Source organism: Pan troglodytes, chromosome 3 (genome assembly GCF_028858775.2).
Source record: "Pan troglodytes isolate AG18354 chromosome 3, NHGRI_mPanTro3-v2.0_pri, whole genome shotgun sequence".
Lineage (NCBI taxonomy): Eukaryota > Metazoa > Chordata > Mammalia > Primates > Hominidae > Pan > Pan troglodytes.
Window position 1 is genome coordinate 102222038 of NC_072401.2, and position 72089 is coordinate 102294126.

Genomic DNA, 72089 nt, shown 5'->3' on the forward strand with positions numbered 1-72089 from the left:
CTTCCTGCTTTCAAAATACCTCGGCTTGACATTCGGACAGATCTCGTCATTGCTTAAACTGAGCTAAAAAACACACAAAATCATGTAAGAGATAACAAAGGAGAGGGAGGAATCTCATGTGAATTTCCAAGTTTCAGTTCATTTTCAGTGTAGGATTTTCATTTAAGTGAAAGTCGCAGCAGAAGAGGAAACTTTTTGGAGTTTATGAGAATGCCAAACCATATTTTTATCACTCTTCTTTGAAAATCAATGCCTTTGAATAGAAAATCAAATTCAGGGACCACAAATAATTTTCAGTGGGAACATCTAGTTTGAGATTGTTTTAACTTTATTGTGTTGTTTTAGATTTTTTAAGTATATTTAGTGTTTGTTTGGTCTTTTTTTTTTCTCTTTAAACTTTTAATTTGGTCTGAGAAAAGCTGAATGTTTGGGTGTGATGTTTGACTGAGATGGTTTGGGGCTGCCTGTGGACATTATTAAACAGGTGGTAGGCTTCAACAATATCCAGTTTCAATCAGTTGCATTTGGTACAGAATTTTGAGTAACAGTGAAAATTGTTGTCTTTGGAAAGTACAAGAGAAACCTGGAAAGGCCGTTTGGCTCAGGTAGCTACACATACACATAATGGATAATTTTCACTTCAGAGCTGTCTGGAAGGAAATGCAGTCAGCCCCAACTATTACTGTTTACATACCCAGATAACCAAGAGGCAGATATCCTTTCATGGCCTTGCTTTAGTCAGAGGCCTTTTCTCTGTTCTAAACCCCCAGGTATGGGTGACATTGGAAATTACTAATCTATTGGCAATCAGTTCCTACATAGTAAAGTTTGCTTTCATAACTGCAGCTAAAGATGTCATTTCATTAGGTCACTGCTGCCATGTGTGTACTGTATTATTTTCAGAAAAAAAATGATAGACTGAGTCTAAGTTATCTTGATTTAAAATTGATAAAGGAAAGAAATTGTTAAATATGTTATATAACAACTAACAGCATTGCACTTTCTATATATAAAAAATCAATATTTAAATAACTTATTTTTCTCCAATGCTGTTCTTAAAAAACATTGTAAGTAGCTGTAATGTACCAATACGTTCTTGCACAACAATATGTTCAGCCAAAGAAAGCTGTGTATTGTTTTAAAAATTGTAAAAATTATTGTGATGATTTATTGAGCATAAAGAGAGGTGGACAGAAGAGTTTTCCTGTGTATTGAAACTTGTCTATAATTATGTTATGTACGCACCTAGAAAAAAAAAGTAAATTTCTTCAGCTGAAAAAAAAAGTCTTGATAAATTTCAGAAAATCAAAATTGTATCAAGTATCCTCTCAGACCACAGTGGAATATTACTGAGAATTATCTCTAAAAAGAATTGTCAAAACTATCCAAATACATGGGATTTAAATATTCTGCTTTTAATTGATCTTTGGGTCAAAAATAAATCAAGATGGAAATTAAAAAATTCTTTGAACTGAATGATATTAGTGACACAATTTATCAAAACCTCTGAGATATAGCAAAAGTGGTGCTAAGAGGAAAGTTCATAGCATTAAGCCTACATCAAAAAGTTTGAAAGAGAACAAATATACAAGCTAACATCACATCTCAAGGAACTAGAGAAACAAGAACAAACCAAACCCAACCCCTGCAGAATAAAATAAATAAATAAGATCAGAGCAGAACTAAATGAAATTGAAATAAAAAAAGACCCCACAAAAGAGAAATAAAACAAAAACTGGTTCTTTGAAAATATAAACAAAATTGAGATTAGTCAGGAAAAGAAGGGAGAGGATCCAAATAAGCTGCATTAGAAATAAAATGAGAGATATTACAACCAATACCACAGAAATACAAAGACCATTTAAGACTACTATGAACACCTTTATGCACTTAAACCAGAAAATCTAGAGGAGATGGATAAATTCCTGGAAATATACAACCACCGTAGATTAAACCATGAAAAAATGGAAACTCTGAACAGACCAATAACAAGTAGTGAGATTGAAACAGTAACTTAAAAATTGCTAACAAAAAAAAAATCTAGGACCAGATGGATTCATAGCTGAATTCTATCATATATTCAAATAATTGGTACAAATCTTACTGAAGCTATTTCAAAAGATAAAGAGGGAACCTTCCATAAATCATTATATGAAGCTATTATTACCCTAATACCAAAGCCAGGAAAGGATATAACAAAAAAAGGAAAACTACAGACCAATATCCCTGATGAACATAGATGCAAAAATCTTCAACAAAATACTAGCTGAGTCCAACAGCATATCAAAAAGATAATACACAATGATATAGTGGGTTTCATACTAGGGATGCAGGGATGGTTTAACATATGCAAGTAATAAATGTGTTATATCATGTAAAAAGAATTAGAAACAAAAATCACATGATTATCTCCATAGACACAGAAAAGGTATTTGACAAAATCCAGCATCTCTTTATGATTATAGCCCTCAGCAAAATTGGCATAGAAAGGACATACCTCAAGGTAATAAAAGCCATCTATGACAAACCCATAGCCAACATTATACTGAATGGGGAAAAGTTGAAAGCATTTCACCTGAGAACTGGAACAAGACAAGAATGCCCACTTTCATCACTTCTATTAACCATAGTACTGGAAGTCCTAGCCAGAGCAATCAGACAAGAGAAATAAATAAAACACATCCAAATCAGTAAAGATGAAGTCAAACTGTCGCTTTTTGCCAATGATATAATTGTATACCTAGAAAACCCTTAAGACTCATCCAAAAAGCTCCTAGATCTGATAAATAAATTCAGTAACATTTCAGGATACAAAATAAATGTACACAAAGTCAATAGCACTGCTATACACCAGCAATGACCAAGCTAAGAATCAAATCAAGAACTCAGTCCCTCTTGCATCAGCTGCAAAAGAAAATAAATAAATAAAATACTTAGGAATATACTTAACCAAGGAGTTGAAAGATATCTACAAGGAAAGCTACAAAACACTCCTGAAAGAAGCCATCCCACAGAAACAAATGGAAACACATCCCATGCTCATGAATGGGTAGAATCAATATTGTGAAAATGACTATACTGCCAAAAGCAATCTACAGATTCAATGCAATTCCCAACAAAATACCATCATCATTCTTCACAGAAGTAGAGAAAACAATCCTAAAATTCATATGCAACAGAAAAGAGCCCACATAGCCAAAGGAAGACTAAGCAAAAAGAACAAATATGGAGGAATCACATTACCCGATTTCAAACTATACTACAAGGCCATAGTGACCAAAACAACATGGTACTGGTATAAACACAGGCATGTAGACAAATGGAACACAACAGAGAACTCTGAAATAAAGCCAGATACTTATAGCCAACTGATCTTTGAGAAAGCAAACAAAAACAAAGTGGGGAAAAGACACCCTATTCAACAAATGGTGGTGGGATAATTGACAAGCCACATGTAGAAGAATGAAACTGGATCCTCATCTCTCACCTTACACAAAAATGAACTCGAGATGAATCAAAGACTTAAATCTAAGACCTGAAGCCATAAAAATTATAGAAAATAACACTGGAAAAACTCTTCTTGACATTGGCTTAGGCAAGGAGTTCATGACCAGGAACCCAAAAGCAAATGCAACAAAGACAAAGATAAATAGATGGAACTTAATTAAATTAAAAAGCTTCTGCATAGCAGAAGAGATAATCAGCATAGTAAACAGACAACCCACAGAGTGGGAGAAAATCTTCACAAACTCTGCATGTGACAAAGGACTAATATCCAGAATCTACAAAAAACTCAAACAAATCTGCAAGAAAAAACAACTCTATCAAAAAGTGGGCTAAGGACATGAATAGGCAATTCCCAAAAAAAGATATACAAATGGCCAACATACATATGAAAAAATGCTGAACATTATTAATTATCAGGGAAATGCAAATTAAAACCACAATGAGATACCATCTTACTCCTGCAAGAATGGCCATAAATAAAAAATAAAAATAAAATAGATGTTGGCATGGATGTGGTGAAAAGAGTACACTTTTACACTGCTAGCAGGAACGTAAACTAGTACAACCACTATGGAAAACAGTGTGGAGATTCCTTAAAGAACTAAAAGTAGAACTACCATTTGATCCAGCAATCCCATTACTGGGTATCTAACCAGAGGAAAAGAAGTTATTATATGAAAAAGACACTTGCACATGCATGTCGATAGCAGCACAATTGACAATTGCAAAAATATGAAACCAGCCTAAATGCCTACCAACCAACAAGTGGATAAAGAAAATGTGGTACCATTTCATGATACATATATATATATATATATACACATATACACACCATGAAATACTACTCAGCTATAAAAAAAGAACAAAATAATGACATTCACAACAACCTGGATGGAGTTAGAGACCATTATTCTAAATGAAGTCACTCAGGAATGGACAGCCAAATATCATATCTTTTCATTTATAAGTGGGAGCTAAGCTATGAGGACACAAACGTGTGAGAATGATATAATGGACTTTGGGGACTCAAGGAGAAGGATGGGATGAGGGTGAAGTGTGGAAGACTACACATTGGGTGCAGTATACATTGCTCGTACAACGGGTGCACAAAAATCTCAGAAATCACCACTAAGGAACTTACCCATGTACCAAAAACCACCTGTTCCCCAAGCTATGGTACTATAATATATGGATAATATGCATTATGATACTCTAATAGCAAATACATGTCATTATACATTTGTCCAAGCCTATGACACATTTTTCCAAACCCATAGAATGTACAATACCATGAGTGAACACTAATATAAACTGTGGACTTGTATTTATTTTATTTGGGTGATAATGATGTGTCAACATAGGTTTGTGAATTGTAACAAATGTACCACTCTGGTGAAGGATGTCGACAGTGGGGAAGGTTATGCATGTGTAGGGACAGAGGACATATGAGAACGCTGTACTTTCCCCTCAATTTTGGTATGAACCTAAAACTTCTCTAAAAAATAAATTCTATTTAAAATAAAGAACACAAAAATTTTAAAAATTAAGACTCTACATAGCAATAGCAAGATAAGAGATATATATACTCGTAGTCATTATCTGGTAATTTCTTTATATGATTTGGAAACAAGATAGAAATACTAAATAACTATTTCATTGAAAAATGCATATATATTCACTCACTCAACTTATCAACAAAATTAGTATCTAAAATTTTATTTATAAGAGGCAACCAAGGCCATCTAATTTTACAGACAATTTTCACCAAACTTATACATAACCCTATCTTTTATAGCTCTTTTGGAGTCTTTAAGAACAGAGAAATCAGTAAAGCTTTATTTTATGAGGCTAGAAAAATTTTGATGTGAGGCCATACAAATAGAACAAAATATTATAAATAAATCTTACATATAAACAAAGATGCAAAATCTTAAAATATTACTATAAAAATTCAAAAATATATAAGAAAATGAATATACCATTATAAATTATTAACTATTTCAAGAATGCATAGATCATTCAATAACTTTTCATAGCTCTTGCAGAGTTTTTAAGAACAGAGAAATCCATAAAGCTTTGATTTATTTTACAAGGCTAGAATAATTCTGATGTGAGGTCATACAAATAGAACAAAATAATATAAATAAATCTTAAATATAAACATAGATGCAAAAATCTTAAAATATTACTATAAAAATTCAGAAATATATAAGAAAATGAATATACCATTATCAATTATTAACTACTTCAAGAATGCATAGATCATTCAATATCAGAATATTCATTCACACATTAAACCAGACCAACAAATTAAAAGAGATAAACTGTACAAAAATATCAAATATTTTGGAAAAGCTTTCTGCAAAAGTCATTTATAATAAAAAGAAAAATAATGCTTATGAAACAGATAAGAAAAGAACATTTCATAACTTGTGAAACAAGATTTGTCAGAAATCTATTGCAAACATATTTAGTGATGAAATTTTAGAAACATTCTAAATAAAGTCAAGAGAAAGATAAGGATAGCTTCACTGATTGTATTCCACATATTTAGGAGATACAGGAGGTGTTTTGGTGGTTCAGTGGTAGAATTCTCGCCTCCCACATATTTAGGAGATCCTAGTCAATGTAACAAGAAAAGAAATAAAGACTTAAAAATTGAAAATAAAGAAATTAAACTTATTTTGAATGCAGAATATTTTACTGTCAATGAAGAAATTACAAGTAAATCCAGAAAAATAATGTTAGAACCAAGAAGAGAATCTATAGTTTGCCAGGAAAATAAATAACACACAAGAACCAACAGTGTTGATATATGCAATTAAAAACATTTTGGAAAATGTAATAGAATAAAATAAAAGATCTAATTCACAATGGGAATATATCTATCTATCTAATATGTAAATGTATGGTATACATATATAGATATACATTTGTGTGTATGTCACATCTTCATGGTACTCAATCACAAACTCACTATCCGTTTATCTTATGTTATAAATAACTGAAGACTCACTAGACATGATATATTCTCACCAGAAATGACTACAGCACACAGCCAAACAGCAGTTGCAGTTTTATTATACTTTCTTCATACAGTATTGTTTTTACCCTTTTATAAGGTAAAACCCTTAAATAAGATAAAACCCTTATAAAAGGGTAAAAACAATACTGCACGGAGAAAGTATAATAAAACTGTTTTATTATACAGTACCCTTTTAGAAATTTAACTTTACATCTAATTGTTCTATATAATTTGTGCCTTTTTATAAATTTGATTTTATATCTAATTGTTTAAAGTAAAACTTATTTCCTCTTCAGGCCAATCAGTTTTCAAAGGAATTTTATCATTCAATTTTTTAAATATTCCTTTATTCTCGATGACAGTGTTATTCCTCTCTATTTCCAACTAACCAACCAACCTCCAACAAATCCTCTACTACTCCAAATAGCTGTAGATGTAATATTTGATATTAATGTGTTAACATTAAGTATCTATTAATAACACATTATTGTTTTTCCATCAATCTCAGAAGAGAAGGTGTCCCTTTCCCACATATTGTATATAACTTTAGGGAATAACTTTCTTGACCTGAATTAGTCCACATCCACCTCAAACATACCTCTTGACAACTGAGGACTTTCTTTGTAGTAAAAGTCTGCAAACTGCATTTAAGAAGTTGCAACTGTTTTTTCCTTTTTTAATTAAGGTATAATTAACAAATAGAAATCATAAGCATTTATAGCATACAACATGATGTTTTGATGTATATATTGTGAAATGATTAAATCAAGCTAACTAAAATACCCAGCACCTCACTTATCTTAGCTTTTGTGTGTTTGTATATGTGGTAAGAACATTTGAGACCTACTCTCTTAGAAATTTTCAAATATACACTACATTATTAACTATAGTCACCATACTGTACAATAAAATTTCAGAACTTATTCATTCTGTGTATAACTGAAACTTCCTGCCTTTTGACTAACATCTCATCCTTTCCCCAACTTCCCTGGCAGCCAGCATTCTACTCTCTGCTTCTATGAGTTCAATATTTTTTAGATTCCACATGTAAGTCAGATAATGTAGTATTCATCTTTCTGCGTCTGACTTACTTCACCTAAAATAATGTTCTCCAGGTTTATCCATGTTGTTGCAAATGGAAGGATTTTCACCTTCTTCGTGGCTGACTAGTATTTCATTGCATATTTATACCACATTTTCTTTATCCATTCATACACTGATGGACACTTAGGTTGATTCCATGTCTTGGTTATAGTGACTAATGCTGCAATAAGCATGGGAGTGCAGATATATCTTTGAGATAGGGATTTCAATTCCTTTGGGAATGTGCCCAGTGGTAAAATTGGCCATATGGTAGTCCTATTTTTAATTTTTTGAAGAACATTCATACTGTTGTCTATATGATGATACTAATTTACATTCTCACAAAAAGTGTACAAGGGTTCCCTTTTCTCCACATTCTTACCAACATTCTTTTGTCTTTTTTAAATAGCCATTCTAGCAGATGCGAGGTGGTATCTCACGATAATTTTAATTTACATTTGAGTTTCTTATATATTTTGGATATTAACCTCTTAAATGAATGGTTTGTAACTATTGTCTCCTATTCCAGAGGTGGCCTTTTCCTTTTGCTGATTTCTTCCATTTGTGTGTGAAGCTTTTTAGTTTGATGCAATCTCATTTGTCTGTTTTTGCATATAATCATCTCCATTGATAGAGGAAAAAAAATTGACAAAATTTGCCACCCTTTTATGATAAAAAAAAAACTTCACAACAAATTGGGTATAGAAGGAATGCACATCAACATAACAAAGGTTATATATGATAAGCCTACCACTATCATCATACTCAATGGTGAATAGCTGAAAGCTTTTTCTCTAAGGTAAAGAATAAGATAAGGATGGCTAGTCTCACCATTTATTTAAACATAGCAATGAAAATTTTAGCCAGAGCAATTAAGCAGAGGAGAGAGCGAGAGAGAAAGGAAGAAAGGAAGGAAGGAGAGAAGGAAGGAAAGAAGGGAGAAAGGAAGGGAGGGAAGGTGGGAGGGAGGAAGGAAGGAAGAAAGGGAGGGAGGGAGGAGAGGGGAGGAGAGGGGAGGGAGGGAGGAAAGGAAGGAAAGAAGGAAGGAAGGAATGGGAAGGAGGGAGGAAGAAAAAAGTAAGGAAAGTACTGAAAAGTAAGGAAAGTACTGAAAGTAAGGAAAGGAAGGAAGGAAGGGAAGGAAGGAAAGGAAGGGAAGGAAGGAAAGGAAGGAAAGAAGGAAGGAAGGAATAAAAGGCATCCACATCCAAAAGGAGGGAGTAAAATTGTCTCTTTGGAGATGACATATTACATATAGAAAACCCTAAAGACTCCACAAAAAAAACTGCTGTAGCTAATAAACCAATCCAGTAAAGCTGCAGGATGCAAAATCAATATACAAAAATCAGTAGCACTTCCATATACTATACTAACAATGAATTATCTAAAAAATAAGTTTTTAAAAATTACATTTACAGTAGTGTCAAAACACACTTAGAAATAAATTTAACCAAGATGAAAGATCTGTATGCTGAAAACTATAAAACACTGATGAAAGAAATTAAAAGACACAAATAAGTGGAAAAATATAACATATGAATAGATTGGAAGAAATAATATTTTTTAAATGTCTATATTATATAAAGTGATTTATAGATTCAGTGTAATCCCTATCAAAATTCCAATGGCAGTTGTAAAATTAATATAGAACCACAAAAACCTTGAATAGTCAAAGCAATCTTGAGCAAAAAGAACAAAACTTGAAGCATCACACTACCTGTAGTATATTTCAAAATATACTACAAAGCTATAGTAATCCAAATACCATGGTGCCGGCATGAAAACAGACATATGGACCAACAGAACAGCAGAGAACCCAGAAGTAAATCTACATATTGCAGTTAATTGACTCTTGACAAAGGTGCCAAGAACACACAATGAGGAAAGGATAGACTATTTAATAAATAGTGTTGGAAAAACTGTATATCCACAGGCAAAAGAATGAAATTGGTTATTTGCTTTACACCATTTACAACAATCAGCCCAGGTGTGGTGGCTGATGCTTGTAATTCAAGCACTTTGGGAGGCTAAGGCAGGGGGATCTCTTGAGAATGGGAGGTCAAGACCAGACTGGGCGACACAGCAACACCTTGTCTCTAAAAATAAAATTTTTAAAAATCAGCTGGGTGTGGTGGAACAAGCATGTAGTCCCCGCTACTCAGGAGGCTGAGGTAGGAGGATCACTTGAGCCCAGAAATTCAAGGCTACCGTGAGCTGTGACCATACTGCTGAACTCCAGCTTGGGCAATAGAGCAGGATCCTGTCTCAAAAAAAAAAAAAAAAAAAATCAACTCAAAATGGATTAAATGCTTAAGCATCAGACCTGTAACTAAAAATCATAGAAAAACATATAGGAGAAAAGATTTCTGAAATTGTCCTGGAAATAATTTTTTCATGTAACAAAACACAGGCAATAAATTTTGTTTTGTTCTTTTAGGTTAGGATTGCTTTTGCTATTCAGGCTGATGTTTGGTTCTATATACATTTTAGAGTAGTTTTTTTCTAATTCTGTGAAAAAAGACATTGGTAGTTTGATAGGAATAACATTGAATCTGTAGATTGTTTTGAGCAGTATGACATTATAATGATACTGATTCTTCCAATCCCTGAGCCGGAAATGTTTTTCCATTTATTTGTTTCATCTATGACTTCATTCAGCAGTGTTTTATTGTTCTCCTTGTAGTGATCTTTTACCTGTTTGGTTAGATGGATACCTAGATATTTTGTTTTGCTGTGTGGCTATTGTAAATGAGATTGCATTATTGATTTGACTCTCAGCTTGAATGATATTGATGTATAGAAATGCTACTAATTTTTATATAATGATTTTGTATCCTGACACCTTATTGAAATTCTCAATTATAGAAGTTTTTTGGCAGAATCTTTAGGGTTCTAGATATAGAATTACAGTGTCACTGATGAGACATAATTTGACTTCTCTTCCTCCTTGGATGCCTTTTATTCCTTTCCCTTGTCTAATTGCTCTGACCAGCACTTCAAACACTATATTGAATATGAGTGGTGGATGAGAATGTCGTCTTGTTTCAGTTCCCAAGGGGAATGCTTCCAGCTTTTACCCATTCAATATTATGTAGGTTATGGGTTTTTCATAGATGGCTCTTATTGTGAGGTACGTTCCTTCAATGCTTAGTTTCTTGATGGTTTTTAGCAAGAAGGTATGTTGGATTTTACTGGAATCTTTTTATGGGTCAATTGAGATGTTCATATAGTTTTTGTTTGTGTAGTGAATCACATTTATTGATTTGCATATGTAGAAACAACCTTGCATCCCAGGAATAAAGCCTACTTGATCATGTGCTGCTGGATTTGATTTGCCAGTGATTTGTTGAGGATTTTTGCACCTATGTTCATCAGAGGTATGGCCTGTAGGTTTCTTTTTTTGTTGTGTCTCTGCCAGATTTTTGTTTGTTTTGATGCTGGCTTCATAGAGTAGATTAGGGAGGAGTCCCTCCTTTTTGATTTTTTGGAATAGTGAGAGTAGACTTGGTACCAGCTCCTCTTTGTACATCTGATAGAGTTCGACTGTGAATCCATCTGGTCCAAGACCCTTTTTGTTTGGTAGTTTATTATTGATTGAATTTTAAAACTCTATATTGGTCAGTTCAGGGTTTTAATTTCTTCCTGATTCAATCTTGGGAGGTTGTGTGCTTCCAAGAATTTATCCATTTCCTTTAGATTTTCTAGTTTGTGTGCATAGAGGTGTTCACAGTAGTCTTTGAGGATCTTTTGTGTTTCTGTAAGATTGGTTGTAATGTCACCTTTGTCATTTCAAGTTGTACTTATTTGGATCTTCTCTTTTTTTCTTTGTTAATCCAGGTAGCAGTCTATCAATCTTCTTTGTCCTTTTAAACAAACAACTTTGGGGTTTGTTGATTCTTTGTATAGATTTTAGGGACTAATTTCTTTCAGTTCTGCCCTGATTTTAGTTCTTTCTTTTCTTCTTGTTTTGGGATATGCTTTTCTTTCTTTCTTTCTTTTTTTCTAGTTCCTCTAGGTGTGATGTTAGATTGTTAATTTGCAGTTTTTCTAACTTTGTGAGGTAGGCATTTAGCACTATAAGCTTTCCTCTTAACACCACTTTTGTTACATTCCATAGATTTTGCCATGTTTTTGTCTCTATTTTTATTTATTTTAAAGAATATTTTGATTTTTGCCTTGATTTTTTTGGTTAACCAAAAGTAATTCAGTAGCAAGTTGTTTAATTTCCATGCAATTGTGTAGTTTAGAGAGAGGTTTTTGGTAGTGATTTCCTTTTTTATTTCACTGTGGTCCAAGAGTATGATTGGTATACTTTTGATTTTTATAAATTTAATTTATTGATACTTCCTTTATGGTTGAGCATGTAGTCAATCTTGTAGTATAATTCATGTGCAGGTGTAAATAATGTGTATCTGTGGTTGATGGGGTGAGTACGCTATAAATGGCTATTAGGTCCAATTGGTCAGGTTTTAAATTTAAGTCTAGAATTTCTTTGTTTTCTGCTTCATTGACCTTTGTACCACTGTCATTAGGGTATTCAAATCCCCCATATTATTGTGTGGCTGGCTAAGTCTTTTTGGAGATGTAGAAGTTCTTATTTTGTGAATCTGGGTGCACTAGTGTTGGGTGTATATATATTTAGAATAGTAAAGTCTTCTGGTTGAATTGAACTCTTTATCATTATGTAATGCCCTTCTTTGTACTTTTTTTCCGTTGTTGGTTTAAAGTCTGCTTTATTTTATATAAGAATCACCAGTCTTGCTTTTTTTGTTCTCCATTTCTGTGATAGATGTTTCTCCAGCCCTTACTTTGAGCCTGTGGGTATTGTTAAGTGTGAAATTGGTCTTTTGAAGACAGCAGACAGATGAGTCTTGTTCTTTATCCAACTTGCCACTCTGGGCCTTCTATGTGGAGGTATTTAGACCATTTATGTTCATGATTAATATTGATATGTGAGGTTTTGATTCTATCATGAGGTTTTTAGCTTGTTGCTTTGTAGTTTCTATTGCGTGGTTGCTTTATAGTGTCTGTGGGATATGTATTTATCTGTGTTTTCATGGTAGCATTTATTGGTTTTTTGATTCCATTTTTAAAACTCCTTTAAAGATTTTTTATAAGGCTGGTCTAGTGGTAACTAATTCCCTTAGTGCTTGCTTACCTGGAAAATATTTATTTCTCCTTCACTTACGAAGCTGTTCGGTGGAATATGAAATGTTTGGTTATAATTTCTTTTTTTTTTTTTTAACATTGCTGAAAATTGGCACCTAATCTCTTCTGGCCTGTGAGAAGAAGTCATCTTTTGCCTAATAGGGTTCCCTGCATACCTTGTGTGACCTTTTTCTCTAGCTGGCTTACAAAATTTTTTCTTTAGCTTTGACCTTGGATGATCTGTTGACTACATGACTTGGTGATATTCATTTTGTATAGTATCTCACAAATGTTCTCTAGATTTCTTGTATCTGAATATCTACCTCTCTAGCAAGATTGGAAAATTTTGTCTTGAATTATTTCCTCAAGTTTGCTTTCCAGGTTGTTTACTTTTTCTTCTTTTCTCTCAGGAATGCCAATAATTCATAGATTTGGTCACTTTATATAATCCATATTTCTCAAAATTTTGTTTATTCTTAAAAATTATTTTTTATCTATTTTTGTTGGACTGAGTTACTTCAAAAGTCAGGATTTCAAGGTCTGAAATTCTTTCTTCTGCTTGGTCCAGTCTATTGATATTGCTTTCAATTGTATTTTGAAATTCCTCAAGTCTTACTATTCCAGAAGCACTGATTGATTTATTAAAGTGTATATCTCTTCCTTCATTTCCTGGATTGCTTTAGAAGTTTCTTTGTGTTGATTTTACACTGTGTCGTGGATCTCATTGAGCCTCTTTACAATCTGTGCTTTTAATTGGTTATTTGTCATTTGTGAGTCTTCATTTTGGTAGGGACCGTTGCTGGAGAGCTAGTGTGATATTTTGATGGTACCACAACTTTCAGATTTTTCATGGTGGCAGAATTCTTGCATTAATTCCTTCTCATCTGGGGTTATTTGCACTACTAATTTTTTTTGTTTGTTTTGGAAATTGATTCTCACTCTGTTGCCCAGGCTAGAGTGCAGTTGCATGATCCCAGCTCACTGCAACCTCCACCTTCAGGATTCAAGTGATTCTCCTGCCTCAGCCTCCTGAGTAACTGGGATTACAGGTGCCTGCCACCATGCCCAGCTAATTTTGTATTTTTAGTATAGACAGGGTTTCACCATGTTAGCCAGGCTGATCTCAAACTCCCAAACTCAGGTGATCCACCCACTCGGCCTCCCAAAATGCTGGGATTACAGGTGTGAGCCACCGCACCCGGCCGCACTACTAATTTTTATAACTATTTTTATGTGGTTAGGATTTTTTATTTTTCTTTCTTTCCCTATATTTTTATTATTTTAAATTTCCCTTTCACCTCATCCCTCGGGGTGTAACTATAGAGAATGTTGGGTAGGGTCTTTGGAATTTGCTTCCCTAAGCACTTCTGCCAGCAGGTTTTACAATGGGCTGTGTGGTTCAGCCTGCAGGCCAATAGAAGGTGCTTAAAGGTAAGAGCCTACTGTGGGCAATGTGGCTGGGTATATACTTGGTCCTTGTTTACTGGGAGAAGCTCTCTATTTCCTCAGGCAATGGGCTGATCCATGGAGTGACAGTGATCTGAGCTCCCTGCTCAGCCCTGGGGTGGTAGGGGGCAAGATGGGTAAGGCAAGATTGGGCAGAGCCACCTATAGGTCTCCTGGTGTCAGACACAAACACTAGCACAGAAGGAGAATCCAGTGGGTGGTCACCAAGTGCCCAGAGGAGCACCTAGGCATGAACCTGAAAAACTTCCTCAGCCCCAAGTTCTCTGCATGGTGGGGATGTGGGGGTGACCTACTGAAACTCCTAATTCAGGAGAGTAGGTGCTCCAAATACCTGGATATCTGCCTAGGCATGGAATGTAGATGGCCCCACTGCACTCCTATCTCTACAGAGGGAGGGTGGAGTAGCTCAGGCTGTTAATTTAGGAAAATGGGTGTATTAGTCCATTCTCACACTGCTTTAAAGTACTGCCCAATCCTGAGTAGTTTATAAAGGAAAGATGTTTAATTGACTCACAGTTCTGCATGGCTGGGAAGGCCTCAGGAAACTTACAATCATGGTGGTATGAGAGCTGAGCAAAGGGGGAAGCCCTTTAGAAAAATCCATCAGATCTCATAAGAATTCACTTACTATCAAGAGAACAGTATAGGGGAAAATGCCCCCATGATTCAATTATCTCCCCCTGGTCTCACCCTTGACACTTGAGGATTATTACAATTTAAGGTGAGATTTGGGTGGGAGCACAGAGCCCAACCATATCAATGGGTCTTCTGACTGCCGGTGATCTGCCTGGGCATGTAGCAGAGAGAACCCCTATGTACCAGGATCCCTGCAAAGGAAGGGTGCAGCAGGTCCAGCAGCTGATTCAGGCAAGCAGGTGCTCCAAATACCTGGAGATCTGCCTGGGCATGGAGAAGAGAGGGCCCTACTGCATCATGATCCATGCACAGGAAAAATGGGCCAGCTGAGGCTGTTCCAGGTGAGTGGTGCTCGAAATACCTAGAGATCCACCTGGTCATGGAGTGGAAAAAGCCCTGGTGCTTGAAATACCTAGACATCCACGTGGTCATGGAGTGGAGAAGGCCCTGATGCACCACAATCTCTGTATTGGAAGGGAGGGATAGCTCAGGCTGTGAATCTGGCTAAGCGGGTGTCCCAAATGTCTGACAATCTGCCTGGCCATGAACCAAAAAGGACCTCTCTTGCACCAGGATCTTTGTACAGGAGGGATGGAGTGACAGGCTTCTGAGTCAGGCAAGTGGGTGCTCCAAGTGCCTGGATATCTGCTTGGACATGGAGTGGAGAGGGCTCCCTTGCACCTGGATCTTTGAAAAGTGATGGTGGAGTGGCTTAAGCTGCCAGTCTGGGCAAGCAGGTGCTTTGAATGCCTGGAGACCTGCCTAGGCATGGAGCACAGAAGGCCTCACTGCATCACAATCTATGCACAAAAAGGGTGATGCAGCTCAGAATGGTGATCTAGGTGAGTGGGTATCTCAAATGCCTGGAGACCTGCCTGGATGTGGAGCAGAGAGGGCTCTGAGCACCACAATCTCTGCACAGAAGGGTGGGGCAGTTCAAGCTGCTGTTTCAACCAAGCTGCTCCAAATGCCTGCACTTCTACCTGTGAGTAGAGCAGAGAGGTCCCTGCTGCATCACAATCTCAGAGAGCAGGCTGAAGCACCCAGCAACACATTTAGACCAGTTCCGGGTTGAAAAGCTGGCCGTGGGTACAAGTCTTATTGTCCAGGAGAAACTGAAACAGGGAAGAGCACAATTGCAGCACACACTGCTGAGGCACTTTCCATAAATGTGGCTGTCAAGGCCTCTACTCCACTCCAGAGCGAACAACTCCAATCTCTGACTCAAGATTAAACTGCCTGCATGGCATGCTGCCAGGTCGCCAAGAAATGACTGACTTTCTATGCAGTTAGATTAAAAATGTCATCCTGCTCTTGGTCCAGGGTCTAGAAAAGTGCCTGCAGCTTTTCCTGGTGTTTTCCCTCTGAGCATTTCCAAGCATCTTCCCAATTTAGCTCTAGGTCTTGAGAGAAACAAAGTATTCCCCCTTGGCCTAGGTTGCTCAGATCCCCAGTGGAAAAGTGAATCACACAGGGAGGCTCTCTGCCTATTGTATAAAGGACTTCGCTCAGTTTTATCAGCTGGACACCATCACTGGTGCTTTTCTCCCATGTTCTCCTCCCTGGGATTTGGGACATCCTTCATGATTCTGGTGGATTCCTGTTTTTCTTCTTGAATTAAAGCTCATGGAGTTCATTTTTATGCTATTTCCGAGTGGCTGAGGTATGCTAAAAGCCTCTAATCCACCACCCTGGAGAAAACAAAAAAAGAAAGAGCTAATTAAGACACAAAAGTGCAAATTCCAGAATTAAAGATTAAGAACATTAACCATGTCAAAATGATAAACACCTATAGAGCAGATGCTTTCATAAACAAGGTAAAATCCACAGAGTGGGAGAAGATACATGCAATCCATGTAATGAGTATGAAACTTGTAAGAAACAAAACAGAATCATTTGTGTCAAGCTGACAAATGGAGCTGGAGAAGTCCATGAAGAAGGGTGCTCACTCATGTTGCCTGATAACAAGAAGTATTAGAAAAGACTGCAAAAACCACAATTTTGCACAAAAACCAGTGCAACCTTACACAGCAAAATACTCTGTGATGACATCTGCCCGGCAACTTCCTGTCCAACCTTGGACTGACAACATCCTTGTTATTGATCCTTGTAGCCAGAAATAACTATCTCAAAACAACCTATGTACTCTTCCTCATTTTTCCTTTAAAAACCCTTTACCTCTCTGAATATGTCCATTGAATTCCCATTGCAGTGCTCAATCACAAATCAATACCATTTTCTTTTAGGGGACATCTCTGTCTGTTATTTAGGTTGACACTAGGAAAAGATTAGAATTCCTCCAAATCTTTAAAGAATTCCTACAAATTCCTACAAAGAAAATAGTTTCTATGAACTGATAATCTGACAGAAAAAAAATGACAGAAGAGATAAATAGTTTCTTCAAGATAAAATCCAAATGTCCAATAAATATATGTAATGACCCTCAATTTAACCTCAACAGTAATCAAAGCAGTGAAAATATGATACTATTGGCAAACATTATAAAGTTAGACTATGCTGAGATGTTTATCTGAATAAACAAATTGGTACAACCATATTGAAAAACAAATTTTAATTAAATTTGTTGCAAATGTCCATACCTACAGCCCATCAATAACACTTCTAAATATATATTTTTAAGAAACTCTTGCTCATGTGCACAGGGAAATACACACAGTGCCCATTATAAGATTATCTATAATAGTGAGTGTCTTAAAACAATTTAAATGCCCATCATCGGTATGATGGATCAATATATTGCAGTATATTCATAGAATGGTTTAGAAGAAAATTCTGTATGCCCAATGTATGGAGCTAATGTTGAGTCATAAAGCATAAGTAAATCTGCCTCTTGGCAGCTAAAACTGAGATAGCAAATAAGATGCCAATAGTAAGTCAATAAAACCTCAAACTTGCTGATCACATCGGTGCTTGTGATATTTGAAATGTGCTCTTTCAAGGGCATCTGTCAACATGTCGCAAAGAATAAAGCAAATGTCAGGTCAGCACTTCTGGATCTCTGATATAAATATTCCAACTTAAGGTATGATTGCTAGTTAAAGAGTTTAATTTTTGCACTGCTTCTTTGAACCTCAACTTCATTGCTTTTTAACCATCCAATTCATTATATCCCTTCTGCCTTCAAATGTTCTCTTTCTTAATACAATTTAGAATAGACAATATATCTTCTGATCATTGAAGTATTTCCCCGTAAAACTTGTTGACCCTGTTGTTGATTCTAATATTGGAATAAGAAAATGCACTCATCAAGGAATATAAAAGATGTTATTCCACTTATAGCCATTTCTTGACCTGGGAAAGAACTTACATCACACAACTTACTTGCATTCATTCCTAAATTTAGACATAGATAGTCTTTTGTCATCTATGACTAAAAAACATAGAGAAAATAGTTTTTTTTCATTGTTATTAAATTATGATAAAAATATATCAAAGAACAATAACAGGAAATATTTTCCAGGGCACTTCATAAGTCTCTCTCTCCTCCTCCTCCTGTATCCCTCATTAATACTCTTTACCTTCGGAGGTAAGTAAAATCCTAGTGTGACAGTTGTAATACTCTAAGGACCTCAGGGTAGATTTGCTCCATCAGGCTGGGTAGGTGTTTTTTCTCTTTATTCCTGAACAGTTCTATGTTCATCCCATATAATTTCTGAATTTCTAGAAGCATATTATTTGCAAAGGTAATTCCATGCAAACAAGATAAGAAGTGTCCTTGGCCCCTGGTCCTAGACCCATAGTTTGTCTCTATTCATATGGCATTCTGGCCTAGCCACTTGTCCTTGAAAGTTTTATTGTTAACACATATAATACAATGAGGTATGAAGTTCTTGTCCACCAGTGTCCTTACTCAACTCTTCTGTATCAAATATACTAGACTGATTGTGTATGCAAGCCTGATTATAAAGCAATGATCCACAGAACTAAAATATAGAAAGGAATGGGAGTTGTGATCCAAGATCAAATTATGACATAGCTTTGCATGCACTGAGAGATGTTGGATCATATAATATTCAGAATTTGGTTCTGAATTCTATTCAGAAATAAGGCAGTGAAGAGTAGGAATAGGGTCCAGCTCCTGGGAAATAGGTCTGCAGGGAGCAAAACAGAGAGCAGAATCTCTGGTTGACTTGGGTTTTAAACTTTTAAGCACCAGTAGACCCAAGCAGAAAGTGACCCAATCAGAAAGGGACTGGTTTCCCTAAGGAGTTATACTGCCCTTTTGCTTCAAGGAAGAACTTTATATGCTATCTGTATGAGTCACAGCAAATTAACATTAGCTGCTATAACGAACAACCCTAATTAAAGTGGTTTAACATGTGCAAAAAGAAAAAGAAAGATTTTTAAAAAGTTTATTTTGTGTTTTTTTAAATTATACTTTAAGTTTTAGGGTACATGTGCACAACATGCAGGTTTGTTACATATGTATACATGTGCCATATTGGTGTGCTGCACCCATTAACTCATCATTTAACATTAGGTATATCTCCTAATGCCGTCCCTCCCCCCTCCCCCCACCCCACAACAGGCCCCGGTGTGTGATGTTCCCCTTCCTGTGTCCATGTGTTCTCATTGTTCAATTCCCACCTATGAGTGAGAACATGTGGTGTTTGGTTTTTTGTCCTTGCGATAGTTTGCTGAGAATGATGGTTTCCAGCTTCATCCACGTCTCTACAAAGGACATGAACTCACCATTTTTTATGGCTGCATAGTATTCCATGGTGTATATGTGCCACATTTTCTTCATCCAGTCTATCATTGATGGACATTTGGGTTGGTTCCAAGTCTTTGCTATTGTGAATAGTGCCGTAATAAACATACGTGTGCATGTGTCTTTTTTGACACAGTTCCGTGTAGGTCAGGCCCTCTTCTGAGAAACATTCCTTGAGAGAAAGACTCAGGAGCCAGCCTCTTTCCACTGTGTTCCTTTTAGTTATCTTGGAGCTCTGTTTTTCCAGTTACATAGAGGAAAGAGAGAAGATGTGCACAAGAGTGCATGAATGGAGATCACGTAGGTTGTTTGAGAGGCCAGATCTCTAGGGAGTATACATTACTTTTACTCTCATTTTGTTGGCCAGAGCTCAGTTCATGTAGCCTCAAACTTACTGAAATGGTGATTGTGAAACGTGGCTTTTCTGCATGTCTAAGAAGAGGAAGTAGGATTGTTGAGTATCCAGCAAGCGTCTGGCACACTATCTTCTGTGAGACAAATAAGAATTTTCCCACTTTGCCAAAACATGCTATAAAAGCTCCTGGTAAACTGACCAGCAGCCTTCTTATTGTTTCTAGTCAGCAAAAAAACTGGAGGCTCAGTTAAGTCAAATCTAGTTGTTGTTTTAAGTTTCAGCACACCTAGGGCTCTGAGGCCAATCCCGTTTCTTCTTAAGTTAATTTTAGAAATCTAGGTCACTAAATAAGTTATCAGCAAGAAGTCAAGTTTTCTTATACTACTGCTGTGATCCTGTGACCCAGTTTAAAATGGTTGGCCCTGGAGACAGACTGCCTGGTTTGCTTTCTGGATTGCTATCTATGTGCCTTTGGGCAAGTTACCTCATTTTCCTTTTCTGTAAAATTGGAATAATGTTACACTTAACTTGCTGGGGCTTTATAAGAAATAAATTTGAAACTCTGTAAAAAGCAGCACAATGCCTAGTTTCCAAGCTATTATTATCATCATTATCATCATCATCATCATCATCATCATCATCATCATCATCATCAGTATTTGCCAACGTTGGATCACACTATAATGGGGCACATGTCATATTTCCCCAGAGCCTGAGTGACTATCAATATTTATCTTTGAGTATGTCCAGGGAAAGTTGCTCTCTAGCTTTGGGCGAGAGGGCAGGCAAGGGAGGTGGTCTAGAGAGTGAGGCCAAGAGTGAAATGGTAACAAATAGAGTCTCCCAAAATAAAAAATCTTGAGCTGCTTAAGGCAAAAGTCAATAGACAAGAGTGGATCAATAGAAGATATTCCAGGAAAAATCCAGTACTCATAATTAGGCTCCAACATACAAAGACTCACTGCTGAGCCTGTGTGCATCAGGATTGAACGGACTCACGAGAAAGACAACCTGTGGCCAAGTTAGGTCAGGTATCCAGAGATATATGAACACCATGACTCTGTTCCAGTAGTGTGTGAGTGGATAGAACAAACAAACAAGCAAACAAAATAGAGAAGAGTAGTTAGTAGGAGGGCTAAAAGCAAGTAGAAAGAAAATACTTATACAAGATTCAAAATGATTTTGTCGAAGCTGCTTTTTATTCATATTTGATGTGCTGGGCTGTCACTTTTGCAAGTCTCTACTTTGCCATTCCATTTCTTCAAGAATTGCATCCTGCCTTGCCCTTATCAGTAATCATACCTTTCCACCTCAGTCTGGGAGATGATTGCCCTCTAAAACTGCCACATCTCTCCTGGGTCTGTTATCTTCCCGGTCCTTGGCTTGTTGCCATTTTAAATCCAGCACTTCTTGGTTCCAATCATACAGTGGTTCACCTATTTGATTATGTACAATAATTTCTTTCCAGTACCTGCTTTTTGACCCTTGAAAAGGCTACTGGTTTATCAGATCCTAGACTTTCAGGGCCGGGCTAGTGTTATTACCATTCAAGTTCTCATCTTGCCTCTGCTTAAATTTGGAAAATCCTCTCTCTAAGGAAGACACGTTATATAGATTTAGCCACAACAAGAACTCAATCAATAGGAGAAATTTTTCTTTATTGAAGCTTGTTAGATTTTGTTTTAATTTGGGTTGAAGTTTCTTTTAAATGCTTTGGCATCTTCAAAAATAAATATTATTAGTTTGGCGCAAAAGTAATTGCAGTTTCGTTATTACTTTTAATATATTTTCCTTTAAATTAAAGACAATTGTATTTATGCATAGATATATTGCTGGTAAATGTAAAAATTAGTATTACCTCCAAAGACAACAATTTGGCATTATCTATCAAAATTAAAAATTTCAGGCTGGGTGCGGTGGCTCATGCGTGTAATCCCAGCACTTTGGGAGGCTGAGGCGGGAAGATCACTAGGTCAAGAGTTTGAGACCAGTCTGGCCAACATAGTGAAACCTCCATCTCTACTAAAAATACAAAAATTAGCCAGGCCTGGTGGCACATGCCTGTAGTCCCAGCTACTCGGGAGGCTGAGGCAGGAGAATCGCTTGAATCCAGGAGGCAGAGGTTGCAGTGAGCCGAGATTAGGCCACTGCACTCCAGCCTGGGCAACAGGGAAAGACTCCATCTCAAAAAACAAACAAACAAACAAAAACTACATTCTTTGAAACTACAATTTCACTTTTAGAAATTTTCCCTAAAGACAAACTGGCTCTAGGATTAATGATGTATGAACCAAAATGCACATCTCAGCAGAGTCTCTAAGAACAAAAGACCAGACACTACTTAAATGCCCATCAATAGAACAGTGACTTAACACATTTAATTAATTACATGCAATAGAATAACATTAGTTATCAAGTCTAACATATTCATTTATTGAATAAATTCAAATATTTATTGTGTAATTATTATATGCCAGTGCAGTGAAAAAAACAGTTGAAAATATTTACTCTCATGTAATTAACATTCTAGTTGGGGGTCAGAGACAATAAACAAATAAAAAATGGTAGTTAGTTCTGGTTTTTCTTTTAAGCAGGTAAGAGAGATAGAGAGCATGAAGTGTTGAAATGCTGTATTTAAAATGAGAAGAGGTTTTCAGTACCAATATAGAATAATTCCTAATGTATATTATGTGAGAAAAGGAAGGTATATAACAGTATGTAAAACATACAAATGCACACCCACAAGACTATTTGCTTATATAAAATATCTCCGAAAGAAACTAATAAACTGATAACATTGGTTATCTCCACAGAGGAATACTGGGTGAACAGGGGCAGGAGGGAAAATTTCATTTTATGCTTTTAAAATTTTGTATCATGTAAATGTATTTATTTTAAAAAGCAAATTGATACAAAAACAAATTTAAATTTCCATATACTTCTAATGTCCTAATTTCAGAAAAGTCACGTTACATCTTTGGAACAGATGAATGGTTTACGGTTTTGGGTAAATACTTCTGATTATAAATATCTTAATAATATGAAAAAAATTATTCACACTTCTTCTACAAGTTTGTTCTGCAGAATGACTTGATGTAGTTAGTCCCCATTCCAGAAGCCATAAGAATGAGGTCAAAGGGCAGGGATAAGGGTGTTTTGAGTAATTGTTTTACAAGGCCTTTGCTGAACACTTGTAGTGACTTGAGTTAGCACTGTCATTGGCACTTCAAAGATATATTCAACATTTTGATGGGTCCAGCCCAATCATATAATGCATTTCAGGATTTGTGGAATTGACAAGTAGTATGAAGGTGAGTTCTTAAGAGCTGCAATGGGGCAGGCACATGCCTCTCACAAACTAAAGATGAGGAAACAGAAAATTCCATCGACATTCCCACAGATACTCTGGGCTGAGAAAAGTAAGACTCCTTTGGCTTAAGAAAGAGTTTTCACTAAAATTAAACAGTATCTGCATTTTGTTCATTTTTTTTCTTTCCCTTTCCTTCTGAAAGTAATATTCCACCTTTAATCTGTTCCTTCCATTCTTGACTTTGTAGTCTTTCAAGGTCTTGAATGTGTAATAGACTCCTGGTGGGAATGAGATTAAGTTGTGAAATTCTGCTTTGTGTCACCAGTGAGATAGCTGGTGTCTTTTTCTTAGCCATTTAATACTCTACTACTCCTATGCTTCTGAATTCTTAACAAGCTCCTTTGCTGCTACTCAAGCAAAGCTCCTCATATGCTCTCAGACACAGAAAAGTATAACTCACGAGTAACTGATATGTGCTTAAACTTTCCAGCTTCTGAAGCTTCACGTATGGCTTTTCTGTTGGCTGTCTTATGATTGTGCAAACAGAATCACAAAACTAAAATCCAGAAGGAAGTTTATGTATCATTCAGTGCAAGTACTCAGGTGAGTGAACTAAGGTCTAGGAGAACTAGCTTGCTCAGGAATCCACAGTAAGGAGCTGAGCCAGGGCTAGAGCCAAATGTTACCTCCGGTCAGTTGCTTTCAGGAATAAATCAAGTCTCAAACTTGCCATGCATCTGCCAGCTCTCTTGCTTTCTTCTCACAGGAAACATAAGGTCCATGGCTATTTCTTTTGATCTCCTATGCCTAGAATTACCTCAATTCATAATTCTGGTCATTTAAGCCTCTGAGGATTAATCTTCTCCCTGATGTACTGGGAAGTGTATAATCAAAAACAATACCACCATTTCCTGTGGTTCTAGCAGGGGAAAAAGTTGGCTTGATTTATGCTTTACCAGACATTAGCCATGATTCCCAGTCATTGCTGAGGGGGTAGGGAGGGAGTAACTTCATTGCAACATCTTAAAATTAGCAGGGCATCCAAGACATAATAAACTTCTTTGTGCCTATGAAATTTTTACCACAGTGACAGCTAGATATGATTTTAGGTTTCCCAGAAGAAGAAAATAAGACAAGAGTTTGTGTGCAAGTGATTCAGTACAGTTGGAGTCAGTACAGTACAGTATAGGAGATGCCTGTGAATAGATGAGGGAAGCAAGGAAGGAAGGAGAAGACTAGCAAGGGTATAATTTCAGGTAAACTTTCAACCTCAGGTTCATCCTGATGGGGAGCCCTGGAACCTAAATTAAACCTCAGATTTGTTCCTCCTTGGGGCAAGGTTGCTGAGATTTTATAATCTGTGCCTGTCTGTCCTTGGTGAGGGCTATCCTTGAGGGCATGTTACTACCACGGATGCTGGCTGGCTGTGCATTGCAGGCACCATGGTGCCAGTGGCCCAAGGGCAGTCCTTCAAAGAGACTTAGAGATGCCAGTCTCTAGGAGCCAAGCATGTTGAAGCCAGAGGATGGGCACACAGAAAGAGTCAGAAGAATCTGAGGAGAATTGCTGGAGTACTGATAGCATCTGCTTCAAATGTTGCTATATTACCTGTCCAAAATAGAATGGACAAAAATATGACCAATTACTGAAGCCTGTTATTAAAAACCAGGTCTTTGCTTTCTATTTAAAACAATGACTCAGCACCACCATATCTATATTTTTTTCTAAAATGAATACGTATATTTCTAGAATATACATATATACAAGCATACACACTCATAAATATATACATATATGCACACACTAGGGTTACATATATTTGTTTAAATGTATTCATATAAATAAAAACATTACTCTTACTCACAATCATAATATTTCATGCCTCTAAAAATGTTCCTTAGGGATTTATTTTTCTCCCTTTAAGTCTCACCAACTCATTTAAGATCCTGATGACTTTACTAGAACATGTTGGAACCATTATTTTATATATCTTTCAATTTACAAAACAATAAACAGACCAGACGACCAGTTTTTTCCTTTATCGGGCAAGTAGCAGTCAAGGTTTGTTTGCATCTGTCTATTCTTTGGTATGTAGTTAAAATGCTTTCTCTCCTCAAAAGAAAAATTAAGGTTAAAAAAAAGGGCAGGTTTTTATCAAATATTTACACATTGGAAGATTAAAGAGTTAGAGAGATCTTCACTTCTTAGTGACCCAATCACCATATTTTGCTTGTTTAATGTTGCCTACATTGTCACTCGGGATTATCAATAATGAGAATAGAATACGTTTAAGAGCAACAGGTCCTTTGTGGACCTGTTTACTTATTTCTGATGTAAAATTTCCGAACTTTAGGATACATAAATAAATATCAAAAGCAAAACACCATGTGAAAATCATACATTTACTTGGGCCATAGACACATGGATTAAATAAAATTTTTTTTTGATGACTTTTTTTATTTATTTTTATTTTTTATTATACTTTAAGTTTTAGGGTACATGTGCACATTGTGCAGGTTAGTTACATATGTATACATGTGCCATGCTGGTGCACTGCACCCACTAACTTGTCATCTAGCATTAGGTATATCTCCCAATGCTATCCCTCCCCCCTCCCCCCACCCCACCACAGTCCCCAGAGTGTGATATTCCCCTTCCTGTGTCCATGTGATCTCATTGTTCAATTCCCACCTATGAGTGAGAATATGTGGTGTTTGGTTTTTTGTTCTTGCGATAGTTTACTGAGAATGATGGTTTCCAATTTCATCCATGTCCCTACAAAGGACACGAACTCATCATTTTTTATGGCTGCATAGTATTCCATGGTGTATATGTGCCACATTTTCTTAATCCAGTCTATCATTGTTGGACATTTGGGTTGGTTCCAAGTCTTTGCTATTGTGAATAATGCTGCAATAAACATACGTGTGCATGTGTCTTTATAGCAGCATGATTTATAGTCATTTGGGTATATACCCAGTAATGGGATGGCTGGGTCAAATGGTATTTCTAGTTCTAGATCCCTGAGGAATCGCCACACTGACTTCCACAATGGTTGAACTAGTTTACAGTCCCACCAACACTGTAAAAGTACTCCTATTTCTCCACATCCTCTCCAGCACCTGTTGTTTCCTGACTTTTTAATGATTGCCATTCTAACTGGTGTGAGATGATATCTCATAGTGGTTTTGATTTGCATTTCTCTGATGGCCAGTGATGATGAGCATTTTTTCATGTGTTTTTTGGCTGCATAAATGTCTTCTTTTGAGAAGTGTCTGTTCATGTCCTTCGCCCACTTTTTGATGGGGTTGTTTGTTTTTTTCTTGTAAATTTGTTTGAGTTCATTGTAGATTCTGGATATTAGCCCTTTGTCAGATGAGTAGGTTGCGAAAATTTTCTCCCATGTTGTAGGTTGCCTGTTCACTCTGATGGTAGTTTCTTTTGCTGTGCAGAAGCTCTTTAGTTTAATTAGATCCCATTTGTCAATTTTGGCTTTTGTTGCCATTGCTTTTGGTGTTTTGGACATGAAGTCCTTGCCCATGCCTATGTCCTGAATGGTAATGCCTAGGTTTTCTTCTAGGGTTTTTATGGTTTTAGGTCTAACGTTTAAATCTTTAATCCATCTTGAATTGATTTTTGTATAAGGTGTAAGGAAGGGATCCAGTTTCAGCTTTCTACATATGGCTAGCCAGTTTTCCCAGCACCATTTATTAAATAGGGAATCCTTTCCCCATTGCTTGTTTTTCTCAGGTTTGTCAAAGATCAGATAGTTGTAGATATGTGGTGTTATTTCTGAGGGCTCTGTTCTGTTCCATTGATCTATATCTCTGTTTTGGTACCAGTACCATGCTGTTTTGGTTACTGTAGCCTTGTAGTATAGTTTGAAGTCAGGTAGTGTGATGCCTCCAGCTTTGTTCTTTTGGCTTAGGATTGACTTGGTGATGCGGGCACTTTTTTGGTTCCATATGAACTTTAAAGTAGTTTTTTCCAATTCTGTGAAGAAAGGCATTGGTAGCTTGATGGGGATGGCATTGAATCTATAAATTACCTTGGGCAGTATGGCCATTTTCACGATATTGATTCTTCCTACCCATGAGCATGGAATGTTCTTCCATTTGTTTGTATCCTCTTTTATTTCCTTGAGCAGTGGTTTGTAGTTCTCCTTGAAGAGGTCCTTCACATCCCTTGTAAGTTGGATTCCTAGGTATTTTATTCTCTTTGAAGCAATTGTGAATGGGAGTTCACTCATGATTTGGCTCTCTGTTTGTCTGTTGTTGGTGTATAAGAATGCTTGTGATTTTTGTACATTGATTTTGTATCCTGAGACTTTGCTGAAGTTGCTTATCAGCTTAAGGAGATTTTGGGCTGAGACAATGGGGTTTTCTAGATAAACAATCATGTCATCTGCAAACAGGGACAATTTGACTTCCTCTTTTCCTAATTGAATACCCTTTATTTCCTTCTCCTGCCTGATTGCCCTGGCCAGAACTTCCAACACTATGTTGAATAGGAGCGGTGAGAGAGGGCATCCCTGTCTTGTGCCAGTTTTCAAAGGGAATGCTTCCAGTTTTTGCCCATTCAGTATGATATTGGCTGTGGGTTTTTCATAGATAGCTCTTATTATTTTGAAATACGTCCCATCAATACCTAATTTATTGAGAGTTTTTAGCATGAAGGGTTGTTGAATTTTGTCAAAGGCTTTTTCTGCATCAGTTGAGATAATCATGTGGTTTTTGTCTTTGGCTCTGTTTATATGCTGGATTACATTTATTGATTTGTGTATATTGAACCAGCCTTGCATCCCAGGGATGAAGCCCACTTGATCATGGTGGATAAGCTTTTTGATGTGCTGCTGGATTCGGTTTGCCAGTATTTTATTGAGGATTTTTGCATCAATGTTCATCAAGGATATTGGTCTAAAATTCTCTTTTTTGGTTGTGTCTCTGCCCGGCTTTGGTATCAAAATGATGCTGGCCTCATAAAATGAGTTAGGGAGGATTCCCTCTTTTTCTATTGATTGGAATAGTTTCAGAAGGAATGGTACCAGTTCCTCCTTGTACCTCTGGTAGAATTCGGCTGTGAATCCATCTGGTCCTGGACTCTTTTTGGTTGGTAAACTATTGATTATTGCCACAATTTCAGCTCCTGTTATTGGTCTATTCAGAGATTCAACTTCTTCCTGGTTTAGTCTTGGGAGAGTGTATGTGTTGAGGAATTTATCCATTTCTTCTAGATTTTCTAGTTTATTTGCGTAAAGGTGTTTGTAGTATTCTCTGATGGTAGTTTGTATTTCTGTGGGATCGGTGGTGATATCCCCTTTATCATTTTTTATTGTGTCTATTTGATTCTTCTCTCTTTTTTTCTTTATTAGTATTGCTAGCGGTCTATCAATTTTGTTGATCCTTTCAAAAAACCAACTCCTGGATTCATTGATTTTTTGAAGGGTTTTTTGTGTCTCTATTTCCTTCAGTTCTGCTCTGATTTTAGTTATTTCTTGCCTTCTGCTAGCTTTTGAATGTGTTTGCTCTTGCTTTTCTCGTTCTTTTAATTGTGATGTTAGGGTGTCAATTTTGGATCTTTCCTGCTTTCTCTTGTGGGCATTTAGTGCTATAAATTTCCCTCTACACACTGCTTTGAATGCGTCCCAGAGATTCTGGTATGTTGTGTCTTTGTTCTCATTGGTTTCAAAGAACATCTTTATTTCTGCCTTCATTTTGTTATGTACCCAGTAGTCATTCAGGAGCAGGTTGTTCAGTTTCCATGTAGTTGAGCGGCTTTGAGTGAGATTCTTAATCCTGAGTTCTAGTTTGATTGCACTGTGGTCTGAGAGATAGTTTGTTATAATTTCTGTTCTTTTACATTTGCTGAGGAGAGCTTTACTTCCAAGTATGTGGTCAATTTTGGAATAGGTGTGGTGTGGTGCTGAAAAAAATGTATATTCTGTTGATTTGGGGTGGAGAGTTCTGTAGATGTCTATTAGGTCCGCTTGGTGCAGAGCGGAGTTCAATTCCTGGGTATCCTTGTTGACTTTCTGTCTCGTTGATCTGTCTAATGTTGACAGTGGGGTGTTAAAGTCTCCCATTATTAATGTGTGGGAGTCTAAGTCTCTTTGTAGGTCACTCAGGACTTGCTTTATGAATCTGGGTGCTCCTGTATTGGGTGCATATATATTTAGGATAGTTAGCTCCTCTTGTTGAATTGATCCCTTTACCATTATGTAATGGCCTTCTTTGTGTCTTTTGATCTTCGTTGGTTTAAAGTCTGTTTTATCAGAGACTAGGATTGCAACCCCTGCCTTTTTTTGTTTTCCATTTGCTTGGTAGATCTTCCTCCATCCTTTTATTTTGAGCCTATGTATGTCTCTGCACGTGAGATGGGTTTCCTGAATACAGCACACTGATGGGTCTTGACTCTTTATCCAACTTGCCAGTCTGTGTCTTTTAATTGGAGAATTTAGTCTATTTACATTTAAAGTTATATTGTTATGTGTGAATTTGATCCTGTCATTATGATGTTAGCTGGTGATTTTGCTTGTTAGTTGATGCAGTTTCTTCCTAGTCTCGATGGTCTTTACATTTTGGCATGATTTTGCAGCGGCTGGTACTGGTTGTTCCTTTCCATGTTTAGCGCTTCCTTCAGGAGCTCTTTTAGGGCAGGCCTGGTGGTGACAAAATCTCTCAGCATTTGCTTGTCTGTAAAGTGTTTTATTTCTCCTTCACTTATGAAGCTTAGTTTGGCTGGATATGAAATTCTGGGTTGAAAATTCTTTTCTTTAAGAATGTTGAATATTGGCCCCCACTCTCTTCTGGCTTGTAGGGTTTCTGCCAAGAGATCTGCTGTTAGTCTGATGGGCTTCCCTTTGAGGGTAACCTGACCTTTCTCTCTGGCTGCCCTTAACATTTTTTCCTTCATTTCAACTTTGGTGAATCTGACAATTATGTGTCTTGGAGTTGCTCTTCTCGAGGAGTATCTTTGTGGCGTTCTCTGTATTTCCTGAATCTGAACGTTGGCCTGCCTTGCTAGGTTGGGGAAGTTCTCCTGGATAATATACTGCAGAGTGTTTTCCAACTTGGTTCCATTCTCCCCATCACTTTCAGGTACACCAATCAGACGTAGATTTGGTCTTTTCACATAGTCCCATATTTCTTGGAGGCTTTGCTTATTTCTTTTTATTCTTTTTTCTCTAAACTTCCCTTCTCGCTTCATTTCATTCATTTCATCTTCCATTGCTGATACCCTTTCTTCCAGTTGATCGCATTGGCTCCTGAGGCTTCTGCATTCTTCACGTAGTTCTCGAGCCTTGGTTTTCAGCTCCATCAGCTCCTTTAAGCACTTCTCTGTATTGGTTATTCTAGTTATACATTCTTCTAAATTTTTTTCAAAGTTTTCAACTTCTTTGCCTTTGGTTTGAATGTCCTCCCGTAGCTCAGAGTAATTTGATCGTCTGAAACCTTCTTCTCTCAGCTCGTCGAAATCATTCTCCATCCAGCTTTGTTCCGTTGCTGGTGAGGAACTGCGTTCCTTTGGAGGAGGAGAGGCGCTCTGCGTTTTAGAGTTTCCAGTTTTTCTGTTCTGTTTTTTCCCCATCTTTGTGGTTTTATCTACTTTTGGTCTTTGATGATGGTAATGTACAGATGGGTTTTTGGTGTGGATGTCCTTTCTGTTTGTTAGTTTTCCTTCTAACAGACAGGACCCTCAGCTGCAGGTCTGTTGGAATACCCTGCTGTGTGAGGTGTCAGTGTGCCCCTGCTGAGGGGTGCCTCCCAGTTAGGCTGCTCGGGGGTCAGGGGTCAGGGACCCACTTGAGGAGGCAGTCTGCCCGTTCTCAGATCTCCAGCTGTCAGACAGGGACATTTAAGTCTGCAGAGGTTACTGCAGTCTTTTTGTTTGTCTGTGTCCTGCCCCCAGAGGTGGAGCCTACAGAGGCAGGCAGGCCTCCTTGAGCTGTGGTGGGCTCCACCCAGTTCGAGCTTCCTGGCTGTTTTGTTTACCTAAGCAAGCCTGGGCAATGGCGGGTGCCCCTCCCCCAGCCTCGCTGCCGCCTTGCAGTTTGATCTCAGACTGCTGTGCTAGCAATCAGCGAGACTCCGTGGGGTAGGACCCTCCGAGCCAGGTGTGGGATATAGTCTCGTGGTGCGCCGTTTTTTAAGCCGGTCTGAAAAGCGCAATATTCCGGTGGGAGTGACCCGATTTTCCAGGTGCGTCCGTCACCCCTTTCTTTGACTCGGAAAGGGAACTCCCTGACCCCTTGCGCTTCCCAGGTGAGGCAATGCCTCGCCCTGCTTCGGCTCGCGCACGGTGCGTGCACCCACTGGCCTGCACCCACTGTCTGGCACTCCCTAGTGAGATGAACCCGGTACCTCAGATGGAAATGCAGAAATCACCCGTCTTCTGCGTCGCTCAGGCTGGGAGCTGTAGACCAGAGCTGTTCCTATTCGGCCATCTTGGCTCCTCCCGCTAAAAATTTTTTAATAAAAAATTCTTTTTTAATAAAAGAATTATTTTGTATGGCCTAAAAATCACATGAACCCAATATGAAAATATTAATATATATTGCTCAAAAGCTCTCAAAAGTTGGCAGTTACGTCTATTTGGTTAAGAGATCAATATATGCAAACAAACAGTTATTAAATAATTAACTTTATTTAGTTAGACCAATTATCTCAAAACATAAGCCCTGTGAGTGCAACATAATAGAAGAGAGTCTGGCTAAAAAGGTTGAGAACATCTTCACCCATCTCCTCCCCATCTCCAGATCTCCAGGGTGGTTTAAATATCTAGGACTGGCCATTAAGTAATCAATAATCATGGCCTCTATATTTAATATTCAAGCAAAACCTCCTGTAGACTTATTCCAGTGCTGCTAGCCATTTCACACCTTAATATTTAGAGCTCCCACATACCCTTGTAAAGTACATGAATTGTGCAATGATGCCAGGCTGCGAGGGGGGAGTGGGGGCTGAAATCCATCCCTGCCCAGGAGCCAAGCTGTGGCCCACAGGGCTATACCTACACGGAGGGGGTGCCTTTTCCTAATTAGCAAATCACACCACAGAGACTAATGGCATTTCTGTTCATCTTGGTGACATAAACATATCTGACCAGATATTCTTCTCTGTGGGTCTAAAATGTTATCCTTCAGCCTAGAAAGAAAGACTCTCAACAACCTAGAAATCAAATTATGAACAACTAATTACGGCATTTTCAAAATATTCCAAACTTGGTTTCAAGATACCAAGAAAAAACTGTACGTCTACACACACACACACACACACACACACACACACACACACACACATACACACATACACATAGACAAACATGCAGATACGTTTGTGTATAGGTGAAAATATACTTAGCTAGAGAACAGATTCAGATACAGGAAAACATATTTTCTTATATGGGTCAGGTAACTGATTTCAACAGCCACATTCCAGGACAAGACATTTTTGTCATATAAAATGGGAATATTCACAGGGTCAGAGAAAACACAGCCTTTTCAGATTCTGTAATTTCCTTAATCCACTAAATACACAACTAGGATCCAATGCTGGCTTTTATGACCTAAACAAAATTATCCCTGTAGGTTCCAAAATTAACCTAATTCTTTCACCAAGTATTTATGACTAGTGTTTTATATTCATTAAACCCAAATGTCACAATGTATTTTTTATAAATAATCTAATCTTTAAAATATCCAAGCTGCCCTTCCATGTCCTCAGGGAGCTTGTACAGTTTCCATAGTTATAACATGTGGACAAGACAAGACTGACTGTCAAGTGGTATACCTTTTCATTTACCATTTTCTAATTTATTTCCACTGCTTCATTTATTAGATTCTGTTCCAAAACTGAAAAATATTACACGTAGAAAATTGTCCCCATTTTTTAATCCAAACTTGGCTTTTCTTCCTTGATAGAAAAAAAAAAAGCAGTTTTAGTCAATTGATAATTACACTATCGGCTAATGGAGAACTGTCAAAAGTTTAACTCTTTCTTTTCTGAGCAGTGATCTTACTGTCATCCAAATAACAGCCAGTCATGTAATCTTTTCATTTCTCTTGCCCTTCCCATAGCCTGCTCAAACACAAAGACACACACACACACACTTGCACACTCACACAGAGGGGCTAGAGAGAAAATCTACTTCTCTACTAGATATACTCATCCATCTATTGCTCTTGCAAAGACAGGACCCAGGTTTATAAAAGTGTTAATTATTAGAGGAAGGTGTAGATAAAGAATATGATGATACTGTGAAGAAATAATCTGGAACCATCTGAAAATTCTGAAAAGAAAATATTATAGGAAAGGAAAATAACTAGTGAGTAATTAACATCACTTACTATGCCTTGCACTGGGCTACTTCTTATAGTAAATACAAAAATAATATAGTCACATCCCTAGGCATCATGCAGCTTGCCATCTGCTTAGGGAAATAATGTAATAGCACCTGAAATTATTAGAGAATATGTTAGTACTACTAAAAGTCAAAACAGAATTCAGACATTCAATGGTTTGCAGTGGTCAAGAAAATTTTTATCAATGTGAAGGGGCTTGAACTGAGTCTTCACATGAGTAATATTTAGATGAGGGGAAGATTGGAGAAAGCATTCAGAGCAAAGGATAAAGCAGAAGCCATCCTGGGGAGAAAGAGTTGAAGAAAACGTGGGGCAGGATGGGGAAGTCGAGGGAGAAGACTAAAGCAACAGAAATAGAGAACATTCTAGAATATAATTTTGCACTTTTCAGGTAGATGCTGAGCTGTATGACTGCCTGCTTATTCGTCTTACAGTTGAAATTAGAGTATCCTCATTTAAAACTACAAATTTACATATTTTCCCAACTGTTCTTTGATGGAACGGTCCACCTCCAGGGCAGTCAGCTATTGACAATTGCTCAGAGAGGGAAGTAGGGGAAAAAATATTTAAATAATTCAGTACGCATTTCAAAGTAGAATTTTTCAAAAACGCAGAAGCTATTTTAAAAACATAAACACAAAGCATGTTATTCTTCCTTCCTCCCTCAAAGGACAATGGTCGTGCTCTGTAAGAACAGAAACAAGTATATCTAGCATACTGACTGTGGAGGCCGCAAACACCGCTAGTTCTCCTGAGAATTAGAAGCCCCAAGCCTGAGCTACGTGGTATCTGTGAAGCACAAGTCAAATCATGAGATTTACATATGAAAAGTTGTATGCCTTTCACCTCTGAGGGATATCAGAGATAGACTCAATTTCCTGGTTCTAAAGGCCGACTTCAAGGTGCCTATTACAAGCAGAGACCTACCCTTTACCCTGTGAAAGTACAAATTCCATTTCTGTCTCCGCAGCTCAGTAATAGTCCCTCTGCCCCCTCCAAAAGCATGCAACAAAGGAGTAATTCCCACTGTGTGTACCTTTCTGGAGCTGATGCAGGGACAAGGTGACATTTGCTCTGTTTTAGTCCTCACGTTACTGACAATGACTCCTGTATCTTGCGTGGGCTTGAATAAAGCCACTGCATGTGAAACGTTGATGTTAATGATGACTGTGGAGACTCCTGTCATTTACTCTCTAGTCTTCTGACATTTCTGTTTCCACTTTGATTTCTTTTGGCTCACACTCTAAGCTAGATTTTCTTCATGGCATCCTGCTTGGCAGGAGAATCTTGTCTGACCTGGAAATAGTGACACTGTGTTCTGGAAAAACCTCTGCAGGGAGTTGAATCAAAGGAAGAAATAAATGCAATTCTCTGCAAAACCTGTCTGTTGTCACCAGGGATGCTCCCTGCAGGGACCTTTCAGTAGAAGGGATCCCAAGCAGATGAGTGCTGTGCTGCACAGTGTTTATGCATGTCACCTATTGGTGTGCACAAAACACACAATCCAACATTTGACACAGCTACATTCCAGTTCCAGATTACATGTGAAATGTGACAAACTCATAACCTGATTAGAATAAACTGTACCCACCTCTGCTGTTTTTACAATTACAGTCATGTGTCACTTAATGATGTGGATTCATTCTGAGAATGCATCATTAAGTGTTATTAGTACATTGTAGTCTGTACTTACACAAACCTAGATGATATAGCCTACGGTAACACACCTAAGCTATATGGTATAGCCTATTGCTCCTAGGCTAGAAACCTGTACAGAATGTTACTGTACTGAATACTGTAGGTGACTGTAAAACAATGACAAGTATTTGTGTTTCTAAATACAGCTAAACATACAAAAGGTACAGTAAAAATATAGTATTGTAATCTTATAGGACCACCATGTGTAATGATCATCATTGACCAATGTGTCATTATATTGGCACATTACTGTACCTAAATTTCAATAATGTCTTTCATTTCTTTTCCTTTGAAGGGGAATGATTTTTTAATATGCTGGTTTTATGGTGGTTTTTAGAAATGGTGCCTGAATTATGAACAAAGTGGTATGAAAGAGGTATGTAAAATTGTTGTATAAACTCCATGGGAAGGGGAGAGAACTGGTTGGGTTTGGCAGTGAAAGGGTACTGGCAGACTGGAGAAGAGAGAGGCCAGATTATTTCTTCCCTGATTCCTCCCTGTTTTGAGGCTGTACCTCTGGCAGTAGTTCCATCCCTCCATACACGTCTCTGACTAGAGCCCGCCCAGTGAAGCCTCTCCAGAATCTCAGCACTCCTGGGGATCTAATGACTCTGTTTCCTCACCTCCTCCTTCAAATCTAGGGTTGGCAAAAGCCTCCCACTATGCTAGTTCCTGAGCACCTCATCATCATTTGTTTGCTCAGAATTCTGAAAGTAGTCCCCTCATTGCAGCCTCTTTATTTGAACCATCTAAATAAAATTCTGTACCCTGCCAGGAGCTTGACTGACAGGCCATGAGAGAGTGTTAGAACTTGGAGGCATCTTAGAGACTGGAGTGCAGTAGCCTCATTTTAAAAACAAGGGAACCAAGTTTCTGAGAAATAAAGTGACTCGCCCAAGGTCTCACAACCAGCAACTAAATGAGTTGAAATAGATATGAATTTCAGGTCTCCTGACTCTTGGCTTGGCTCTCGTTATTCCACAGTGCCAGATAAGTTCCTGTGTTGTTGGCTTGTAAAAAGGGAGAATAAACTTAAGTATGGCAATCACATTCCAATGCAAATTTTATGTGTAAATTAATTTTTATGTATTGATATGTACAGAGAAGGACTTTGATGTGTATATTAAGTAGATAGATGGCAACTTAAGACACAGAGCAAAGGGTTTTGTTGTGTAATTTTTGTTGTGCTAATGTTACATTTCAGCATTCTTATTTCTTTACTCCAAATATAACACTTTTTTAAATGGCTCAGATACCTAAATTATCACATATTCTAATTTCATACAAGTGTAATAAAATGTTTTAAAATTTATTCATGTGCCATTTGAATAAAAATTAAAGGGTGGAGGAAGTATTTTTCTTCAAATGGACTCAAACGTGATGAGAGCAAGTCTGAAGGCCTGAGTTCCAGCCCCAGGCCCATCGCTGACTCAATAGCTTCTTTCTCTGGGTATCGGTGTACACATCCTAAACAAAATTTATTTGAAGCATTTAAATAAGTTTATCTAAAGAGATTAATTTTTATGTTCTTTTCCATCTCCACTATTCAGTAATTCTATGAAAGAGAAAATTGACTCAAGAACCCCTTCTCAAGGACTGCCATCAATAAAATATGGAAAAAATTTCAAATAAAATTTTTGTCTTGCCTTTCACATTATTTTTATCTATTTAATTTTATAAGTACAAGTAAATAAAGAAAATGTAATACTATTTCTTTATCAGTGCTGGAATTCATGGAAAATATAATGTCAAAAAATAGAATTCTGTTATCTCTTTGCTATGCTATATTATTGTGGAACAGTTGCTCTTAATGTTTTTTGGTCATTGACTACTCTCAGGGACTTTTATGGGTTATCTCCAATTTCAGGGGTCCACAAAATAAGTCTTCCATGTACTCACCATCAAAAATTCCTTTTTACTAGCATGCAAATAATGATACATTTTATAATCACATTCCCATTTTCTACTTTGCCCCAGTGGTCTTTTCTTGTAACTGTGAAATACTTAACACAGACTTTAGTGTGAAAATAGGGGTTTTGTCCAGGTTTTTTACCGCCTACCTGAGTGACCTCGACAAGTTACTCAATTCCTTGTGTCTCAGCTTCCTTATCTTTGAAATAGAGCAAACATTCTGTTATTATGAGGTAAAATTAGGTAATATATGGAAAACTGCTCCAAGTACAGTAAAGTACTTCTCTAAGTTGGTTACTATTTTTCCGGTACACAACATAATACCTGATCAAGTAGGTGCTCAATAAATATTTGAAAAATGAATACAGTAGGTAAATAAAATGGTGACCATTTCCCTTCAAATACTCTGTTGAGATTTAGATTGTTACCATGAGAGTTTATGTTTACTGACCTAGGTCTTCAACTTGAAAATGTTGCTCATTATCTTAGTTACCTCTGTGTTAAAAAGCATTATGTTAAAAGATGTTAAAGGCTGTATTATACTACAAAGCAATAAAAAAAAAACTATTGAAAGCTATAGCTTGAATCCTTTGGGTCAACAATGAAGAATAACATTTTGTTATTCATAACAATTTGTTGTTATGAAAGTGCCTCACAGAAATAGAAGTAACAGCTTTCTTTCCTTTCTTCTCTTCCCTAGAGAAGCTCACAGTTTAGTAAATGCGTCAGTTGAATCATGCTAACTTCTACCGTGGTAAAAACTAATTCTTAAAATCTCAGTCTCCTAAAGTAACTGAAGTTTATTTCTCACTCATGATCTACGTTTCTTACATGTCTCTTAAGACCTCTGTTTTTTGTAATTAATCATGGGCCAGGCTGATAGAACAGGTATCATCTCAAACATTTCTAGTTGCTGTGCCAGGGAGGTATAGTTCTGGAGGGTTTCATATAAGCAATCAGATGTTCCTGCCCAGAAGTAGCATACATCTCATCTGCTCACAGCTGTTCAGAACTAGTCACACAGCCAACTACAGTGGCCTAGGAAGTGCAATTCTACCATATCCCCAGAATGCAGAGCACCACAAATACATCGCAAGCTGCACTAAGGACTACCATAGTAGGGGTATTATTGTTTTAGATGATCTCAGTTTACACTTAACTCATTCATCCATTGAGAAATAGTGATCCAAACCAAGCAAGATCTTCCCTGTGTTTTTTTTTCTTTTTCTTTCTTTTTTTTTTTTCTTGTAGAGAAAGAGAAGCAGGAGATTGAGGACAGAAACAGTTAGGAAAAATGGAGAAAAGAGGAGAAGAGAGATATAAAAGAGAAAAGTCAGGCAGAAAAGCAGGGAAGTTGGAAAAGAGCAAATCAAAGAAAATATAATTATTCCAGAATATTTGTAATCCAATGAAAGGATGTTGGTAGCTACAGCATTTTAGAGACCCCCAACTTCTCTTAGAAATTTTCAGAATCACTAGAGTTCTTAGGAGAGCTTTTCTGTTTTCTGTTTCCTAATCAAATAATTGTAGAAGTTAATATATGAACATTTATTTTCAAAATGGTTTCACTGACATCATCCTGCAAGATTATTATATTATGCCCATTTTATAAACACCAAACCTAAGGCCCTGAGGAGTTCAATGAAAAGCTGTCCCACTGGTGAATGATTCAGTGGTTAGGTGGGTTATGTAGTGGAGGAGTATCATGTTCAAAGGGGAAAGGGTTAGAGTGAAGAGAACTAAAGGGGAGAGAATATGGGCCCAAGAAAAGAATGCAGGAATGAGAAAACCCTAACTCCTAAGCTAGTCTTACAATGTGGCAGAGGAGTTTTTGTTTGTGACTTTCTCTGGCCTCTTTTGGGCATGACCTCTTGCACTTTGGATGACATTTGAGATTATTTTAAAGCCATAACAATAATCAGAGAGAGTGGTCAAAAAATGGTAATGTGTGAATTAAATTTTCCCAGAACTTGTTCAGAACACAGGGCACAGGAAAGCACGTTTTGACAGAGCCACCTGTGCCAACTCCCTGCTGATGAGCCCTGGGAGACGAGGTTTTGCAGAAGGACTTCAACCTGCAGGCTTGGTCACTGCCAAGAGCAGCAGATGGCACTTGCTGGACATAGTTGCCTGTTAGCCTGGGGGGGCCTACCCGTATAGCCTGACAGTATACACTAAGTTCAGCTATTCTGGACAGGCCCAGGAAGCCCCCCAAAGGAGGAAAATATTATATTAGGTTCAGTATAGTTTTCCCAGTGCATAGAAGGTACATAATCTCCTGATATATGTTTTTTAAATCTGTATTCTATTTTTATACATCTACTTTTCTTACAAAGGGGTATATTGTAATGTTACCCTGCAATATTCACATTTTTAAGGTATTGAAGGACAACTATTATTTTGAAGGTGAGATTTCAAATTTTTCCTGGGAAGAATAAAACTTTTCCTGGGAAGAAGTTTTTGGCAACTGGTCCCTTGACAAACATCCAAAGAGCCAATCACTGCACATAATTTTAAAAGCTGAAAAACTAATGATGATTTTATGGGTTCATTAACCTTATAGCATTGTTGATGTGTTCTCACAGAACTCTGGAAGGGGGTGGAGAGGTTGGAAAGAGTGTTCCTGTGAGTATCCCACTGGGAAAATCTCTATATACATTTCTCCTTGGATTGTGTTAATAACTCAGCCCAGGGCAGAGCCCAAAACTGCTGGCGCAGCACATGGAAGGAGTTCCTGCTCCATCTCTCCTCTTGAGCCCAACCCATCTCTACTCCTGCTGACAGCCCTGCCTCAGGTTGGCAAAGCCTCTATGTGGCTGTCAGAGAATCATACTTTTCCCACCCCTCAGGGGCACCACCCACAGGACTGCCATCTGCTGCTGGGTCCAGGAAAGGTTCTCTGCCTGTAACTCTGGAGCACAAATTCTCTGAAGATGCTATGGCCAAATTTTCATGGGGCATATTGACTTGGGGACAAGGTTTTAGAAACTCTCTGCTCACCTCCCAGCAGTGTGTACCAGAAAAGGAGCAGATGGGTGGGCATGTAAAATGTCACTGTTATGTTCTGGCTAATTTCCTCATACTCATGAGACATTAAAGAGTAGAGAGCCACAATAATGTGTGATGACTTATAAGGGCCTGGAGCTCAAAGTAGAAGCACATATTTAAATTGGTGCCAGCTATATGTATGTATGTGTATATATATACACACACACACACACACATATATATATACATATATGTAAAGATGGTGAGATATACTAGGGCATTGCTACTCAAGTGTGGCCCTGGAACCAGCAGCAAGAGCATTACCTGACAGCTTGTTGGAAATGCAGAATGTGAAGTCTTAGTCCAGATTTATGGAATCAGAAACTATATTTTAGAACATCCCTAGGTGATTTATAGACACATGAAAGTTTGAGAAGCAAACTGAGACACATTTATATCTTTTGGAATATATAGGACAATTGAAAGAACAAAGAATTTGAAATCAAAAGATGGGTTCAAGTGCTTGGTGAGGGTGATGGTATAAACATAGTTACAGATACGTTCCCCAGGTGAGGGAGAGAAAGGAAAGCAAAACAGGAGCAGCCAAAACAGGGTCTTGGGCATCTTTCTGCTATTCTTAGAGTCAGTACTCCCATGGTGGCAGAAATTAAATTTTCTCAAAATTTACTACTGTGGTCCCAATTTAAGTTAATTTAATTTATTTAGCAAACACTTATATAGCACTTACTATATGCCAGAAGAGCTCTCAGCACTTTACAAATATTAATTCACATAATCCCCATAACAAGCTTAGGGGGCAAGCATAACTAGCGTGACCACCATTTTACAGAAAAGGGAAGTGAGACACCTCCCTAGAGACACAATGAGATTAAATAATTTGCTCATAGCCACACAGTCAGGAAGGAACAAAGCTAGGATTCAAACCATGGAAGTCTGGTTAATGCTGGGTCTTAAACAGTAAGGTCAATTGCTTCATAAATGGCAGAGGTAATTGAAACCTGACCCTAGGCATTCTAAATGTGACTTTTGTTGGAAACCCTTTGTTGTACCATGTTGTTATATTTGCCATTAAAAGTAATGGCAAAAACATAATTACTTTTACACTAATATTTATATTTCAAAATTGGTACCACTTTTGCTGTCTATTTCATCATATATTAGTGCGTATTATAACATAAAAATGATTCTTTTATTTACCTTTTATTGGCCAAAACTGATGTTTTCAGCCTCTGGCTTCACATAACTATTATAGTGTGGGTAAGCCTACATGAGAAGCACAGACTTAAAACTTTCCCAAGGACCATCTACAGCCAACAACAGCCAAAGAGACAAGCCCTGGGCCAAGAACATAACACCCTGAAGGTTCTCCTAGCCTGAAGGAAAGATGGCCAAACCACAACTTCCATTGGAAATCATAGTTAAGTTAGATAACGTAATCACAGATAAGAAATCATAGTTAAATAATATATGCAATCTGGTGGGGTTGTTCCTAACTTGGGGAAGCTTGTAAAATACATTCTTGGTTGACATATTGTTCTTATTCATACAATGAACTGTTACTTTATGCCTAGAGTATTCTTGCAAATCCTGCTTACCATTTTCTTTTCTGTCTCTCGCTTTTTCTTTTTTTTTTTGAGATGGAGTCTCACTCTGTCACCCAGGCTGGAGTGCAGTGGCACAATCTCGGCTCACTACAACCTCCACCTCCTGTGTTCAAGCGATTCTCATGCCTCAGCCTCCCAAGCAGCTGCTGGGATTACAGGCATGTGTCACCACACCTGGGTAATTTTTCTATTTTTAGTAGAGACGAGGTTTCACCATGTTGGCCAGGCTGGTCTCAAACTCCTGACCTCAGGTGATCCACCCATCTCAGCCCCCCAAAGTGCTGGGATTACAGGTGTGAGCCACCGCACCTGGCCCTGCTTACCATTTTCAAAGACAAAAAATAAGTTTGCACATTATGATCTACCCATTTGGATAACAATTTAATCATCATCAATCCAGTTATTATCAAACATTCAAATATTTAGAACCTCAGATATACACAAAAACCAAATAAGGGCTGTTGTCAAAGATTTCAGAAGATCTTATGGAACATTTTTCTTCTGAAGTAGAAAAATATACACAATTCTCCATGTCTTTTCTTGTAAATACGGTCTCACGAGACAGTTTGGTTTGCTGATATGTAGTTCAATTGTAAGCACTAAGCACAGCTGACTGTATTAAACTTTCTTAGTCAATATCAGAAAAAAAATGCAGAACAGGAAGGTGCTATAAGAAAAGCAAGACTGCTGTTTAGTTTCATTTTTTACAGTTTGAATCATTTGGCTTTATAAATATTAGAGTAAAATCAGAATCTCACCCATCTGTAAAGTATAGCCTGCACCAGAGTGAAGGTGCTGGATGTGTAAGTAGGCCTGAGGACAAAAGAAAAGGAAAATCACCTTCTTTCATCAGGGCAAACTGAGCAACTTTAGCCTGGTGGTGAAGCACATGGGCTCAGGGTTCAACCAGTCTGATTGGGTGACTGATTTTCCCACATAGTAGTTGTGGCTTCTTAGGGTTGTTTGAAGATTAAACAAGAACTGTGTATAAACCATTAAGCACAACCCCTGTTTGCCTGGATTTACAATATCGTACTCCCCATTTTCCAGCCTCTCAAATATACAATCCCATAACAAAAGATTTATTAATCCACAGTCATGAGGTTCACTGAGAAGCCAACTTGATAAAGGGAAGCCTCAGTTAACAATTTTGTGCCACATAACATGGGTTTAAAACATTCATGGAGAGATTGCAGTAAGGAAATTTGAACACTGACTAGGAATACTTGATAATTATCCCTTTTTTGAGCCAACAAATATTTACTGAGTACCAAGTTAATACCAACTCACTACTGTCTGTAGAGGGTACAAGGAGTCATGACTCCTGATTTCTAAGATCTAACATCCTCGGGAAAATAAAGCACTTAAAAAAACATCTGTGATTCGGACTTTGTATGCCAATTGCTAGAGGTATATACTATGAAAGTTTCAAAGAAGGTGAGATTTCATTCAACAAAGCCAGTAAGAACAGCTTCAAAGGGAAACAGAACTGAGCTGGGCTGGGCTTCCCAGTGAAGGAATCTAGGCCTCTCACAGGGCCCCACCAGCCTGCTCTGGGTTTGGCTGCTAGCTCTCTGACCTCATCCAGAATCATGTTCCCTGAACTCACTCTGCTCCTCCTCTCTGTCCTTCTTTCTGTGTCTTCAACCTACCAAGTGTGCTCTGCCTCAGAACCTCTGCAATTGCTGCCACTCTTCCTGGAATGTTTTGCCCCACATTCTTTAATTGAGAGCTCCTTTTAATTATATCTCAGGCTAAATGTCTGTTCAATTCTCTCTTCTCTTTCTCTAACATTCAGCTTTCTCTGCCTTCCCATAGTTTCTACTCATCATGAAACTGTCCAGCATGTGGTTGGATTTGGTTTGAGGTCGTTCCAGTGGCTTGACATGGTCCTCACACTCCAATCACAAATTGACATAGTTTCCATGTTTCTTGGCTTTGATTCTCAAAATAGGCCTTCTATTTGACATTAGACCAGGTGTGCTTCCCTGGCCTGGTTGTTTGAGGTCATGAGGTTGGGGTTATGGTTTAATAGATTCTTAAAGAGCCTATATGGAGGGAAGGTAATAAATCTTTCTCAATACTGTTGTCTACTGTGGTATTTTCCTGACACCATTGTTATTTCATTAATTCTATTAGTTTTAAGTTTGTTGCTTTAGGTTTCTAAATACCCAAATGCATCATCTAAAATAATAATCATTTTGTTTTCTTTATGCTTCAGTTTCTTAATTAACAAATTTGAGGATAAATGACAATACTATGCTCTTAGATTTGTTGTGATGATTAAATTAGTTAATGCCTATAAAGTACTTAGGACAATATTTAGCACAGAGCAAACACTCAACAAATATTGCCAGTTGTTCTTACCATTATTATTCATTTTCATGGCAAAGTCCTTTGTAGGACCTTTACATTTTGAGTAAAGTGTGGGAGATTGGTGGAGTAACTATACCAGGTAAGAGAAGTTATCATAAATATGCAAATATAAGGCATGATAACATTTTTAAATGTTAGATGATAAAATTATCAGCAAGTACATTTGTTAGATACGCTGAAAAAAATATTAAACTTAAAAGCTGATTTCACATGTTCCCACAGCAATATTTCTCAAGAAAATATTTGCTCCCTTTTCTACCTCCTTTTGACCACTGTAGCCAATACTCTCTAAACACCTATTATATTCCTGGCCTTCATCCATGTGATTGGGTTCCCCGCAGAAGAGCACTCTGATGAGGCATTGTGCTGACCCATGATGGTCAGGTAATAAGAGCATGACATAAACTTTTGTTACTGAAAGCCACGAAGACTTAGGGGCTGTTAATTGTTGCAGCATTACTCTGCCTCAGCTGACTGATAGACCATGAATGAAAAGCCCACATTCATACTTTTAAGTAGATACTCTAAATTCTCTGAATACAAAGTTAAGTGAGAGATCATCTAGCCAAACTAGTAGGTTGTAATATCTCTAGAGAAGGTAAAACAAGAAATATTTAAGTAGCTATGGGCATAAGATTTAAGCAATAGTTCTCAAAATTATCCTAATACCCTACATCTAGAAAAATTAGTTATCTATATGTTGAAATGAAATTCATACATGTTTAGCACCGGTAAGTGTAACTTTCTAAAAATTTAAAACAATATCCTAATTATTATAAAAAGGAGATATAAAATATATTGATGAGGTAATATGTGTTTCAATGTTACAATAAACATGTATTTCAACATGTAAATGCACAGACAAGACTATATCTGAAGGCATCGATGTAATATAACAGAGGTATAAGAAAATGTAAGTGTAGAAGTCCAAGAGGCTACTGGAATTAGAATCAATGATAGGGTATTTCCCTAATGTAAATGACAAGTTAATGGGTGCATCACACTAACATGGCACATGTATACATATGTAACAAACCTGCACGTTCTGCACATGTACCCTAGAACTTAAAGTATAATAAAAAAAGAATCAATGATAGGGTATTTAATAACACAGTAGATTTGTTATGATGATAAAGAAAAAAAGAAAAAACCTTAATTAAAGTAGTGATTAAAAATTTAATTAAGTAATTAAAAAGCAAGTAAAAATGCAGAAGTATATTTTTACAAATTAGCTGAGCCTTTCTTATAACACTTATGTCAAAAGAATTTACTCAATGTATCATGTTATGTAAAGTAAAAAATGCATCAAAGAAAAGATATCTCTTACTTTAAAAATCCCAACATATGACAATGCATGAAGAAATATCTTGTATAAAAAAGGCTTTGGGCATACAGTGGATTATCACTCAGTAATAAAAGGTACAAACTATTGATACATGCCACAACTTATTGAATCCCAAAGGCATAATCCTGAGTAAAAGAAGACAATGTCAAAAAGTTATATACTGTGTGATCCAAGTTACATGGCATTCTTAAAAAAGACAAGGCCTATACTGACCTTAAAGAAAATAGATCACTCATTGCCAGGACTCAGGAGTTAAGTGTGTGACTTCCCTGAGGGGCAACCTGAGAAGGATTTTTGGAGCAATGGAACTATTCTGTATCTTGGAACTGTTCTGTATCCATACACTTGCTAAAACTCATACTGCTATACAAACACACACAGGACACCAACTCTACTGTATGTTTATTTAAAAAAAAAGACAGTTGTATTAATCAGGGGGTTCTTCAGAGAAAAAGAATCAATAGGGTGTGTGTGTGTGTGTGTGTGTGTGTGTATAATAAGAGAGATTTATTAAAAGCAATTGGCTCACATGATTATGGGGGCTGGCAAGTCCAAATCTGCAGTGTGTGACAGCAGACTGGAGACCCAGGAGAGCCAATGCTGCAGATGAAGTTCAAAGACAGTCTTCTGGAGAATTTCCTCTTGCTTGGGAAGGCAGGCCTTTGTTCTATTCAGGCCTTCAACTGATTGTATGAGGCCCATCCTCATTATGAAGGGCAATCTGGTTTGCCCAATGTTCGCCAACTTTAATGTTAATTTAATCCAAAAACATCCTCCAAGCTGACACATAAAATTAATTATCACAACCCTGGATGCAATATCCTTCAATAGGCAACTAGAAATTAATGGTAGATTGGAAAAAAAAAGGAATATAAGAGATCAGGTTAAATCAAGATGCATCCAAAATATAAATAAATAAATTATTTCTACATAACTGTCGCAACATTTATTACCAACTGACTTACACATTGAAGTGTTTATGACAGAAAAAAAGAATTTTTGAAACAGACTTTATTAATTACATTTAAAACAGACTTTACTAACTACATTTAGTGACATTCCTGGATTTTTTTCTATTTATTGAATAATGCTTATTTTCAAGTCAATCTGTTAAGGAAATCTCAAATTTTCAAATCTCTTTCATTCCAAGTAGTGCTCACTTTGTATGGTACTGTGTTAACTGAAACTGAGTATATCAGAATTGTGCAAAGCAAGGACACAGCTTCAATATGCACATGTTTCAGTTAAAATGATGCCATGCAAAATGAAGACTGCCTGTATATGTTTGACTGTTACAGCTACAAATGCAAGCTGACACAGGTGTATATATTAGCAGCTCTAATACCACAAACAGCATCATTGTCGGTGATGTGCATTTCCAAAATTGTAAATCATTCTTGGTAAATTTCCTAACAAAACAAAGAACAATTCATTTTTAGTTGTCATAGTGTTTGCATTCCTAAGAAAATTGGTATGTATTAAATGTTCAGAAATTACTTTATATGTATATCCCTAGCTTCCTGTCTGCTAAATGTCAGAAGACCCTTCCCCATACTGTGAAACATAAATTCAACCCCCACCAAATTTTCAAAATACTTCTAAGAAAGGATACCCTCCAACAAAATCACCACTTACAGCTTTAAGAAGATATCATAAAGACTACCCACTTAAAGTCCTAATACAAATTAGACTGTATTAAATTTCAGAAGACATTTGTTATACATATAATGACTGGACAAAGCAAGTATCTTAAAGTTTAGGGATCTCTGACCTTTAACGTTCAGATTAAAATTGCTCATAAAATCTTGGTCCATTAGCAATTCAGACAGAGAGGAAGGCTACCTTTGTTCCTCATATATAGTGAATGCTCAATAAATTTAATTGAAATTCAAGGCAGGCAAACTTGGTTTTGCTTGAAAAAAAAATTGGGATAATTGGTATGGTAATTCCTAAACTGACTTAAGTATAGGGGAAAATAATTCACTCAAAAAGCACAGATTTTCTTTAGTTTCTTTGGTGTACTATTAGTTTTCCTTTTGCTGTTTTACATCAAAACCAGTAACTCCTGCAAACCCTATTCTCAAGGTAATAAGGAGAATCATAGGAGAGGCTATGGCCTTAATATGAACCAACCCAAGGACAGATTGAAGGTAAAAATCTTGGCTTTGAAATCATGAATTAAATGCACCATGTTATTCAGCTCATGACAATAGATACTTTGTTGTTGTTTTGTTTTGTTTATTCAAAAATTTTATTTGCAAACTAAATTTCCATAATAGATTGCCAAGAGAGTATAACTGTTATCTATGTAAATGTTTGTGGTAATATACTAAAATAGCAATTTACTACTTCAGTTATGCTTCTGATAACATCATTTCATTTTGGATCATTCAAAGACAGTTGGGTCCTTGATTATAAGACACACTGTCTCTATTTCTAGAAAAATAAAGTAAAATAAAAAAATATGCTTCTAAAGAATTGTTTATCACTTGATAATTACAGAGCCCTTGAAGCTATTCTCTATATTTCAAGAACTCTTATTTTTTCCCTCGGGATCAAGCAGTTCTTTGTTTTAATTTATTTTCCTCTTAAATACCTCCTGCTATTTAAGCAATAATTCCTTCCAAATCAATTGTTAGCAGCAGTTAATGAATGGTTGGTTAATTAATAGCTCAAAGCAAAGCTGAGGGTGTTCCGTGTTCTAACAAACCACCAGAGTCTAACTGGGGTATTATTGTTACTATACCCTGTAATCAGTGGCTTCTCACAGCATTGTGGCTACGTATTATTTTATTTTTACTAAACAGAATGAGTTAAATGGGAAATAGGTGACAGCATTATAAAATCAATTACAATAATATACATTTTCTAAAATTATTTGCATGTCCAGATTGATTTCTTATTTCCATAGGATGTGCCAGAAGGCAGGGGGGTGAAATGTCAGCTTGTGCCGGTTAGTAAACTCATTTAACGGTAGCAGTTTCCTCTCTTCAACCCTCCAGGGCTCCAAGCCTGATTATCTGCAAAAGCCTCATGGCATTTCAAATGTTTTCTGATTCAGAATTGTGGCACTGCACTCACTGACAGCAAAAGGAAAGAAACTGTGCTGCACATTTTCTGCCTGATAAACATACGGTTTACTTAACAACACCAGATATGCCTTCTGTATGGTTAATAGAGGGGATATGTGCTTAATAATTACTGCAAGAACCTAAATATCAAGAGTCCTCAAATTCTATTCCTAAAACCTCCTGCCTTGTTCTACGTGACCACAGGGAAGTAATTCAGCAACTTTGTGCTTTGTTACTAAGAATTCTAACAATCAACCAAAATCAAAGACAGCTATTCCAAAAATGAGCCTAGAGATGCTATTATGTCCTTGAATTTTGCCTTTATTAGAAATATATTAATAAATGTGTTGCATGGAAATAAATGTCAGGCATATATTTTGTGATTTACTAAAGTAGTGCTTTCATTGTTCTATATCGTCCTTTCAACTACCAACTCCTTGAGATGGTATTGAAATGGAAAATGTTCCCTTATCCCCCTCGCAGGGTGTGCGATGGGGGTGTGGCTCACTTCTTCGTGCCCCGCTGCTCAAACCCCTAGGGGGAGCATGCAGACGGATAGGTTGTGGGGCTCCAACCCCATTGCGGTGTCTAGGAGTGAATGTTTACAGCTCCTGAAGCCCCAGTGGGCGTGTGTTACAGGGTGCTCTTTTAGTTTAGCTGTCCATAGGCAGCTTGTGTTAGTCAGCTCAGTTAGGCCCTCTGCCGTATCACAAAAGCAGAGGGCTTTCTGTATCCTGGGATTCTTGCCTTGGTGTACCGGAAGAACTGGATCACACCTGGAGAATGAGTGCAAGGTTTCCTTGAGTAGAGATAGGTCTCAACAAATGGGGGAGCCAGAAGGGGAGGAAGTGGGAAAGTGGTTTTCCCCTGGAGTTGGGCCACTCAGCTGCCAGGCTGTTCTCCAACTGCCCCGGCTAAACTCCGCCTTGTTCCACTGGTCAATGGCCTCCATTCCTGCCAACGTCTGTTGGTGTGCTTTTCTGCCAACGTGCTCCCCTTGACGTCCTCTCGACGTCCAGCCACTTATGTCTCTGTCCACTAGAGTCTCAGGGTTTTTATAGGCACGGGATGGGGACATGGAGGGTCAGGGTGGTCTTGGAAAATGCAACATATGGGCACGAAGGCAGGAGTGCCTCTCCTCACCTAGGTCCATGGGCACAGGCCCGGGGGGTGAAGCACTAACCGGGGACCTACTTTTCTCTACCTAGCACTTCCCTGCCCCCTCCCATATCAGTATTGGCAAGATAGCTCTGATTTTATCGTTTATTCCTCTGTGTACTTACAAAATGTTGCGATACCAAGGGTAAATCTGTGTGGAATTAGGGTATAAACATTAATTAATATTCTGGCTTCTGTATTTCAATGTAATAAACTATCGCCTGATTAAAGTTGAGATATCACCATGTAATAATAAGTCTCAAATCCCAATTTCAGGAATTTGTTGGCAGCACAGTGTCATAGGCTTTCAGAGATGATAGTGGAAGAGAAAAGTTGATGGAGCTAGAAACAGTAATGAAAACTATAGACTATTCCTGAATAGAGAACTCTGAAGGAGAAAAGAGATGGAAGATAAAAAATCACTGAATAAATAAAAAAAGGCCACAATAAAGATTTTGTCAAATATATAGCAAGTAAAAGTCATATTCATGTCATATACTCATTCTCGTGAGAATCACAAATAATGCTTTTGGCTGAGTCACAAAGTAAGTAAAACCCAAAGCTTGTATCCCCTGTTCTCTGACAGTATTTCAAACTTGGTTAGCAAGCTGTTGCCCAGATTTTTGTTAAAGGTTATTCATTTGACTCTCCAGTCCAGGTATATTTTATTATTTTCACAATTTCTAAAATTTCATTGTTCACTAAACTGCCTCAAATTGCCAGAATAAGCAAAATATATCCATTAAGATAATAATTGTCCAAAAAGCTTCTTGTCTGCAGAGATGATTAATGACTTAAAAGATTAAAATATCCCCAGAAATGACTTTTTAGCTAAACCAAGTCCGTAAGTGAATTACCCTCCCATGAGTCTACCTGTAATGGTATAAGCTTTGAAACATGATGTTTCTATCAGAAATATAATAGATACTCTCTACTTTGCAGCCATTTGAACAGCATTTTCAGATTTAGGGGGAATAAATTTATTTAAATTTTGACAGGGGTTTATTTTATCTTTATTATTAATACTACCATAATATTAATGGACAAAAATAACTTCTGCTTGCTGAGTATCTAAGCTATTCTAAGTGCTGGTCCTTATTTTATTTAACCCTACAATAAGTCTGTCTGGTTAGTGTTTTTATATACATTTTATTGTGCATACCAAAGATATAAAGGTGCAGAAGTGTTAAGTGTTTTGGTCAAGGTCAGCCAGCTAGCAGTGAGCAGAGCCAGGATCCAAACATAAGTCTGCCTGACTCCAACACTGTTATATCGAATAAGTGGCACTGACCCTTGAATCTCACATCAATCTCTAAATCAGAATGTGTTACTTCTGATGATGACACAATCATCCTTTCTGTCTTTCAAGTTCCATTTTCGTGCAAATTTTGCTTTATGTTTTCCTAACTTCTAGGTCAAACCGTAGAAGTGTCTGGAGCAGAAGACATAGGGAATGCAAGGGCATTCTTGCCTTCTGCAGTCTTCCAGTTAAGAATCACATGGCTGACCCTGAAATAGAATTCCCCACCTTAAAGCCCATTTTGATGGCTCAATGGAAACCTATGGCCAAACAAACCAAAAGTGATTAAGATATGGACCCAAATGCCATAAGAGCACTCAAAGTTTATTTTACTGTGTTCAGAAGTGCTCAGGGCTTGTTTTACCGTAGTCACTAGGCTTTATTGGGAATCAGTAATGGGAAAGTATGCCTTATAGTGCCCTGCAGAAGAACTTGGTCTAGTAGTTCCACTGAAGGAAGACTGAACAGTTCACCTGAGGCATTCACAAATGAGCACAATGCAATAATGTGAGAACCAACAGCAACCTTTGGGACTTCTAAATGATCTTGGCAATAATTATAGCTGTGGGTCTTGAATCAGCAATAATACTTCTACATTTGTCAAAGTAAGGGGAACAAAAACTGTATACATGTTCTACTTGTATCAAAGGCAGATATTTTTCTTTTATTAATGCAGCTTTTCTTTCATGTCAACAACCTAGACATCTCTGCTTTAAGGCAGGCTGCCATGTAAGCCTGTCACAGCTATTAATTAGCTATGGGTTAAAAAGCTAAGCATAATCTATGACTGTGAATTTAGGATCACTCTGTGTTAGAACATGCAGCAATATTTTAGTCAGTTGGGCTATGTTTACTTTATGTAAGAATGCAAGAAGAAATAAGCCATACACAATAAATTTATTTCTCACATACAAATGAATCAATATATTTGCCTTTGAAACCACGCTAATTATTCACACAGTTTGGCAAGTATTCAAAATACTGCAGCAGTGGAAACTAATGCAATAAAAATAATTTTCACACATTTTTCATTTTCTGTGAGAGTTGTTCTTCCAATTCCCTTTCTAAGTGTTTATAGTTCATAGAAACTGTGTAATATCTAACAAATTGTGTTTAGAGAACTATATTTTCTATTCCTTCATATTACATCATGGGCAAATAATAATCCAAGAATGTGTTGTTGAAAAGTAAAGGAGGCAACTAGAGTTTGTTTGCAAGTTTCCAATTTGCAAAAGAGAAATTTCAGGCTATGGCGCAGCTTTAGAAAGGAAAAGAAGTCAGGCCCAGACTGAGGGGACAAACTCATATAGGGAGGGGCTAATGATTGGAGTAGTGGATTGCTTGGCCTAAGTTTGAATCTTAGGGACAGTTTAAAGAGCAGACATAATTAAAGCAAGCCACCAACTGGTAGAAATATGCTCCTTGGCTAAGTCTACATTTACCCATTTACATTTGACTACCAGTGAGTGTGGGAAGAAAATGGAGGCGGCAAAGCTCAGGGTAAATCATGTCACAAACACTGGTAGAGACATCCAGTTCCATTCACTTAATTAGTTGAGGAAATAAGAGCCATCTCTTTTCTTTTTATGCATGAGCAAAGAAAAAAGTCACTTTACCCTGTTTTTATGTGAATAGCAATCATAGATATTTAAGTCTGTCCTAGAACAAGCAAACAAACAAACAAAAAGGCAAATCTTCATGATTTCACTCTGTTAAACTGTTTTTCCTAAGGTGTGCCTTTCATAACGATGGGTGTCCAAAAGTTATGCAGTCATAGCCAACAGAATATACTCTGCAGAACTAAGAAAGAGTAGCATTCAAGAGTTTCACTTAATTTTGAATATGTCCAAGTTTTTAAAAACCACTTATTAAATAAAATATATTATATCTTCCTACCTAGAAAAGCATCCTTTAAAACCACCCAAAAAACCAGATTGGAATTTTGAATTCTCAGATGTCTTGTTGCATGATGGAAGGCAACAGGCTCAGGATCTATGTCCTGGACTGTGAAGCTTGTGGAAAGTTATTTTCTAAATCTGCTCCAATTTTCCAACCTGATTCCCAGAATGTACAGATCAAAACTTAACAGATTATGCTCTACTTCGGAAAGAAAAGAGGTATATACATATTTTGGAAAGATATCTATCCAAAATAGTTTCAGCACTCTAAAGAATAATTTTTATTTGTCTGAAAATGCACTTAGAAGAATAAGTTCATTCCTGAGTAACCAAATAAATGTGAATTAACTGGACTTAACAAGAGTTGGGCTAATCACAAACATACATTAGACATTTCTTGGCTTTTACATGTTATCTCATCACCACATGAAAATATTAGTTTTGTTTTGTGGCACCCACAGTCAAAGCTTGACGAGGCTGACTAAAGGGCTTTTTTTCTACAAGTAGCTTTCTTTATAGAAAATGCAAAACTCATGTTTTTTGTAGTTTAATTTTTAAATATTTTTTATTGTCTTTATTTTTTCTTTCCTTTTTTTTTGGATGGAGTCTTGCTCTGTTGCCAGGCTGGAGTTCAGTGGCATAATCTCGGCTCACTGCAACCTCTGCCGCCCGGGTTCAAGTGATTCTCCTGCCTCAGCCTCCCTAGTAGCTAGGACTGCAGGTGCGTGCCACCACACCCAGCTGATTTTTGTATTTTTAGTAGAGACGGGGTTTTACCATGTTGGCCAGGATGATCTCCATCTCTTGACCTCATGATCCACCCGCCTAAGCCTCCCAAAGTGCTGGTAGTACAGGCATGAGCCACTGCACCCAGCTAATTCATTTCTTCTTTAATTCACTCTTTCATCACCTATTATTTACCAGGAACTCCTTCAGGTATGAGATCTACACATATGAAAAAGATAAATTTTTGCCTTCAAAGGACTTATGATAATATTTGACCTACCCAGGATTAAATATTTACATTCGATAATATTCAAATGCTATAAAAATGTCTAAACACTTTCTCAAGAAAAACTGAATTAGAGTAGTTTGCAGAGATTTTATAACAGCAAGGCACAATTCGAAGAGTTCAGCTTTATATATGGGAAAGCAACATTCTCAAGCAGGCCAACAGCTTCAATTGGGTTAATACTGTTAGGAATTATTAAGCCTGCCTTCCTCCTATGAGTAACTAATTCGTATTGAGCGCTCACTTTAAGCAATTCTAATTTTCATGTTTATTATATTATTTATTTCCTCATTAGAACTACATAGGATCAGAAGCCTCCATCCTTTCTCACAGGAGAGTATCATTTGAGACTAGCAGCTTTGGAAGAGTCTCACAGCTTTTTAAATGTTAATTCCTGGCTAGAAAAAAAAAGTTTAATTCTATGTTCTGTACAGTGTGTAACTCCATGTCTTTGCTCAATAAATGTTAAATACCAATAATAACTATGGTGGTAATCAGAATTTCTTTTCATATAAACTAGTTTGTCTCAACCTTGTTTTTACCCTGTGTCTCCTAGTAATTGTCTGGCATTTTCCCTGCTGTTCTTGTCTTTTTTAATTACATCCTACTGACATGACTCTTAAAGCATCTTGAAGCAAATGGAAGAAAGGCTTAATGGTTTCTACACAAAAGGAGCAGCAGGACACAGATGCCTAGCAGTCAGAACAATAAACTCAAAAGAAATGGGCAAGATCTTGCTTTGCTTTCATTCCTCATAAATGGAAAAGAGGATGATGGGGGAGAGTGAGAGTACAAGGGAGGAAGCAAGAGGAATTTGCTTGCATAGGTTTACTGATGAGGGCAAACACAATTTTCTTTGTTTTTGTTTTATTGGGAAGAGTTGGTACATTATATAATTCACAGACACAGCATAAGGCATTTGCTTAGGATTGGGTAAGGAAGAAGAAGATGTGCATATAAATGTCATTTGTTGACAGATATTGAGCATCTATCTCACAGGAAACACACTTGTGGCCCAGTGGAGAAATATAAATTTCACCCCGTCTCCGTCCTTAGAGTTGCAGATTGGAAAATAAATCATTTTCAGAGACTCATGGCTGGTTGTCAGGGCTTTCTCCATAGCACCCTGGATTTCAAACGTCAGGTAGACTTAAGAATACTGAAGTAATGCCAACTGTTAAAGCACCATTGAGACCATCTTAACCTAATGGTTAGTAGCACTAGCTTTGGGACAGTATAGCCTACCATATGTACTACTTAGGTTACAATAGAGTTGCTATAACTATATATGAAAATAAGGAACATATATTGACAGCCTATTATGTTCACTTTTGCTTGTGTTGCTTCATATGATCAGGTGGCCAACTCTGCAAGGAAGCATTCCCTTCATCATTTTCCAGTTGCAGAAACCATCTAACAGACAAGTAACATTCCTAAAGCCATAAGTAGCCAAGCCAGGAGTTCTACTTGGGTCTATCTGACTCCATATTCAGTGTCCCTCTTGTTAACAAGTGCTAGTGAATGATTTGAGAAGAAAAGGAAACAAAGTTAAAAACTTTATTTCATATTATTCTGGCCTTGATAGGAATGAGATTTACAATTTGTGCTCCTGAAGAGGTTGTGTGTGGTAGGGATGAGAGGGAATGGTGGGCCTCGGTAGGAAGTAGGAAATTTATGTTTAATGACTGCAAATGTTATCTTCTCCTTCTCCAACCATATTGCAATTTCTGTAGAGTATCACAAAGGTGGTGGAGTCAACAAGAATAAACAGAGAAGTACAAAATTATCAACACTTAGTGATCCAAAGAACAGCACAGGACCGGTTTTCAGTAGATGAAGAGCAGTCTCTGTAGAACAATGCTTCCATATGCAGTGGGCAAGCCATTTACCCTCATCCTGGCCTGAAGAATATCTACATATCTGCTCCTTTTTTGTTGTTTAATTTTGCTGGTTATTGATTAGGAGACACAGCCATCTTCATCCACTGGAAATTTACACTTTTACTTCCCCTATTATCACAGTCTGAAATGCCTTTTTTTAAACATTTTTCTTGGTGAACTTATGGTTATTCTTCAAGTTGATCCTTCCTTGGTCTTCAGTCTGCCAGCAAAATTAATAATTCCATTAAGCATTTTATTTCTTCTCCATTAGAAATAGATTCTTTATTAGATAATCTAACAGAGGTTGTAAAAACTATTTCCTCCACAATATTTTGAGCAATTGAAGATGTTTAAATCATATTTACATACCATGCTTTGGGCATTCTGCCTACCTAGTACGTAGCTGATATTCAAAATATAAATTTTAAAAAGTGAATAAAATTTCCATTGTCGTTAACTCTGGTTAAATAGTCATGGAGGACCATTTAGTAACAAAGGGCATGCATTGGTCCAGCTGGAATGAATACACTTTTATTTTACTGTATTTTATTATATTTCATTGGTTACTTCCTTGAGGATTGATGTTTAAATTTAAAACTGATTTCATTCCCCCAAAGGTCAAACACTGGGCAAAGATTATTTAGAACCTTCTAAGCTATAGAAAGAAATCCCTGAAAAAACTTATATAATCTTCCAAAGTCAGTACATAATGCTAAGCCCATTCATACATTCTTTAAACCAATATTTATTAAGTTTCTGCATTATACATAAGGAACCTATCACTGCACAGTTGCAGTCCCTGCCTTCAGAGAGTTTATAATTCAGTGGGAAACATGGACATATTAAAACTCACAACAATAGTTAATAAATTACAAATGTAAAAGTGTAATTGTGATAAGTTCTGTAGGAAATACATAGGTTGCCATCTAAGTATATAAAGGAGGAACTCATCTTCTTTGGTGAAAGGGGATCTTAACAAATAACATGAGGTAAAATCATGGAAATAAATTTAGAAATTACTGCAGTAGTCTATGAAAAGATAATGTTAACTTGGGCTACAGCTATGACAGTGCAGATGCCAGGGTGGTGTGTACATTAGAAACATATTTCAAACGCAGAATCTGTAAGACTTTGTGATTAGATAGGGAAGAATGATGAAAGAAAAAGATAGCAAGGCTGCCTCTTGGTGAATAATGATAGCATTTACTGAGATAAAAAATAGTGATAGGGGACAGTATATGGAGGTGGAGTGTGCAAGGATGAGAAATTCAATTTTGGACATTATATTAGGACCTTCTAGCCATGGAGAGAAAGAGTGTTTATATGAGTCATATAAATGGAAATAAAATGATGTAAATAGAATTTTTGTCAGCCTTCAAATAAACTTTTAAAACAATAGTCTCCACTATTCTTGAGAAGACTGTGTAAAATGCAGTGGACTAATGCCATGCAAGGCTTTCCCAAAATTTTGAACACCTGATGCATTTTGATAGGTTTCTATATTTTGAATTCCACCTCCCTAAGTTAAAATTTTAAGAACAAGTCTTTCCCAGGTTCTTTTATAGGTAGAGTACAGACATGTGCCTTAAATTCCATCAATCAGATGAATCTCCTGAGACTTTGATTTAGAACTGAGCTCCTGAGAGCAGGAAGCCAGGCATCGATTTTTGTTGTGTGCTGGAATTGTTTTGAAGTCAATGGTGGCAGCAGCAACCAAATCAGGCCAGTTCAGAAATGAGGTTCTATTATTGCTCCTAAACATTTACAGCCTGTTTCTCCAGTTCTCCCAGTGATTCTGAGAACCGTGTAATAATCCCTAGTAACTTCCAATCTGTTTAAAGAAGAAAGAATTATTGCCTTCAACTAAAACAATTCAGTCTGATTAATATATAGAGTGATAATTAATACTCTATTTAATATATATATAAAAACATGTATACTCCAAAACATAAAAATACCACACAGAGATGCTTTTAAGAAAATAATAATTTTAACTTGATAATTAGGTTCATAGAATTTAAAGGAATACCACCAAAAAAAGGAATACCATGTCAAAAATTGCAGGAAATAAATACAGAAGTTAATCCTAATAAGTCTATTTATAGTTCATGTCTAGGAGACAGGAAAGAAAAATGGAAAGATCTATGTATGTAATTCTAAGTTAACAGATGGAAAATTATTACATAACACAAACACTCACACTAAGCTTTCAAATTTTCAATTTATATCGAATCCAGGAAATGGCTGCTGTAGCAAAGCCAACATGTAAAATGTGTGAATGGAATTTGATATGTTGCAATTGATATGCATAAATTAACACATTTTCCAATAGGTGTACTTACCTAAAAACAAGAAATTGGTCTTGTCCAAACTATAATTAAGAGCAAAAAACATAAGCTTTAAAAAAATCTAAATGTTCTTATTCCATCTAATTCTCCCCAGCTACACACAATGCTCAGCCAGCCACCTGAAGTCTGCTCAAAGATGACACGCCAGTCTAACAAAATCTGAGGAATTTTCACCAAACCAGCAAATTGGGTTGGAAATAATATTTTGCTGTCTTAAAACCAGATGCAGATTGTCTTAAGAAGAACTAATATTTATTTATTGCCATCTACTTGTCCAACCTTGCATTAGGCAATTTCTTTACAGTATCTTGAAGGGGTGAGGTTTAGAAAAAATTGCCATCACACGACTAATAAAAGGAAAAAATTTGAGATTCGAACAACTGGCTTCAAAGCCATACTGTTTCTATTGTATCACACCATCTCTGTCAAGATGTGGAAGTGTCTCTCCTGCTAGCTAATATGCTTCTGACCTGGTCTTGCCCACCAAGACTGCCCTCTTCCTCTGAATATTGAGTAAGAAGAGCCTAGTTCCATGGTTCATTTTTCCATCTGTGGTTTGCCCCTCATGCTTTAGTCCTGCCAGGGCTGAGCCTGTTTTCAGCCTTTGATGATTGCTCTCAGAATGATCTCCTGAATCAATCTGGGTTCTTTACCTCACGCCCCAAGTATGTCCTTTCTGTATTTTTTGTGTGTGTTTCCTATCTGCTCTATTCAATCTAGATCCCCCTTAGGCACTGCCATAGGCATCAAGTTGGATTTTTCACTTTGTCTTGAATCTATTTAAATTTGGGAGGGCAAGGGAGAGTTTTTGATTTGACCTTGATGTTTTCCATTTACCTTCAACAATTTCCTTTCACTTGGACCAGTGCTTCCAGAATGCCAACGCTATGGGGCTAGAACTCCCCTAAACTCTATTCTAGAACAGCAAGTATTAAACAATTTTGTGACTGTATGAATTTATACATGTTTACATGTATTGTAACTAATATAATAATGTCTACTAAATGAAGGATTCCCAATATGATTATAGCATCATCAAATGACATTTATATTACTTTACCTATTACAAAGCACTTTCACATTTATTGTCCATTGTTCATTGTTAGGTAGTGGATATGTGTATTATCCTGTTATTACAGAAAAGCAAAGATCCAAAATATTAAATGACTTACCTAATGGTACAGAGTTAACAGCAGAGTTAGTAGATGGATCTGGGTCTCAAACTTGAGTTTCTTGATCCCAAACTTTATCTTTCCGGAAAGTAATCAGCACTTATGACAAGTATATCTGCCAGTGAAATTCACACAAATGTATTAGTGAAATATTCAGTTCCTAATAATTCAGTTTTAATGACTTTTACAAAATAGATATAAAGAACAGAAAAATATTTCAGCATAGGTAAAAAGTTATTAATTCTGCTCTGAAGTGCAAGTCAACAACATCAGTGTTTTTGAAAAGCTCTAAATGTATCTTGACAGTTGTGAGGCTGGTTTTTCCACATGTGCAGTTACATGGGATTGAAGCTGAATTATTGACAGACATAGGGGACTAGAAATATTTACATCAATATGTACAGGTCTAACGCATCTATCTCACTGACATGAAATAATTTATTCATTTATTTCTTCAACAATAGAACCCAAATTTCCAAATTAATCCCTGAAGAAGTTTATAGTAAAGAGTGTAACTAATAGGGTAGGGCTGTAATAGAACTGAATGTGAGGTTATGAAATTAGCTATTAATAGAGGTCACAGAAAGAAAGAGATTGCTGTGATCTGGAGTAGGAACCAACAAACTATAACTGATGCATCAAATCTGGCCTACCATATGTTTTTGTATATAAAATGTTTTTGGAACCCAGCCACGCTCATCATCCACTTACTTATTTTCTATGAATGCTTTTGTGCTAGAAGGACATAGTTGAAGAGTTGCAACAAAGACTTGTTTTGGCCCACAAAGTCTAATCTTTACTCTCTGATCCTGTCGAGATTAAGTTTGCTGACTATTGTTGTGTAGTAATTGCAGAAGATTTTATGGAGGTAGAAGAGTCACACTTAGGTTATTGAGAAGGCTGTAGAAAGGGTTGAAATGAGGCAATTCAGGCAGAGAACTAGAAAGGGCAGAGGCGCATTAGTAGGCTGTGACTGAGGATGATCAAAAGATAGTAAAAAGTATTTATTAGCTCAAGTGGAGGACTGATAATGGGAACTGAGGGCATGTACATTTGTACAGGTGGAAGGATACAATTTGGAGGCCTTTTATGCCAAGCTAATTAATATCACTTTTTCTTGAAGGAGTTCATTGACAAACCACTAAAGGTGTAACCCAATTAAATTCCATTGTTCTTGTGGCCCAGTTCTGAATTGAGTATATTCAAAGAAAATAGTCCAGAAACAAATTTTTTTAATTTCAATTAAAGGAAATCAATTTTTTAGTATTTTTCTAAGAGGATCAAAGGGGATCCCATTTGCAATAAAACCAACCCTTCAAAATTCCCCTTTTCATTTTTCACCTATTTTCTTACCTTCCTTACTTTCTCCCTATCCCTAACTTTTCACCTTCTATTTCTCCACGTCAACCCATGCAACACTTGATATTATCTTCCCCACACTTCCCTGATTTCCTTGCCCTGGGCTTCATCTCTCCTCCTTTTTTCTGTTCACCCTCCTTCATTAATGTATCATCTCTGCTTTATATAATCTTGCAGGCCCTAGAAAAGATTAGACTCTCTCTATAGTAGGGACATTTGACCTTTTTTATACCATTGAATAGACAGTCTGGTGAAGGTGAAGTCTATGGGCCTTAGCTCAGAACAATTTTTTTTTTTTGACACAGTTTTACTATGTTACCCAGGCTGGAGTGCAGTGGCACAATCTCAGCTCACTGCAACCTCTGCCTCCTGGGTTCAAGCGATTCTCATGCCTCAGCCTCCCGAGTAGCTGAGATTACAGGCATATGCCACCATGCCTGGCTAATTTTTGTATTTTCAGTAGAGACGGGGTTTTGCCACATTGGCCAGGCTGGTCTCAAACTCTTGACCGCAAGTGATGCGCCCACCTCGGCCTCCCAAAGTGCTGAGATTACAGGTGTGAGCCACCATGCCCAGCCAGAACAATGTTTCTAAATACCTAAAATAAAATATACATTAGACCACAAAGGAAACTAAATATATTGATACATAGTTATCAAAATATTAAAAACAAAACTACATCATAGCAATATAGGTTATTTATTGATACCTTGAGTAACAAAAACTAGTGATAGGATTAATAACTCCTATAACTACAAAGTCATGATTAGTAGAAATAGTATGTTGAGATATCTGTAATAATCAAAATATGATATACGAATATCTACGATTTGTTTTCTTTTTCATTAGGAGTAGATGGGTATACCTGACAGTAGTGAATATCTATGATTTCTGTTTGTGAAAAGCCCTAGGAATTATTAATATTACTGTGGTTTGTTGCTACTTACATTTATAATTGAAAATGTTTAATTTTAATTAGAGTTCAGTGAAACCAATGATGAAGTTTTTTTACCTTCTCTGTTAGATCTAAGTTAAAAACTCTTTAGAGAGGGAAGAAAGAGGAGAAATTAAACAAGCAAAGGCAAAAATGTTTTTAATAGGTATGGGAAATCGGGGAAGGCTAGGAACTCTCATATGGGAATAATTTTTTAACCACTAAAATTTCTAAGTAGAAGAATAAAATGATGACAATGGGGCTTTATTTTGTATGCTGACAGCAGCATACAAAATATACTGGGAAAAGTAGATGTAAATAAACAAGGCAAAAAAGCTTTTGCAATATTCAATACATGAGGTAAAACTACATTGGTTGCATTAAGTTTGGGGGAAAAACAGATATTACTTCAATTTATTAAGTATTTTGTTTAATTAGCTGACATCCTTAAATCAGGAGTAGATTATGATTAAGCAAATGTTTCCAAAGACTATTGAATATTTTGTTTCACAAAATAGTTGATTCCTTTAACTCTTCTATACACACACAGAGAGAATACACAACTAGAAAAACTAACAAGGTTATTAGAAATCTAGTGCACTGAAATTATTCAAAAGGAGATTGTTAAAAAATTATTTCAAAATATAGGCATTTTGAACAATGGTTTGTTTGCATATCATGAAATAAATATTAGAGTTGGAGTTGAAATTCCCACTCTCATTTGTTAACTATGTAATCTTAGGTACATTCCTCTAAAAATCAGTGTTTTCCATTTTCAAAATGAGAACAATACTAATGATATTTATCTCTATAGCCTACAGGGCTATAGAGAGAATAACTACTTCATAAATGCAAAGGCACTAATCATGGTATTGGATACATTATAGTTACTCAATATGGGTTGATTGTATTTGGAAAATAAGAGTGTATTAGATCCATGGCTTGAGATGCTATCATTTAAAGTTATCTTCAAATGAAATGTCTCCCATGTTCTCCTTTTCTTCTTGGATAAATCATGTGTTTGTTGTCCGAGAAAGAAAGTTATAATTTGGCTACCCATAAAATTTCCTTGATCCTGAGACAATACTAAGGCTATAACCTGTAAACATTTAGAGTATTAGAAAGCTGAATATCTAAATAGGGTACTTTGAAAGAATTTTGATTACATTGTATACTCCCATATTATTGCCTTGGTACAAAATAATTATACTCTTTGAACACAAGGTTTCCATGTACCAACCCAGCATTTCTGAAGCTGTGTAGTCTCTGTGAAGACAGAGCTTAAAGTTACAAAATGTGGTTTCACATAGTTCTATGGATAACAAAAGTCAGGGTTAAAATAAGGCATTCAAGTACCATGCAAAAGCTGGCGATGCAGCACAGAAGGGGGCGGGAGGGGGTGGCTTAAACTCTACAAAATGTACTTAAAGATGTGCTCAGTTTTATCTGAAAAATAAAAAATAGTAGCTTTTACACTTGTTTTCTTGGAAAGGAAATCAGGTGATCTTCTGCCAAGATGTAAAGAGAACATGCACAATCAGCCTTCAAGACTCTTTCCAGAGGATATGTATTTTGACAAATTAATGCTTTTTGAAAATACATGTGCATTCTGCACTGAGAGAAACTGTTGGCCATTGTTCCCTTGATTGGCCTGAAACTTTTTCGTGTCAACCTTGTTTCACATTGGTTTCTCTGCATATTTCCTCATTTTGGCTACATCTTTATACCTTCCAGATTTTATAGGTCATCAGCAGCTTCCTGCTGTCCATTACTTCAATTGAGAAAGACAGAACCATATAATTAAAAATTTAAGCCAAGGTGAAAAAATGTATGGTTTGTCTTAGTCTTCTCTGGATATTAGCCTCCTCGAACTCAGGTACTTTCCTGAGTTTGCTGAGAGGCCCATAGGCCACGGCTGGTCACTCACGTGACTCCAAAAAAAAACACGTCAAATCCTGTTCTTTAATTTTACCTATTGTCATGCCCCTCTGTTCACGGAGGTAGATTTTCTTTAAAGATTATTCTTTACTAAGACCTCATGACCACAGGTTTGTTACCACTTTTCTGCATTCTCCTTTCCAGCTCGCATTTCAAGAGAATAAGAGAATCCTCATGTTCTTTTTGTAGCCCACACACTGACATGGAAACAACATTATTTTCTTCTGCTCCAAAAAGTTTGCATAATTGCAAGAGCTGTGTGTGGGAGCTGTGTAACCATGCTGCCACAGGATGAAAGGCAAAGGCAATTTTTGTAATTCTGTTACCATTTAGAAGCACAGTATTGTAAATTTGCTGTAAAGGGATCTCGAAAAATATCTAAGACAGTGTTGCAAATTCAAATGCATTTTGAGTCCAGGTAGGTAAAATTATTATGTAATGTTGTTATACATAAGACAACAGCATAAAGGGGCCTCTGGTGAATTTACTGCAGTCATTGAAATTAATTAAACACTGTGCTATCCTAAGAAAACCTGTAAATGAGCCACATTCTGGCCATTGCACATGCCAGCTTTGTGACCCATAACTGGTCAAACTGATCTCCTCCTATTCATGTAACCCTTGGTGAAGAATATACCCTCTCTATCGTGTCTTAGAAAGCAAAGTTCTGTATTTGCTATTATGTAACTGATATTACATTAATGCTAAGAAAGTTCTATGTCGCACCCAATATCCAAGCCAAGGAAAGGGCCTGCAGGGATTTTTTTGTTTGTTTTTTTCTGAAACATTTCTCTAGATGTCATCATTTCCATTTTCAAGACACAATTACAGCAAAGATTTTAATCACCTTGGATTTTAGTCTACCACTAAAACTTTCTAACTGCATCTCTACCTTCAAAAGTTTATGCTGCACATAACCACAGAAACCATTTTCTTAAATGTAGTGTGATAATACTGTTTCCTGGACTAAAAGCCTACAGCTGACTTCAGTCATTCCTTATGCTCCTTCTAAATTCTTAATCATGAAGAAGGTTCTTTTTCGCACATCCATTTTCAGTTATGCTTCTTCTTCTCTACTCACATTTGGATCTGTCTCTTATGTTATACAAGCTTCCTTAATACCCAGACACAAGTCCAGTTTCTGAATTTGGGCCCATTTGTACTCACTCTCTTCTCTCAGGAATGTCTTTCCTATTCCTTTTTCATAAAACTATGCCCCTTGCTCCTTCAGCACATCACTCAAAACTCAAGATCTCAACAAAAAAACTGCAGGCAAACTACAAAGACTTTGATCACATAAGCCATGCAAGCATCGTCTCAGCACTCCTGGACATACAGAGTTTTATCTATCATAGTTATACACTTAATTACACCAATTATACCATCAGAAGTATGAAATGGTGGCTAAATATGAATAATTGAAGTCAGACTGGGTTCATATTTTCACTTCTTACTAGCTATGTGGCCTTGGGCTAATTATTTAACTCTATTTTTAAATTTTTGTCACTTGTAAAATAAAAAGGTATTGTGAGATTCATTCATTCATTCAGTAAATATTTATCAAGTATCTGCTCCATGCCTGGAACTGTTATAAAAAATAGGAGAGAAAAATATCTAACATCATGGAGCTTTTGGTTTGTAGGAAAAATATGACACATTAACACAAAGATTCTCACATAGTAAGCACTAAATAAATGTTAGCTACTAACAATATTATTAAGTTAAAATTGTATGGTAACTTGAGGAAATTAGTGAATGTTTCATGGAGAAAATGTAACATGCTTTTAGTGCTACCTCTGCAAGAATTTTGTGAGCATTGAACCAGATATTACATTTAAAGGACTTAGCATAGTGCCTGGACCATAACTAACAATTAGTAAATGGCCATTGCTGGTGTAGCTATTGCTGTTGTTATAAATGAAAACGTTTAAAGTATTCCCTTCCTTAGTATGGTATAAGAAAGTTTAATTTGCATAGTCACTAATGTTGTTGTTGCAAATGTCCTATGCTCCCTTAGAAAAGGAGAAAATGAGACATTTCTAATGTCTTATTAGAAATGTCTCATGTCTCTAATGTCTCATTAGAAATGTACATCATTAGAAATACTAGCTCAGTTGGCTGGGTGCGGTGGCTCACGCCTGTAATCTCAGCACTTTGAAGGGCCAAGGTGGGCGGGTCACTTGAGGTCAGGAATTTGAGACCAGCCTGACCAACATGGCAAAACCCTGTCTTTACTAAAAATACAAAAAAATTAGCCGGATGTGGTGGCACACACCTGTAATCTCAGCTACTTGGGAAGCTGAGGTAGGAGAACTGCTTGAACCCCAGGAGGTACAGGTTGCAGTGAGCTGAGACTGAGCTACTGCACCCCAGCCTGGGTGACAGAGCTAGACTCTGTCTCAAAAAAAAAAAAAAAAGAAAAAGAAAAAGGAAAAACTAGCTCACAGGATTCTCCACTGATGCCATGTTTGTTGCTGATCCTATCCCTGTAGCCACTTTTAAAACTTATTTATGTAATGAGAAAATTGCAAATTTTTTTAATACCCCTTTGAGTATGTCAGTGATTGTGCTTCTATGACAAAATACATCTTCCCTAGACCAAATGTGACAGAATCTGTTGAGCAAAGTGCTGCATGCACAGAAACAGAGAAGGAGCAGGTTCAAGAGAATGTGTTCCAGAGATTCAAGAAACACTATTTATTGGCAATTTTGTCTAGATCTGATTTGTTTAAACCTGAATCGTAAGACAGCCTTGATATCAAGTAATTACTTTCCTTTAGATCAAGGTTACTAAGGGAAATAGTCTTGACTTTGAACTACATAGCTGAAGTAAAAAGGGAACTTGTTTTACAGATAAGTAGCCTCAAGGCAAAGGTAGGATGAGAGACAAAAGTTTCATTGATAGAGAAATAAGGCTTGCAAGTGGCCCCCCTTTAATGCCTTTATGCCTTTATGAAAGGAATTCTACATCTTGCAAACTAAACTGACTGAACATACCTCTGAGATTAATCACTGGAGTTGTCAAAAAACCTTCTCTAAACTATTTTAAGAAGACCTTGGGTATCATCTAACTCATTCCCTCACTGACTCATTTGACTCAGCTGTCACTCATACCATGTAGAAAGAACCTGAAATGTTCCCTCATTTACTTCTTACAAAAACCCCATTTTACTAATGAAGTAAATGAAATTTAGTAATATTGAACACATTTCTCAAGATTACCTACCTGGCAAGTTGGTAGGTATAAGCCACAATGCAAACCCTGGTCCATTGAGCCAGTGCTTTATTCTTGTGGCTCACTATGGTTTGGGGATTGCTTTACTAGTATGAGTGTGGGGGACTTCCACCATCACTGCCACTCACTGGAGTTTCAATGCTTTGTGCTCCTTTGTTTGGGCATAAGAGTGTCACAGGAGCATGTCCTAATGGTGTTCGTATGGAATAAGTCAGATGAGGGTGGAGCAAAAGCTTAGGATTCTAATGACCTTGAACTCTGTTACATGTCACTGGTGATGGTAGTGGCTGCTGACACAGGAAAGAGTGAACCAAGGGGAAACTGACTTGCACCAGGCTCTTGAAGTATTGGATGGTATTGACTCAAATGATATTTGAACAGTCTGCAGAGGATGACTCAGCTCATACACAACTCCTGGGTGCTTTTTCCTGTCCATGTTGCCTATTTAAGTCTGGTGACACTCTAGACCATTGCTATTCTAAGTGTGCAGCTTTGTTATACCTGGGAGCTTGAAAGAAATGCAAAATCTTGGGCTCCAATCCAGGCCTCCTGAATCAGTGTTTGCATTTTAATTAGATTCCCAGTTGATTGATATGCACATTAGATTTGAGAAGCACTCCAGTGTGTTGCTTCTATACAAGCTTGAGATACAAGAAATCTTTGTGAGGCTGTCTATGGTCTCATCTGTATAGGCCTCCTGACAAACTCTCAATCTAGCTGCTGTTCTGGGAATCTGCCTAGTAAACAGAACTGAGGTTTCCACTCATTTGGAGACAGCAATCCTTCTATTCCCATTACCTGCCCCCTGTCTCCTCTTTCCAGTTCACAGGAATTTTTATTTTCTACTCTGTGTGGGCCCTAGCCTCTTTCTAACGTCTGTCCTAAACATTTCCTCCATTTTTGCTTAGGTCCACTAAGGGCTTAAATGCTTTTGGAATGAAAGAACCTGAAAGATTAGAAATCTACCTCTGATTTCTACCTTGCCTCAGCCTTGAGCTGAAGCATTTAAATAGAACTAATTTCCTACCTGAATTAGGAAAAAATAAAGAAGTAAATGGGGAACATGATTAATTTATCAAAGAAGTATTCGACCACACTTACATTTGATACATATGTTTGAAGCATGTTCTCAACAGCATATTTCTGCTCATGTCATTGCAGTTTGTAGATTTCTATAAACAAAGGCCTATGCCTTTCTACCTTGCGTTCACATAGATGTTAGAAACATACCTGGATAATTCTGACTAACTTAAAACACCTCTGGCTCTGAGATCACTCAGCTAGGAAGTGAGCACAATTCCTTACACTTTGAGCTTATGGGGAGGCTGTCCAGTCTAGAGAATAGCAGTGAGTGTGCTGATACTCATTACTTACTGTCTGTCACAACTCTGTCACTTACTGCCTAACTGTCACTTATACCTGAGAGAGATTGTTTGTTTGTTTGTTTGTTTTTGAGACAGGATCCCACTCTGTAACGGAGGCTGGAATGCAATGGCACAATCATAGCTCACTGCAGCCTCCAATTCCTGGGATCAAGTGATTCTCCTGCCTCAGCCTCCTGAGTAGCTGGAACTACAGGTATGTGCCACCACACCTAGCTAATTTTTTTTAAGTAGAAACAGGGTCTCTGTGTTGCCCAGGCACTGGTCTTGAACTCCTGAGTTCAAGAGATCCTCCTGCCCAAAGTGCTGGGATTACAGGTATGAGCTACCGTGCCCAGCCTTGAGAGAGTTTTCATGTAAATGTTACTACAGTATCTGTCATGTGGCATGCCTGATAAAGTTGAGCTTCTGTTATCATTTCTGAATTACTACTCATGAAACATTGATTTTCACCTGTGGCAACTGAAATACTATGAATACTAATCTAGACTTTTAGTTTTGAAAATTATTATATAAAATTTTTGGTTGGCACCATCATCATAATACTATGTTTATTAAGCATTAACTGTGTGTCACATTCTCATACATTATCATGCATATTCTTCACAATTCTTGGGAGACTGTTTCTATGTTTATCTTGCTTTTTCACCGAATCACCAAACTTATTTCTTCTTTTCCTGGGCACACAACTAGAGACTAGATGGGAAGCCACCTTTGCATGTTGGTGTGGCCACGTAACTAAATAGAGTAGAATGTGTGAGGAAAAAAGATTTTGCTACCATGAGGGCTGGCCCATTAACACTCAGCATATACAATCCCACGTTCTTTCCTTTTCCATAGAAACCTGAGCATTATATGGTAAAGATGGAGGAGCTACAAGTAAGGTGGAGTCACCCAGTGGAACAGGAAAAACCATTTTAAGTTTTACTTAAGTGAGAAATAAATCCCTACTGTGTTAACTTTCTGGCATGTATTTGTTACAGGAGCCAATCTGACCTTAATTAATTCACTTAAGAGGTTACGTAGCTTATCTAAAGACACACAGCTTATAACTGGGGACAGCATATACCAGATCTCCAAAGTCAGTCCTGTCAATCATTAAAGCTTATTGGCAGAGAAAACCAAAGTGGTTCAGGTGTAGCCACCTGCCAAGTTACGCAGAATGGGAAACACTAGAAAGGGAGGAGGCTGAAAATACCTGAACTGTATTGTTTTAGGAAGGAAGTGCATGAAACAACCAATGTATGAGCCCTGAGAGTTTCCCACAGCTGTCATCACATCATCTTGGGCAATGCCAATTTATTAGGAAAGCAATTTTGCCTCAAGGTCTTGTCATTGATTTTCTGAAGCCTATTGTCAGTTTTACTTCTCTCTCTATGGGGGTATTGAAACAGTGACTTGTATGTTTGAAGCCTCTAATGAGGTGGTAATGGTCTTACAAACTCTCTATGGAGCTCTCACACCTCTAATTGAGAATCAGGCTTGAGACTGGGGAAAGCCCAGGAAGTATTCTCAGGTTGCATGCTCATGATGGCAAATGTTTTCTCAGAAGGCTCATGGGGCATCATTCTCTCTACCAAAGCCTTAAAGAATTAGGGCAGGCCTAACTCTACTTGGTTGAACAGAAGCTGTACATCCAAACATGAAAAACAACACCTATAATAACAACAAAGAACACATGCCTGGCACATTACTGATACCAAAGCACTTTGAAACATATAGTTTCAGTGCTCCTGGAATATACACATTGAGATGATCTCTATTTTATTGATGAGATTCCTAAGAATCGGTGAAGTTAAGTGACTTTACAAGAGCAGAATAAAATGAGATGTAAACACTGTCCTCTTAACTCCAAATCCATCATAAAGCTATTGCAGCTCTGTGTGTCTAAATTCTCAAAGATTCTAGTAAGTTAACAGTAATACACATCAATGGGGCTGACTGTCACACTTTCAAAGGATGGAAGCTCACCTATAAATAAAACATCTATAGCCTATGAGTAGGGGTCTGTCCCAGGCATCATCTCTGCTTGGTACACTCAGGAGCATTGTCCTCTTTCTGCCTCTGCCAGACTCAGGGGCCTTTCAGACCTGCCAGTCTGGTGCAATCGTAGCTTACTGCAGCCTCAAGCTCCTCTGCTTTGTCTTAATTATTTGGCTATGTATGAGGCAAGCAGTCGATATGGCTTGTGTAATTAATTTTTCTAGCTGTAAAATCAGGAAGCAGAACTCTCCCAGGCTCTGAGCTTCTCTCTTCTGCTCAGGCCTCGACCTGACTAAAACCAACTGAAAGAACCCTGGCAGAGGGCAAGACAGCTTTCTCTGCTCTGCAACCCTCCCACAAGGCATATCCCAGGAATAATGTACACATGCAAAGGGGAGCATCAGGTTTGTTATTTTCAAAAGGCTCGTTACCACCAGTTTCATCTCAAAACCGAACTGTGAATCTGTCTTCCCACCTTATAACAGTACATGGTTTAAAAAAAAAATCAAAGATGGGCTAAAAATACCTGAGCCAAATGCAGTGCTTCTGTGAGAAGGCTGAGCACACCGGTGACATCCATGGTGAAGGCAGTGCCAACATTATATGCTACAAGTCACATCCTGATGAGTTAATTGCCCTAATTGAACATAAGTGCAGTGGAGGAAAAGGGTATGCTAATGCATGAGACTTTACTTTTTCACACATAAAATAAAACCCCAAATAGAGATTTAACATCTTAGAAAAACGTATGCAAAGATTACTTTAAAGGAAAAAAAGAATTGCTCAGATTTGCAGATGAGGATGTCTCGTGAATAAAATATAGTCATGTTTCATAGATTTTAAAAGTAAAAAAGGACTATTTAGCACAGTTCTGTATCCTTCCCTTTCAGCATAGGCTAGAAAAGAGTAAGTGTCCTAGAATCAGGAAGACCTAAGTTATAAATCCCTCTGCCCCTCTTACTGATTATGTGGCAATTGCCAAGTTTATTAACTTCTCAGTCTTGGTTTCCACATATGTAAGATTGAGAATAATGCCTATGTCTCTCCAGCTGTTTTGAAAATGAAATGAAGCAATACAAACACACACATGCACACACAGAACCTGGAGTCATACCTAGTACATTACAGATGTTTGGTAAATGTTGGTTCCTCCTTCACTCTGCATTGCAGTGGGTTGAATCAAGAAATGGGTAGAATAAAGGAAAAGAAACATGTAGGGAAGAAGGGCATTGCAAAATCTGCCCAAAGGCTGGTCAAAATATTGGTAGAGGAAACAGAAAAAAGTTCCTTTTCCTAAAAGCTTCTTCAAATGAAAACATAGTGGAATCCATTATTTTTTTCATTAGTTGAATTCTAGGCCTCCCTTAGGTGACCTCAAGTTACAATTAAAGGCGGGAAAAGAGCCAGTGATGATAAAACAGGTAATATTAATTTGCTAGATCAAATATGTGTTCTTTGAAAAAATAGTGTATATATATATATATGTGCATGTATGTGTGTATATACATATATACTAATATATATAAAATACCAACATTTAAATAACTGAAAAATTGATTATAATAGAAGCATTCAAAATAAGTCCAGTGGGAAAAATAAAATTCTTACTTCAATTGCTGTTGCCTTAGAAAACCACATCTTGTCTCGCTATTTTGAGTTTTCCCCAGTATGTGCCCCAGGCAGGATCTGCAGGGTCCAGGACATGCAGAGGAAGCAAGCTCAAGAGCTCTGCATACTTAAGTAGGAAACCGGAGGTCCTGGGGGCGTTGCTGAAGGATAAGGAAGGACCTGTGCAGAGACTACAAAGAGTAGACAGGGGAAGATACAAAGTAATGTCTGTAAAGAACACAATG

At 37.2% G+C, this 72089-nt stretch overlaps 1 long non-coding RNA gene across 1 annotated transcript; it reads right to left on the reverse strand.

The window, feature by feature from the left end:
* Positions 1-22677: 22677 nt before the first annotated feature.
* LOC134809830 (uncharacterized) lies at positions 22678-34916 on the reverse strand. Its single transcript, XR_010156388.1, has 3 exons — positions 34660-34916; positions 33064-33174; positions 22678-24871 (listed from the first exon to the last, which is right to left on the reverse strand). It is a non-coding gene; the product is annotated as an uncharacterized LOC134809830 (long non-coding RNA).
* Positions 34917-72089: the final 37173 nt, after the last annotated feature.